This window comes from Cannabis sativa, chromosome 6 (assembly GCF_029168945.1).
Source record: "Cannabis sativa cultivar Pink pepper isolate KNU-18-1 chromosome 6, ASM2916894v1, whole genome shotgun sequence".
Lineage (NCBI taxonomy): Eukaryota > Viridiplantae > Streptophyta > Magnoliopsida > Rosales > Cannabaceae > Cannabis > Cannabis sativa.
In genome coordinates this window covers 10,599,653-10,660,600 of record NC_083606.1, presented here as the reverse complement: position 1 = coordinate 10,660,600, position 60,948 = coordinate 10,599,653, and the positions used below count along the sequence as shown (strand labels likewise).

Sequence of the window (60,948 nt, the reverse complement as noted above, 5' to 3'; positions counted from 1 at the left end):
TCTATAATCTAACATCTTAAATATAAATTCCCTAAAACAATGAATTAAACATATATAAAGTTATAGAAAACTTTACATTGATGGTAGCGAAATATAATGACTCTTTCTATTAAGATCTTTAGCCCTTGATTCTTGTCTGGAGTAAAACATTATCAAGATCTCAACCTGGATCTTCTCTTTCAATTGACAGTTTGAACTACACAATCTTCTTTGACATGTGTGGGCATATTCCCAATCACTATAGGCTTTGAAATTATTGAGAAGAAGATGAAGGGATTCAAAAATAGAAGATGCTCTATTTATTTTCTAATTGTGTCTAACAAAGAGTCAATTAAGTTATGAAAATAAGAGCTATACTTTTTTATTTATATGATAGATATTAGGGTTAGGTTTAGAATTTAAATGGAATAAAAAAAAACATAAAATAGGCTTTATTTTAGGAATTATTACATAGAAAATATAAATTGACATTTTATTTACAAAAATACCTCCATAAGGTAAAGTCAACATTTATACCTTTTATGTAATTTTAATTACCAAAATACCACTTACACTATCATCACTTACACAATCAGACGATGGTTGCAGAGTGGTTGCATCAGACGATGGTTGCATGGTGGTTGGTCGAAGGTTGCATCAGACGAAAGTTTCAATCAGACAACAGTTTCTGGGTGGTTGGCCGAATGTTGCATCAAACGAAGGTTTCAATCAAACGAAATAACTATTAGCAAAATATTTATGCAACTGTAATGCAACTGTTGTGAAACATTAAAAATTATAACAGTGTTTTCACGTACATAACTCTATCTACATGTCTTTTTATAATTTAATATGAACAAATTCACCATTAGAAATTTGGAAAACAACAAAATACACCAAGATAAACATTTTACTATAGTATTGATGTATTTTTTTTAGATTATACTTGAGTTGGATTGTTTGAGAACTCCAATTCAACTTTTTGAGATCTGCCTTTCATGAATCTAAAAATTGAAGTCAGGACAATAGTTTTATGCAAATTAAACTGAATTTCTAGTTGAATTTTAGTTTCGTAGTAGTTTTTCTACATTTTTTTTTTATGAATTTGTAACAACCTCTGTTTTGATTGATTATGGTCGTCTTCCCAGGTGAAGTCGCCTGAATTAATGGTGGTTCTCTTTCTAATTGAATTTTTGTTTCGATTGCGTTGGGTTACTGCGTAGTTGCACGATAGTTGCACAATGGTTACCCAGGAAGCATAGATCCTGGGTTAAAGGTGTGTATAAGTGGTATTTGTATAATTTTTTTAAGTTGGGATGTATATTTATTTATGGGAAATTTGATTTTCTATACTTAGAAAATCAAAAAATTTGATTTCTAAACCAATAATTTAAACCCTAAAAAAACTATACCTTTTTTTTCAAAACCCCAAAAATACCCCCAAACATCTCTCTCTCTCTATCTCGGCCGATCCCAAGAATCCCACACCCCAGGTCCGATGGTCGGACCATGGGGTCCGATGGGGTCCGACCAATCGGACCCATCGGACCCCAAGGTCTGACCATCGGACCTCTCTCTTCCCCTCTCTCTCTCAAATCGCAGGAAAAAAAATTTTTTTTTTTCACAGACGGTCGAACCTTGGGGTCCGATGGGTCCGATTGGTCGGACCCATCGGACCCCAAGGTCCGACCATCGGACCTCTTTCTTCCTCTCTCTCTCAAATCGCAGAAAAAAAAAATTAAAAGACGGTCGGACCTTGGGGTCCGATGGGTCCGATTGGTCGGACCCATCGGACCCCAAGGTCCGACCATCGGACCTCTGTCTTCTTCCCTCTCTCAAATCGCAGGAAAAAAAAAAAAGTTTCAGAGGGTCGGACGGGTTGGGGTCGGACTGGGGTTGCTCTTTCGGGTTGGGGTTGGGGTCGGAGGGGTTGGGGTCGTGGTCGACGGGGGTGAGGGTGGTGATCGGCGTTGGGGTTGACGTGGGTGGGTGAGGGTGGTTCGGGTGAGGGTGGGCGGTTGGGGTGAGATAGAGGGGAGAGAGAGATGATGCAGAGAGAGAGAATATTGTGAGGGGGGTATTTTTGGGGTTTTGAAAAAAAAGGTATAGTTTTTTTAGGGTTTAAATTATTGGTTTAGAAATCAAATTTTTTGATTTTCTAAGTATAGAAAATCAAATTTCCCTTTATTTATTTAGCTAACTGAAAATATTTTTGTAATATTATTATTATTTTTTTTGGGTTAAAACTGAAAAAATCCCTTTAAAATATAGAAGGCTATATACTTATTATAAGAACAGGAATATTTTTTTTTATTATTTATTTCTAAAAAAACACAATATTTATTTTGTATTTTTATAAAATACAAAAGTACCCTAGCAAATAGAAAAAAAAAAGACTTGAGTTATGAATGGCTAATATAGTGAGTTGACTTGAGTCTTGACTTTCCACTAGGTGGACCCCACATACTTTTTATTTCTCAACTTGGACAAAACCCACCTCTCGAAGCTATTCTTTTCTATTAAGCCATTCCCGTTATTACGCCATTCTCATTCTCGTACCAAACATTATTATTATTATTCACATTCCCACAATCTTTGCTTGCCTGCTTTGCGTGGATCACCTGCTTTTCTCACTCTCTCTTCTCCACTCCACTCTACTCTAGAGAGAGAGAGAGAGAAAAAGGGTTTGTGTTTTCCGACAATGTCCGAAGTTGAAGAAGCCGATCCTCTCTCCGTTGGTACCCACCACTGTCACGCTAGTACGTCGTCTTCTGGGAAAGTGCCTCCGAGCCCTGCTGATGGGGTTGTTGTTGCTGCTTCTGATGATCAGATGGAATCGCGTCCCCAAGCCAAGGATCCTAGAAAGATTGCTAGAAAGTACGATTTCTTTTTTGTTTTCCCTCCTTTTTTTTTTTCTCTTCTCGTAGTTTAGTATGTTTTGCTTTTTGGATTTTTGTTACTTTCTTGTGCTTTGTGATGTTTATTATGTTATCAGTTTAAGTAAAGGAAATGCTTGTTTCTGACTTAGTTTATTTTTTTTAAAAAAATATTGGGTTTTCTGTCATTTCTTTTTTCAGTTTCTGAACAATTATGGGAAATAAAGTACTGAGAAATTTGATTGTTGTTGTATGTAAAACTGCAATCTTTGAGATATGCTTAATCATATATTTTTTTTTGTTATTTTTGTTATTGAAGTTATCAATTAGAGCTTTGCAAGAAAGCAATGGAGGAGAACATAATTGTGTATTTAGGGACTGGTTGCGGGAAGACCCACATAGCTGTGCTGCTTATGTACGAGTTACGAAATCAGATAAAGAAACCCCAGAATGACATTTGTGTTTTTCTTGCACCCACCGTGGCTTTGGTTCAACAGGTTAAATGTTGCTCCCTTTCATATAAAATATCTGACTTTTGCTCTAAGTTGGATTACTTTTGGAGTTATCTATTCTAATAATTTTTTTGCTTGGAACATTCAGTTGTTTCTTAATATTTGTGTTGAGAGATTAGCAAAGGTCACTTCCTTTTTATCCTTACAGTGTTGCTGTTGATAAAATTATATGGGCCATTGATTATTTTAAATGTTTTCTTGGCTGGAGATTTGTATTCATGTGTTGTTGCAAAAGAGATGGCATTGTGTGATGATTTATCTGTCCTAATGTGTTCTTTGTAAGAATGGCAGCAAATGGTCTTAGCTTCTCCCCTGTGCGGGATGTCATTGAAATTGTGGGATAAGATGGGAAGGATCTTCTTATTCACCAAAGGCAAAGAGTAGTGAATGTTTTTCATTGGATTTTGTGATAGTTTGCATTTGAAGTAACTAAATAAAAGACCTGTTTTTAGTTTATATAATTAAAAAGAACTTTTGAGAGTGTTTGGGTAAAAAATAGAAAGACCTTATTTAGTTTTTAAGGCCTTTTTATAGAAGTCTGGATTCCTGGATAATAAGAAAAGACCTTATTAACGTATAAGCACAAGTGAAAGTTTTGCTAAATGTAGTCTACGTAACTTTATCATTGTAAGAGAAAGTTTAAAATCTTTGGGTGAACGAGGATGAATGGATGTCCTTTGTTAGGTGGTTAAACTTTGAGTTTGGTGGATTGCTAGCTCTAAGTAGTTTAAATGCTGTGATCTTCTCTTTCATTTTATTATATTTCGTGCTTAATTTGCTCATTTTTTTTTGTTTTCTTGGTTGTCAACTTCTTTTCCTCTTCCTTTATATACATTGGTAATCAGCAACATTTTATGCTTTTGTGTTAAACTAACAACACTCTTTCTTATAATATAAGAATAGTAAATGATAAGAAAAATGATGAAAAGGGACTATTACGATATTTATTGCTACTTTTTGTGACCTGGTGTAGGCTAATATGCTATTTCGAAACCTACCTCTTTTAGTTTTCACTATTACATGGTTTTAACTTGAACCCACTATAATTTGCAGCAAGCAAAGGTTATAGAAGAGTCTGTTGATTTCAAGGTTGGAATCTGCTGTGGGAGCACTAAGCAAGCATATTGGAAAAAAAATATTAAGCAATATGAGGTACTGATGCAATTGTTATAATTTCTTTTGGGTATGAGACGAAAATTTTTTTGTCCAAGAAGGATTACTTCAGGGTTACATTTTCTTTCAAATTTAAAGTTTGTCCCTCTTCTTAACTGTCATTAATTGTTGTTATCTAGCCTAACATCTATGCAAGAAGAGAGCCTTTTAATTGTTGTTATCTATTTTTGGACATTAAGCTTTTAAATAAACATAAAGAAATGGAACTAGATACCATCCTTAATTTTCTGTGGTCCAGCTGATGCTTTTTTTTTTCTTGAAAAAAAAAATTACCCTGCCTATACCTTGGCTCCGAAGACTAAGATTTTTTTTTTTTCCCACAAGTTTTCTCACATTCTGCCAACTCCTTCTTGCCACTTAAACATTGTTGCTGAATTTTAATACAGGTTCTTGTTATGACTCCTGATATTCTACTGCACTGCTTATCTCACTGTAATATCAAGATGGATTCCATTGCACTGCTGATATTTGATGAGTGTCATCATGCTCAAATCAAAAGCAACCATTCATATGCTGGAATTATGAGAGTAAGGGGCTCTTTTCATGCATATTTAACATTATGCATTATTTGATTTGCTCTCTGGTCCCTTGTATATTTTTTGATATTAGATGATCTGGTACTTTACAGAGTTTCTATAATAAAGAAGCAGAAAAGTGTCCTCGTATATTTGGCATGACGGCATCTCCAGTTATTGGGAAAGGTAGTATGCTTATTTAGATTATCTTACACGGAACTTGCCACTATTTATCATCTCATCTCTTGTACAGTGTGAATACTTGATTTCTAAAGGGTTTAACAGGGGATGTTCGATATATATTTTGTCTCATAGAAGGCATCTGTTTATCATCTCATCTTCTGTTTCTGACACACACACACACAGGCACCTGTTATCCTTAGTAGCAATCACTAGCATAGAAGGCATCTGTTTTTGCTGTTTCCTCTCATCTTTTACTTTTTTTTTTCTTTTTATTGTTTAGAATGTAAGAAACAGGGATTGTATTAGATAGAGATAAAAAAATCAATATCCTTACAACAGTTAGATATCATCTTCTAAAATAGACAAAGATAGGGGCAACTTAGATTACATTTAAATTTCAATCTCTAAGTGGGAAGAACATACTTTATATTCTTTGTTTTAAAGATCCAAACAGCCACCTAAAATTTAATATTCTCCTACAGTTGTAACAAAAAATCAATATCCTTACAACAGTTAGCAAGATATCATCTTCTAAAATAGACAAAGATAGGGGCAACTTAGATTACATTTAAATTTCAATCTCTAAGTGGGAAGAACATGCTTTATATTCTTTGTTTTAAAGATCCAAACAGCCACCTAAAATTTAATATTCTCCTACAGTTGTAACAAGATCAGGTCTTGAGTCCTTTCCATTTTTTATTTGAATTTTCATGCTATATTCTATATGCGAAGCTCTTGAAATTTATTTCTAACTTTGTTTTTGGACTTTTAAGTTTTTTTTTATGGACATTGGTCTTGAGACTCTTGGTGAGAGAACCAATATTCTGTTGGAACCATACTTTGCTTTTGGGGCCTCTTCAGATTGAGGATCCTCGACTTGGGGTCTAACCTGCCTATATTCAAGGCCAACCTGATTGTAACCCATCGTAGTCTATATCTTGAACATCTATTATGCTGGAAACGAGTCAAACAACGGGCCCCCAGATTCGTGAGTTCTTTTCTGGCAAAGCAATGTGTCTTGGGACCATCACATTGTTCATTCTCAAATATGATTGGTCCTTATTTTTGAAGGCATTTGGTGTTCACTGGGTATGGGGTCTCCGTTGCCAAGATATTTTAGTGCACTGAGGAGAGAAAAAGGGGCTGCATTCAAATAGAAGGAAACAGCTTACTGCTGCTATAGATCACATGCAACTTCTTGGGCTCTCTGGTTAAAAAGTAGAATAGAGGAGCCTGTTGTTCAGCTTGTTTTAAAGGCAATAGATTCATTTCCATCATCATTAGTTTCGGAGGATGAGTTGGAGAGGGAATCATTAACCTTAACTTGTATACTGTTTCCATATGGCCAATATACATCCGTCAATATCTGCCTTTTCTCATGCATTATTTGTTTTTCAATAATTAAGTCAACCTGAACGTCTACTTTTATGCTCTTTATAATATGTATCTAGGATCCTTGGTGTTAAATGTTACCATCAAATTGTTTGCTAGATTGTTCTTGGTCTAATTATGTTCAAGTCCAACTATCCTCATTTCATGTTATTTATCTTTTTGTGCATGTGGTTATACTTTCAGATGCTTCCAGTGAAGGAAATTTACCAAAAAGCATCAATAGTCTTGAAGAATTACTAAATGCTAAGGTGGGTTGTTGAGACATTTTACGATTCTTATTTTCCTTTGTAAGAATTAACTTCAAGGGGTTGATGTCCGTGGTTAAGGGTGAAGGTTGAATGTGTGGTCAGGTGCAAAGTCCCAATTTTGATTTTGCCTAGCGTCAAATTCTAGGTTGATACCAGTGTCCTGCGGGACTAGTCTAGGAGTATAGAGAATAAAAAAAATTTAAATTATATTTATTTGGTAGTTTAATTAATGGAAAACTAATTTGGAGTTGGCTTATTTTATGCTGCTTCATTGAAATGTTTCACACACTCACTCAGGCCAGGGGAAACAGAAGTTACAATTCATGATGAGATAGTGGATATGCCTAATCCAAATCTTTTATTTACACAAGATATTACCTAAAATAAAGTATCAAAAAACCAGAAAAATAAATTCCTAAAATTTAGGCATTATAAATTTGAATATCACAGAAACCTTTTTACTTGGACCTCACAAACAAGTCACAGATGTGTTGACAAAAGGATTACGTGGACCAAGATTTGAAGTGCAGGGAATGATGAATATCTTTACCAGCGTGAGGGTGTGTGTTGAAAGATAATAGTATTATGATTCTGATTTTTAGGAATTGTTTTTTTTTTTCAGTAATGAATTAAATTTATTGAAAAAACCATAGTACATCAAGGAAGAACATTTCTAGGAATTGTTCAAATTCTTAAATCTAACATCTCCTTTTCAACCTTATTGTAAAGGTATATTCAGTTAAAGATAACAAAGACCTGGATAGTTTTGTGGCATCTGCAAAAGTTAAAGTATATCATTATGGTCCTACCAATGGGTTATCCAACCCTTACATGGCTTATAATAGTAAACTTGAAAGCGTGAAACGTGAGGTATGTTATTCTCACACTATGCCTATCTTTAGAAAGGAATAGTGTTTGCAAATGTCTTCACATCTTTTTGCATTTTCTTTTGATGTAATACAGTGCATATCAACACTTGGTAGTAAAATTAAAGACAATTTTGAAAGTCTGAAGAGCACAAAGAAACTGCTAAATAGACTACATGATAATATCATATTCTGCTTGAGAAGTCTTGGCGTTTGGGGAGCATTACAGGCAAGCACTTATAATCCACTAACATCTCTTTGTTCTCTTAATATTTTCTTATAAAAGTTAAATTAGGGTATGCTCTTCTTCCTAATATAAATATAGGGAGTGATTAAATAGGGTACACAAAAGATACCTATGATGGGCATGGTCTAATTGAAGAAATTCTAGGATATTTCTCCATTTTTTTTGTGACGGTATTCATTGTAGTCGTAGGAGACCCTCTTCAATTTTTTAGAAAGTTCAAACAATTTACTGTGTCTAAATCAGAGTGTAAACAATTGTTTTCCACGCGTATAAAAAAAAAAAAACAGGCACACATGCAACAAGCTATTTGAACTCTGATTTGGGCACGGTAAATTGTACAAAATTTCTTGAAAATTTGAAGATGGCCTATAGCAACCAAAATGAATACTATCATAAAAAATGTTGGAAAAAAATATATTTTAAGTGCCTCGATTAGATTGTACCCTACCATAGGCGCAATTTTGTGTACCCCATTGCATTCACTCCTTATAAATAGAATATATTATATATGAAGCTTCTTAGGTAGGTGCATCACTTTTGCTCCTATCGTAGGAGATTTTTCTGTTTTCGACACCTAGAGAAATTATATACCGATTTTTTATATTATATTGTAGTTATAATACACTCACTAGTCTTAAGAAATTCCGAATAATTTAAGATGTCAAAAATAAAATTTAAAATTATATGTTGCACTCGTAAACACGTGTGTAGCCGATTGTTAAATTCTATTTTTGGCATCATAAATTATTCATAACTTTTCAAAAATTGGCATCATGCCTATTATAACTATTGTGTACAATGTCATATAAAAGAATATGGGTTATAACTTCCTCAAATATTGAAAACAGAAAATGCCTCTACTGTAAGGGCAAGAGTGTTGCCCCTACGATAGGGACAAAAGTGATGCTCCTACCTAAGAACATTCCCCTCTCTCTCTATGTTATATTTCTAAGCTAAGTTCTTGTTGCTGGGATCTATTTATTTATTAATTTTACTTTTTTAGAGTTCTCTTTTCTGTAGTAGTCTTTATAGCATTCAGCTTACTATGCTCTCTTATGTTTAAATTAACCAAGTATTATTTGATATTAACCATTATGCTCTCTTATAGTTGAGTCTGAACTAGTTATTTTTGCCTGTATGTTCTTTGGTTGCTGGCATGTTTAAACTTAATTTTCTGTTTTCCCTTCTTTCAAGGCAATTCGCATTCTTTTGAAGGGCGATGAATCTGAACGGAATACACTAATAGAGGCAGAAGATAATTATCGTGATCATTCTTCATGCGATTTATATCTTTCCAAGGCTGCAAATGTCCTTGATTCTGACTGTAGGAGAGGTATTAAAATCAGTTTATTTTTTTCTATTAGTATGGTAATTTAACAATATAGTGTGGTTTTATTTTGTATATTTTGTTTTTGTAGTGTGTAATACTTTTGGTGTATTTGCTTTTGAATGACATAGGCTCTAAGTTAGTAACTGGAAAAAGAATTTGATACGAACAACTGGGACCGTATTTTGGTATTCTTACTGATTAGGATATTTGTGATTATTGTAGATGATGTTGGATCTGATCTATCTCGCTTGGAGATATTGAAAGAGCCATTTTTCTCAAGCAAGCTTTTAAAACTTATTGAAATTCTTTCCTCTGTCAGGTTTGTATTTGTTCTGCACAAACATTTCTTTTAATATGAAGTGAGATCACTCTGACAAATCTTACTCCATGAAGAAAGTTATAAATAACCTAGAAAGATTATCAGTATTCTTTCTCTAAATTCGATTTAATCCCACCATTTTCTACTTTGGAAACAAAAATAAAACATGACGGACCAAGGAAACTAGAAGTAAAAGGGAAACAGTATATCTCAGCTATGATACAAAAGCAGTAAGCTATAAAATGTACAATTGCAATTCACTTCTGATCTACCATAATATTTAGATTTTCCAACACTCATCAAAGTGGCAACATAATAATATTTAAGAATGAGATAGTGTTTGGAGTTATTGAGGGTGAACTGTGAAAGATGGTTGAAGATAGTGGGTCATTCAAAATGGGAAGAGAAACATTAAAATTCCTTTTTGAAATCAAGAGCTCTTGTACAGTTCTTTTTTGATGTTTGTAACCATGGTTTTCCTCCGCCAAAAGTGACGGCTCTCAATATATTTGGGAGGAGGTCACTCATGGACATGTGACCTTTTTCCTCTTAAGTAGGAGCTTGGCATGATTTTTGGAACTATTGGTGTTGAGCCCAAAATCAATAAAGGGTTAAATATCTTTTCGTAACTAGATTTCTGTAGTATTTATTAGGTAAATCTGCTAGTTCTAAGCAGAAAAGAGATAATGTTTCCAGCTTGTTTAGGGGAATTTTTTCTGACATAGAATTATGTAGTTGATTTTTCTTAGAAGTCTGCAATGTGTACCAAAAATTTATGCAGGCTGAAGTATTGTCAGAATAGGAACATTTGTGTTTACTGGAGTTCATTTTATTCATGACTTCTCTTCATTATTAATGATATACTGAAATTGATAGTATTCATAAAAAAAATGGATGGATTTACTTTTTCTAGCTGTCTTTCTATTATGGCTTATTAAAAAGAAGGATATATTTAATGTTCTGTGGTTATTTATTTAATATGGTTTTCTCTTAACTTTTCAGGGTACAACCAAATATGAAATGTATAATTTTTGTTAATAGGATTGTCACTGCAAGATCCTTAGCATGCATCCTGCAAAGCCTTGAGTTTTTGGCATATTGGAAAAGTAATTTTCTTGTAGGGGTGAATGCTGGACTGAAGGGTATGTCTCGCAAGACCATGAACATCATTCTAGAGAAGTTTCGGGATGGAGAGGTAGTTCTTTATGCCTTCTTGCTAACGTCAGATTCTTTTATACTAATTTATCTTGAAGAATATCTTCCCCAAGGCCTACTTTCTCTATCATGAAGTCATGATTGATCTTACCTGCTAGATCCCAATTCATTGTGGAAAATTAGAATACATAATAACATATCATTTTTTATCTGCTATACTAATTTTTGATGTAGTTGTTGAAATTTTTTTGCCTTCTTTTTCATGTATATATGTCAATATGGCTGATTTTTTTGGCAGTTGAATCTATTGATTGCAACTAAAGTAGGTGAAGAAGGACTTGATATTCAGACATGCTGCCTGGTGATACGATTTGATCTCCCAGAGACTGTTTCTAGCTTTATACAATCAAGAGGTCGTGCACGAATGGCAGAGTCTGAATATGCATTTTTGGTGGACAGGTGCTTTTTCAAAGCATATGTTCTTGGTACAATGGTTTGTTTCCTTGTTTTTTCTTTTTTAGGAAAAAGTCTTTAAATTAATTTTTGTAATTATTGCTGTTGCAGGGGTGATCAGAAAGAGCTAGATCTGATAGAAAATTTCAAACAAGATGAGCGTCATATGAACTGTGAAATCAGTGTCAGATCATCAAATGAGACGTTTATTGGATTAGAAGAAAGAGTATACAGAGTTGATTCTTCTGGTGCTTCCATAAGTTCCAGTTATAGCATATCATTACTGCACCAATATTGTTCAAAACTTCCACATGATGAGTATGCTCTTGTGCTGAATGCATTGTTTTTATTTTGTTAGTTCTGTCATAATTTTGAGTACTTAAAAACTTTTGAAAATTTTATTTGACAATATTTGATCCACCTGTCTGTGCTTACAGGTATTTTGACCCAAAACCAAAGTTCTTTTTTCTAGATGATCTGGAAGGAACAGTCTGTCATATAATTTTACCTTCCAATGCTCCAATACATGCTATTTTCAGCGCACCACAATCCTCAAGAGAAGCTGCTAAGAAGGATGCTTGTCTCAAAGCAGTTGAAGAGTTGCATAAAATGGGTGTAATTAATGACTATCTTCTGCCAATGCAAAAGAATGCTATTTTGGAAGAGTCATTGCTCGACTCTTCTGATTCTGACAGCCCTGAGGGTGAAGCCACACTTAACATTAAAACTGTGTTACCTCTTGCTCTTGTCTGCTGTTTTACCAAATATTTTTTTTTTGTTTGTTGCAGATGACAGTGGACAAGTAGAATTGCATGAGATGCTAGTTCCTGCTGTGCTAAAAGAGTCATGGCATAGCACAGAGACTCCTTTTTGTTTGCACTCATACTATATTGAGTTTACCCCCAATCCTGCTGATAGGATTTATAAAAAATTTGGTTTATTTGTGAAGGCTAGTCTCCCAGTCGAGGCTGAGACAATGGAACTTGAGCTTCAATTGGCTCGTGGGAGGACAGTAATGACAAAGCTCATCCCATCAGGCGTGACAGAATTTTATGAAGATGAGGTTGGGAGTTATGTTTAGATAAAGTTTAATATGAAAAAAATAAAGTTTAATATGCTGAAGTCTTGTTAAGATATTCTACTTCTGTAATTTTACAGATTATTCTGGCAGAGAAATTTCAAGAAATGTTTCTCAAGGTCATTCTTGATCGCGAGGAATTTGTTTCTCAATTTGTTCCATTGGGAACAAATGTCTTTTCTAAATCAGGTTCTCAGACCTTCTACCTGTTGCTCCCAGTAACTTTCCATGACTATGAAAATACACTGAGCATAGATTGGAAGATTATCAGAAAATGTTTATCATCCCCAGTTTTCAGAAGTCCGGGAGATACTCTTGAAAAAAATATTCTTGCGCCGGATGTTAGCTTGCAACTTGCTGATGGTCGCAGAAAAATAAGTGATATTGAGAATAGTTTTGCTTATGCTATTCATACGAAAAGCTTTTACTTTATTTCTCACATTGTGCACGAAAGGAACGGGCACAGCCCATACACAAATCAAGATACTGAAACTTATATGGAGCATTTAGTTGAAAGGTATGTAGTAAGTGTTATTCACTTGAACAATTCTTAATGATTGTACGTTACGTAACTGTCTTCCTCTTAAGCCTATTCTTCATGATCTCAATTGGAATATCAGCTTATTAACATGATTTATGTTGGAAAAACAGGAGTATAGCATTCATAATACTGAGTGGATTATATCGTCATATATAAAAATAGTGCTCTTTTTACTAAGATATTTCTTGGTTAATTGGGGAGTCAGGTTTGGCATCACACTTAAATACCCTGAACAACCTTTTCTGCTTGCTAAACCTCTTTCCTGTCTACACAACTTGCTGTGCAATCGGAAGAACAATGATTCTGGTAACCTTTCTTGCTTGATTTGGTTTTCATATCAGAATAAGATTCTAATGATTTGTGTCAATATATTATATTTTTAAATAACTTGTCAAATGCATTCTTCTATTGAATAGAGTAGATATACACTAGAAAAGATTCTGATGACTGGTTACTATGCAACTGGCTATAATATTTAATTGTGTATTATATTGCCTCGTATTTAGCATCGCTCTGGTTACATTGCTTATACATGTTATACTTGTATTGACTATACTTGATTGCAAACGGCTAAGAACAACGTGTGAATACTAAATAATATTTGTTTATGCAGTGGATATTTCAACTTGTAGACAGCTTAGTTTGGTATTGAAATGATGATGAAATGAAGTAGTGAACTGAACCAAACCTTGTCGGAGGAGTGAAATATTGTAGGGCTAGGTGTGGAGCCTGGCTTCATAAAAAAAATAAAGCAGTTAATTGTCTGACTGAGAAGGCTTCTCAGGATTACAATACAATACAGTAGTTGCTTTAGTTCTTTCCTCGTGTAGTCTTCTTGAAATATATATATTTTTATACAATTTGGTATATGGAAAGGTATGGAAGGTATCTCGCATGGTAGACCGAAAAAATCAAAACTATAGTGTGATAGAAGGTGGCATATAGTGAAGATGAGACACATGCCCTCCTATGTTCGTCTTAAGAAATCTTGACTTCATGGGAATAAGGAAAGCATTTCTTTCGCATGCATATGTAATGTATAAACCCATTGCATTTTAGGGTTAGTTCAGGGTCACTTTAATTTGTTGTGGTTCCATTCCCACTGTCTAAGGTAAACATGATGACTGGCCATTTTATGAGCTTGTAAGACCCGTTAAGTCCTCTAATAAAGGGGGGGTAAAGGGCTATAAGTAGGTGTTTGCTACTGCAAAGAGCTAATTCGTTCATAACACAGTTGACTGATTCTATAGATAAGGCATAGCATCCTTGGCTCAATATTATAGCACATAGGGCTTTCGTGCAACTACAGCACATTGCTATTAGAGTCTAGCTTTGTTAATGCTCGACGTAGTCTTGAATCTTTGCATATCTTAAAAGAGATAGAGAGGTCAAATGTCTAAGATTGACGTCCTCTTAAATTTATTAGGGAGGCAGAGAAAAACCATGGTAACCAAACAAGTAAAACAGTTTTTTTTTCTGTTTCTGAAAATTGAAAGTGAAAGGAGTCATCGAAGTGATACATGAAAATATGTGCACATACACCAAAAGAAGAGAGAGGGAGAGAGAAATTAGGACAGGAAAAAGAAATATAATATCAGAAACGGAAGAGGGACTTCACTATTGTTAGACAACAGTACAGCACGGGCCAGTAACATCTTGAAAACTTTGAAAGGAGCGAATAAGTAGCATGTCATCTAGAAGTTTTTTTTTTTCACTTTTAAGGGATTGAGTTTCTTAATAGGAAACTACGTATAACAGCAAGATGTGCTACAAAATTAAAATTCAACTGAGGAAATAAGATTCATTTATAGAAAGAGGGAAAATAGAAGGGTTTCTTTTTTGGCAATATGAGTTGACCAAAGAAGAATGAGGGAAGCTGATAGCAAACATGAATTGAGTTGTAATTTATCATCTTACAAAAGAAGTGCTTTCATCATAGGGCAAATTTCACAACTTTTTCTTCTCTTTTTTACCTTGAGAGATTATCTTGTCTATGAAAGCTTTTTCTTTACATTTTTCCTTCTTAATTTTAGATTTAATTTTTCAGCTCTCTCTCTCTCTCTCCCTCTCTCCCTCCCTCCCTCCCTCTCAATAATTATTATTAATATTTTATCATTTTGAACAGTGTCAAGCCACCAAGATGAGTTCTTAATGGATTTTCCTCCTGAGGTTTTTCAGTTGAAGATTATAGGCTTTTCTAAAGATATTGGAAGTTCAATTTTTCTGTTACCTTCTTTTATGCATCGCTTGGAAAACCTTTTAGTTGCCATTGAACTGAAGAATCAGTTATCTCTTTCATTCCCTGAGGCATCTGAAGTTACTTCTCGCAGAGTAAGGAGTTACTGGCTGATACTTACAGTAAACGAACATGTTTCATTACACTGCTCACCTTGTATTGTGACATTTAGCTAGACACGAACCTACTAAATGTGGTAAATCTTCATGTTAGGTTCTTGAAGCGCTAACCACAGAGAAATGCCAGGAGTGTTTTTCTCTTGAGAGGCTTGAAGTACTTGGTGATGCTTTTCTCAAATTTGTTGTTGGAAGGAGTGTTTTTATCTTGCATGGTACTCTTGATGAAGGTCAACTTTCAAACAAACGGTCCAACATAGTAAACAATTTGAATTTATGCAAGCTAGCGTGTAAGAGGAACTTACAGGTAAGATTAAGATCTCTCTGGTTATGTTCTTTGTTTCCTAGAATTTATCTAAATTATTTATACATCAAATCATCCATCTCCTTTCCCCACTCCACTCTTGATGTAAAGTCTCTATGTTTCATAACTTTAGTACGACTTAAAGTAGATTGTCTTGTCCGTAATTTTTTGTTTTGTTTTGTTTTTTTTATTTAATTTTTTTAGTAAGTGATGTCAATTTTAAACCCTGGTATGCTACTTTGAAAACACTGAAAAACTAGTTTGATGTTGTCAGCCCTCTCGCAGGCCCGCAGGGGTATTGCATGTAATTTCTTCTTTGTGTCGATAGTAGTAAAGACTTATTCGCATTTTTTTGCATTCTTATTTAAGGTGTACATACGTGATCAAAAATTTGACACCAGTGAGTTTTTCGCATTGGGCCGCCCTTCCCCAACAATATGTACCAAGGAAAAGGAGGAAAGTATCCATTCTCAATATTTGAATAGCAATAGCACAGTCAATAAGACAAATGCTATTGAGGTCAGATGTAGCAAAGGTCACCACTGGTTGCGCAAGAAAACTGTCGCAGATGTTGTTGAAGCTCTTGTTGGAGCATTTCTTGTAGACAGTGGCTTTAAGGCTGCAATTGCATTTCTTAGATGGATTGGCATACAAGTGGACTTTAGAGCCTCACAAGTTACTGATATTTTCCGCGCAAGCGAGAAATACAGCACACTTGCTGCTGAAATCAACTCTAAAGCTCTGGAGAGTTCATTAGGATACCAGTTTCTCCATAGGGGTCTTCTTCTACAGGCTTTTATACATCCTTCGTACAACAAGCTTGGAGGAGGCTGCTACCAGGTATGAACTTGGTACCCTATTATGTTACGAAATAGATGATAATATCATCTCTTATTGATGAGCTTTCCAGACTAACTAGAATTTGTGACATATGACTTTGAGGGTCTTATGGGTGAGCTTTCCAGACTAACTAGAACTTGTGGCATTTAAAGCTGAGGGATTTAAATGATTTCTTTTGACCAGAGGTTGGAGTTTCTTGGAGATGCTGTCTTGGATTATTTAATCACATCCTACCTGTATTCAGTTTATCCAGAACTGAATCCCGGTCAATTGACAGATTTGAGATCAGAGTATGTGAATAATGAAGCCTTTGCAAGTGTTGCAATTGAACGGTGTCTCCACAAGTTTCTTATCTGTGACTCCAGCAGCCTTACCCAAGACATTAAAGTTTATGTGAACTCAAGAAGTAAAAATGGGCTAAAATGCCCTAAGGTATACATTTATATATTCTATTGTTTTCCTTGTCTTCTTAATAAAGTTTCTTTTTTTATTAATTCTCTGAAGGATCAGGCTGCATTTTTAAAGTTTGTGTGTATTGATTTCAGGCTTTAGGTGACGTGGTTGAATCCTGTGTTGGTGCCATTCTACTAGACACGGGTTTCGATTTGAACCGTGTTTGGAGTATAATGTTATCCTTTCTGGATCGAATTATAAGCTTCTCCACTTTGCAGCTTAATCCTTTAAGGGAATTGCTAGAACTTTTCCAATCTTCTTCTGATCATGGGGATAATCTTTATACAGTGACAAAGAAAGATGATCTTTATGTAGTTGAAGCAAAAGTGAAGGTCAAAGATAATGTCTATGCAACTGCTTCTGCAACCAACAAGAGCATGAAGGAAGCAAAGAAAACTGCTGCTGAACAAATAATTGCAGAATTGAAGGTAAATTTTCTTTCTTTACTTAAGCTATGGAATGGGTGTTCCTTTATCTTCCTTCTTTTAATGTGAATCTTTTGTGGTCTTGATTAACTTGTTCAGTCAAAATTTTGGCCTCAGTTTATGATTTTTTTTTTTTTTAAAAAAACAAATAAATTCTTTTATGAGGCCTCTGCACCTCTTACATACAAATACAACCATCCAATCACTTGAAGCTGGTTCAAGCATGTTATCATGTATATGTATTAGATAATTTGGTTGATTAGATAATGTTAGATAATAAGTATACACCATTAGGATTTATTTATGGTATTATATTTGCACCCCAAGTATTATATATATATATATTTATATTGGCACCATTAGGTTAAGTATACACCATTAGGTTTATACTATCAATTTATGACCACCTAAATGAGCCAATGCCCAAAATAAAAATTAGTTTTTGAAGAAAAATTAAATTAAATTTGTATTTGGAAAAACAAATTGCTGTAGCCAAAATAATAATACACAAAATTCAGAAATAATAATATAATATATAATTACATTAAAATAATTAAAACTGTACCCACCTTGCTGAATTAGAGTTTTTTATCCCAATATTTTCACTTGATAACTTGCAGCATAAGTCATATGAGACTGACTTGATTCCATAGTTTGGTGGTAATTTGATTTTTTTAACTTGCTTTGTGTAAATAATCTAGCTCCTCACAAAGCCAGTGACACTTTGTTGATTGGCCAGTCTTTGTATTTATTTGTTTAAATTCTCATACAGTTGCATGGTACTTCATGTATTAAACAGCCGATCAAGTTTGTTTTTACATTTGTTATAGTTTATTGGGGAATTTTTCTTGATGTGCAGGCTCAAGGCATCATTTCCAAGTCTAGATCCTTGGAGAAAGTCTTACAATCAAGCTCTAAGAAGGAAGCTAAGCTCATTGGATATGATGAAATACCGATCCATGTAACACCATCCACTGATTCTGTTAAAGCTGACAATCTGACTATAGAAGAACCCGTAATCTTCAAGTTTGTTTCCGAAGATCGTTCCAATAATGAACTGAAAACTAACTCAATATGCAAGGGTCCTAACAAAAAACTCCCCCTAACTAATGGCCAGGCTAGTAATACTGATGACTTAGACACTGACTCACAGACTTCAGGTACAGTTAATATATATTTTATGTACTTATTTTGTGCAGGTCTTTTAGTCGTCGAGGTATTTAGTTTTGACCACTCTTAAAAATATTTTTCAGGTGGTTCACAGAGTGAAAAAGCGGCAACAGCAAGATCCCGATTGTATGAGGTTTGCGCTGCTAATTCTTGGAAGCCTCCTTCATTTGAATGTTGCAAAGATGAGGGACCTGGCCACTTAAAATTGTAAGTCTAATGATGTGTGTGTACATTTCTTTGAGCAGAATTTGCTTCTCTTGTATTTGTGGCATTTTTATATGAAATGCTTGAATCATTTTTTTTTTCTGTTCAGATTTACTTACAAGGTTTTAGTAGAGATAGAAGAAGCTTCTGATATGGTTTTGGAATGCTTTAGTGGAGAACATCCCAAGAAGAAAGCAGCAGCTGAACATGCTGCAGAAGGGGCTCTGTGGTTCTTGAAAAAACAGGGGTATTTATGAAGAAAAAAAAACTTTCCAATAATTTAACATAATTTTTTTTTTCTCACTAGATATTGGAGGGCATCCTTCTCAGTGAAAATTATATATGTACTTGAGTAATCACAAAAGTCCTTGATTGAAACTGAGATCAACCTGAAGTTGTTCTATGTACTCTACCCCCGTTGTATATAGTATATTTTTATTACATTTTTCCATTGAAGGTGGTTTTGAAAAATCACATTCTAATTGGAAGTAGATGTAACCAGTGGTAACTACTAGGAAAATTGCTTTTTTTTGGAAAGTTTTGGCCTTATAAAAACTTTCAGAATAACATATAAAGTAGGGGTGGGCATCCGATCCAATTTAATAGGAAAATTTATATGGTATACTAACTTTTGTTGTTTGTTTACAAAAATACTGCCAGGCGGTATTTTTTACTTTTTTACTGTATTTTTTTATAAGTTTCATACTGGAGTATACTGTATTAAATTTTCACTGGTGTTTTTTAGTTGTTCTACTGTTGTTTTGAGTTGTTATGTTTTGTGTTTTACTAGTGTTTTATAAAAACACAGTATTTTGAAACTTTTCCGTGTGATAGTATTTTTGTAAAAGTTAACCCAAATTTTAGTATTTCTGTAAGTTTCCCTTTTAATATTTTTCTCCTCATTCGATCCAATCCAATTAGACATCAAAATCCAATTCCATCCAATTAGTAATTGGATTGGATCAATTTTTTAATTGGATATTCAATTACACACTTAAATTTTAATATTAACATTAAAATAAAAAAAAAAAATACGTAAAAATTAAATATTACTCTTTATTTAAGTTTAATATTCAATAAACATACCATCTTTACAATGTAATACAATTAAAAGTTTTAAATAATTAGAACAACATTTCTAAATAATAAAATAATATAAAATATCATGAAAATAAATACATTAAACAACCAATTCTTATAAATTTAACACAAAAAAAATTCAATAAAAATATAATTAATATATATTATATTTTTTATTAAATAAATAAATATAAATAATTTTTTAATATATATAAATATAATTGGATTGGATCGGTTTTTAAATGGATTTTGAGATTGACATCTAATAACGATCCAATCTAATGAAAATCTAACTTTTAGCATTCAATCTAATTCAATTGTAATTAGAAATCTAATTTTTTTATAATTGGATTGGATTTGATCGGTTTAATTTAATTGGATTGGATTGAATATTGCTCACCATTATTTAAAAGAAAGAAAAAGAGAGAGAGAGAGAAAATGAGTACCAAAATAACAAGAGTTTTTGTGTTTTGATACAATGTGGATAGTCAGGTGCAATGTGATCCTCTAGAAAACAAACTTAGCTAACGAGTGAGCGATATGGTTGGCCATTTAATTTAATTTAATATTTTTCTTCTAATTTGATCAAATTCAATTAGTAATTAGATTTGAAAAATTATCATTTGATCCAATACAATTCAATTTAATTATACAAATAATTTTTAATATTGACTTACGAACAAGAAGAAAATTATAAAGAAAATGTTGGCGGTAAAACCTTTCAAACTACTGAACTGGTAGCAAATTTAAGTTGTAATTCGGTTAAGTGTGAGTATGGATTGTTTATGTATACACTATTGTACACATAACACATTTATATTGGTACACCTAATATTATTATTTAAAAATTATTTTCAAAATTCATTTTAAAAATATAAAAATAAAAAATAAAATATTTAAAAAGTATTATAAATTTTGAAATAACTTTTATATAATCTAAATAATAATATTAGGTGTACCAATATAAATGTGACACATGTGTAAAAGTGTACACATAAACAGTCTATACTGGCAGTTAATTGTGGAAAATGGATGACACCTTAAATTTACTACCAGTTCAGTAGTTTGGAAGGTTTTACCGTCAAAATTTAAGTTTAGAGGGTTAAGTGCAAGTGAAGTAATAGTTGAAAGAATTTAACAGCAAAAAACTCAAAAGTTAAATATCACACTTCATTTAAGTTTAATGCCCATAAATATACCATCCTTAAAAATTTAGTGTAATTAAAAATTTGAAATAACTAAAGCAATAATATTCCAAAGTAATAAAATAGAACAAACAAAAATATAAAACAATCAAAAGTTATGAATTCAACACAAAGAAAAAAAATAATTAAAATATTTATATTTATATTTATATTTTTATTATATATAAATAAGTATAAATAATTTTTTTAATATACATTGTAATTTAATTGGATCAATTTTTAATTCGATTTTGATATTGATATCCAATAACAAATTTAATAATTAAAATCTAACTTTTAAAATCCATTATAATTTAATTGTAATTGAATCAATTGAGTTCAATTAAATTGAATTGGATGTTGTTCCTAGTCGATACTATTAGCTAGAGAATAATAATAAAAAAGAAAAAAAATAATAATTATAAATGACAAAATCATCTCTAATTTATCAAATATTTTGAAGATTATTTTCTTTTTATATACAATGAGTTTATGTTCCAACTTTCACAAACTCTTTGAGTACATTGGAAATCAATAAAAAACTTAACATCATTTTTTAGTTATTATGATTAAATTTAGTTATATTTTTTTTATTTCTTTCTAAGGAATGATAAAATTATATAATCCCACTCCTATCATATAGAGGGATATTTTAAACTACACAAACACTTAACCATATAAATCGATTTTTTGGCTAATGAACTGTACTCCTGCTTTAGTTTTTATTTTTCTATTTAAATAGTTCTGTTAAGTGTCAAGGTGGACTTTCCAAGTGTACACAGTGTACACATGGCTGATTTCTAACAGTGTACGTAATATTATTTGAATATATTAAAATTATTTTAAAATATATAAAATATATTTTTTTAAAAAATAAAATAATAAAAATTACACAGATGAGGGAGGGGGGGGGATTGACGGGGAGTGCTCCCTGTTGGGTTTTATGCCCTAAATAAAACTCATTTCAATATAATCAGATTTACTTATTAATATAGATCAGAAATAACATTTAATGTTGCATGGTTCACATGATTTATTTCATGATTATATGTACATAATGTATAAATTCATTTGAAACCCTTTTCACATACTTGATCCTGTTTATTGTGCTGTCAACACATTGGAAAGTAAACATGACTATGTGAATAAAGTTTCCTAGATTTATCAGACATAGGGTTTTACTGATATGATAATCTACAACAGAGTTTACTTGCATTTGGAGAAGTGCTATGTTCTTTCCAGAGCATTGGTTAAAGTAACGCTCAGGTTGGATGCATGGAGTATGCATCGGAAGGGACCGATATTGAACTTTGACTTAGATTTATTAAACTTACCGTAATATCTATTCAAGTCAATATCGCCTAGTTGATCCTAGATCAAATGTTCTTAATCCTGTTATGATTAGGCTCAATCTTGAAAGGCTATTCGTGTTCTTTGATTTGTTAGTTAAGCCTACTTTTAGGTCAGGGTGATACGTATATTTTGGGAACACGGTAGTGCAATTGAGTGGGAGCGCTAACATAAACATGGAATCTATAGCTTCTATCTGGCGAATAGTAAGCAAAGGATGATCTCCTTCGAGCTTGACCAAACGAACATAAATGGTGGAGTACTCATTTCACATAAGATGAAATATCATTTATACGGGGTCAAGTGTTTTAAGGATAAAATACATAGTACGGAGTAACGGTAATTTAATCCCTTTACAGTGTAGATCATTCATATAGAGGATCATTGATCACATTAGGATTATAACAATGGATAACTAATGATGTGTCTATATGGTGGAACATATAGAGCATTCTATATAACTGAGAGTGCAATTCTAAGTTTTATGCGTGGATTCAACGAAGAATTAATAAGTTAGTGAATTTTAGTGCTAAATTCTTGATCTACTTATTGGAAGCTCGGTTATATAGACCCATGGTCCCCCCACTAGTTGAGATAATATTGCTTGTAAGACTCATGTAATTGGTTTTGATTAATCAATTATAATTCTCAAATTAGACTATGTCTTTTTGTGAATTTTTCACTAAGTAAGGGCGAAATTGTAAAGAAAGAGTTTTAGGGGCATATTTGTTAATTATGATACTTTGTATGGTTTAATTAATAAATATGATAAATGACAATATTATTTAATAATTATTTATAGTTATTAAATAGTTAAAATTGGCATTTAAATGGTTGAATTAGAAAATTGGCGTTTTTGAGAAAATCAGATGCAGAAAAGGTAAAACTGCAAAATTGCAAAAAGTGAGGCCCAAATCCACTAAGCATGGCCCAGCCACTTTTGTAGGAAATTTAAACTGATATTTTCATTATTTTAATGCCAAATAATTCAAACCTAACCCTAGTGGAATGCTATAAAGAGATAGTGAATGCTTCAGGAAAATTACACTTAAATTTTCTATTTTTCTTTCAGAGAAAAACCTGAGCCTTCTCTCTCCTATCTTTGGCCGAACCCACTCTCTCTCTCTTCCTCATTGAGATTTCGAAATTCTTAGTGTAAGAGTAGTGCCCACACACAGCAAGTGATACCTCAATCATAGTGAGGAAGATCGTGAAGAAAGACTTTCAGCAAGAAGGAGTTTCAGCATCAAAGATTCAGAGAAAGAGATACAGGTTCAGATATTGATAATGCTCTGCTACATAAAGGAATCAAGGGCTAGATATCTGAACGGAAGGAGTCATTATATTCCGCTGCACCCAATGTAAGGTTTCCTAAACTTTATATGTGTTTATTTTATCGTTTTAGAAAGTTCATATTTAGGGTGTTAATAAACATACTTGTGAGTAGATCTAAGATCCTGGTAAAATAAATTCCAACAACTGGCCTCAGAGCCATGGTAATTGATTACTTGTAAGAAATTTGGACTTTAAAACGATTGTTTGTTTGTTTTTGGATGGTATCATGTTGTATTGAGTGTTATTTGATGATTGATTGATGTTTGTGAATTTTCGTGAAAAATAATTGCGATTCTGTTTCTGGAATTATTTTTATTGGATAGTATGGAAAAAATTAAGCAAGTTAATTCTTTACAGAACTCAATTTCGATTTAATTTGAATTAGTTATGATTTTTTGAAGATTCGAAAAAATCAGGGCTGTGCTGAAATTTTCCTGCGATCGCGAAAACTGTCCGTACAGCTCACAATTTTTTCGTTTTTCTTCGTTTTTTCATGCTTTTTCATGGAATTAACTTCCGATTTTTTGTGTAGTTTTGTATTTATACTATTACTATTCCTAATTCAATTCTAATTATCATTTTGAATTAATTTAATATTTTTTAAATTTAATTCAAGATATTAGTGTAATTTGAATTTAAGAATAGTTAGTATCTATTCGTTTTTTTGCTTAATAATCTATCTTATTTTTTAAATTTGATTATATCTTATCTTATTTTTAAATTTAAGGCCAAATTTAAAATATTTTAAATTAAATCTTTTTTAAATAATTTGACCTTATTTAAATTTAAAATAAGATAACTATAATCATGTAATTTTAAAAAGATATAAGATATTTTGCTAACTTTTAAATTTTGTTATTTTATTTATTTAAATTACATTTAAAATCTGAAAAAGATATTCATTTATCTTTTTTAATTTTTTATTTAATTTTTATTTATAAAATAACATTTAAATTTTAGAAGTAGTTAGCAAATTTTGAAATGATATTTAGGTTGGTTGAAACCTAATTTTTCAAAATTGTAGGTTTAATTTTAAATTTAAATTTTTTTAAAATTTCGAATATTTCAAATTTTATTTTAAATTTTCGAAAATAAATATTTTATTTATTTTATTAATTATTTCGAAATTAATAATTTAATTTAAAATTAAATAAATCCTACATCCAACTATCCAGCTAACCTTGTTGCAGGAGTATTCGTTTTACCTTGTGTGGAAGTTTTCAAAACCTATTATTACTTGATTGCAAATAGCCATGGTTACCTTTTGCCAGATCTATTGATCTGATGGCTCCCTTGGTCAAGATAATAATTTGTAACAGGTATATTTACAATCTTCTTTCATCTGTGTATGACCTAGCAACATGATAGGACCCATCCAAAGTGTGCCTGTGTGAGCCTATGTGTTTAATTTCATTATAGATGCATATAGGTTGTTGTTGCTAAATAAAATATCATAGTTCTTGATAGATTTTATTTAGGCCCATTTAGTTTTTGGGCCTATTCAATTAATAACAATTGTTCTTATTAAGGTTAAATTCCTCTCTTTTGGGCCTTGTGTGAGAGTTGGGAGCCATAGTAGTGGGTACGACATACTGAACCCAGCACCCCCTCACATGAACCACCCCAATTGTGAAGGCCCATTTGTCTGATTTTAATAACTGTACTAGGTTAATTAAACTAGTTTAACCTAATAAAATTGATTAGCAACATAATTAATTTCATTTATTTTGAAATTAATTTAAGAAAATTATAGTTTAAAGAATTTTTTTATTCTAAGCTAAACTATATGTATTTTCTTGTATTTAATTAAATATAGAATTATAACCATCTAGATTCTTTCTGGAGCTTAATTTAAATTTTTCATTAAATATTCCTATATAAGTTGATATTTAGTTATCTACAACTAACCAACTTAAATCTGAATATCTTTTGAATTTCAAATTTTAAAATTAAGTTGAGGAATTTTAGGCATTGGTTATTAAGATTCTTTAGATATTTTTTAAGTTAATATCTTTTCGAATATTAACTTAAAATGGAATATTTTAGATATTTTTTAGGTTAATATCTTTTCGAATATTAACTTAAAATGGAATATTTTTGAATTAAGTGGTTACAACTTAATTTTTGATATTTAATTAAATTTAAATTTGAAAATATTTAAGTTCTAGATTTTTTCTAATACAACTTAAGTTAGATATTTTTTCAAATTTTGTGGAAAAGATACTTAGTCAAATAATATATTTTCTAGATAGTTATTTCTAGACTACTTATTATTTCTAATATTAAAATAGGAAAATATAATAAATTGTGAAATTAATTATTTATATAATTAATTTTGGTACAATTTATTTTAAGTATATTTTTCCTAGTATTGAACTAGAGATTAATAATTAAGCCTTCTCTACACTTAATTATTTATTTCTTGAATTTAATACATTTAATTAATTTGAAAATTAAATATCTAAGTTGATTTTCATCATGATACTTAAATATTTATTTTTCATGACACTTAATTAAATAGAAAATTATTTTTAGTTGAAATTTATTTTTTCAACTAAATTTAAATAATTTTCAAAATATATTTTTTCTTTATTTTATTAATTAAATTTCGAAATTGCATTTCTTAAATGCTGAAATTTCGAATTTTATTTGAAAAATAGATTAAGTTGTAAATTAATTATTTATTTTAATTAATTCTTGGATCAACTTAAATCAATGACTTTTTCATTTATTGATTAATTGAAAATAAATTGAATTAAAGTATATTATTAGAAATTGAATTAATAGTCAAAGGAAAATCTAGATAGATGATATTTTTGCTTGAAGTATTTTTCTAGTGTATTTAATTAAATAGAAAATTAATATTTAAGTTGATTTTCATCATCATACTTAAATATTTGAAATTTTTCTTATATATTTAATTAAATAGGAAAATTATATTTTTTGTTGTAAATTAATTTTATTAATTAATTTTGGGCCAACATGAAATTAGAATAATTTTTTATGCATTTTCGAAAATTGTGTCCTAGAATACTTTAATTTTTCGAAATGCAATATATATTTATAGAAAATTAAATTTGAGTTGTAAATTAATTTAAATTAATTTTGTAACAACTTAAATTGAATATTTTTCTAAATATTTATTAGAAATTATTACTAAGATGGAAATAATTCATGTTATTTTCATATACATCTAAGTAAAATTTATAAATATTAAATTAAAATTTATATTTAGAATTTTTCATTCTAAATTGGAAATTTTAAATAAATATATATTTTAAATAAATAGATTAAATAAAGAGAATCAAAGAAAATACAACTCACTTTAAATAATGAGCTTGATTATTATTAAGATATTCGATCTCCATTGTTGGTCTTACAAAAGTTAAATATTTTCAATATAACCTCGAGACGCTAGACTTCGTCCCCCTATGGATGGTTATTCGTTGAACGCATTTAACACCGTAAGATTTCATTTGATAAGTGTTTTGTGAGTTTTCGTCTCTATTTAGACTCTCCCCTACGGTGACTACTTAGAGATAAACTCATAAAACATGAAACAATGGTGGAAGCTCATAAAATGAGAATAACCTTGACTCTCGCCTACCGGGACAATGTTGGATTCTTATTTTGATCGAATAAAAGGTTGCTAGAATGGTTTCTATTTTAGATGAGCTGACAACTCTATTCAATAAATGATACTTTAACTCTCGCCTATCGGGACACTGTATCAGTTTGTTGAAAACCTTGGAAATTATTTAGGATCGTATGTTTTAGTATTTTCACTAGTCATTCCTACTTGCTATATGTTTATAATTTCTGAATTGTGTATGAATTTATATTGAACCATGTTATTTTCTGTTATTAAATTGTAGTTTAATTTCGAATCTTCATTGTTGGTCTAACATGTTTGTTTATCTAATGAGATAAATCCCTAATGGATTTTCACCATTAGACATACATAATAGTGTAAGATCTCGAAAGATAAATATTGTATATGCAACATCTAATTTGTTCATCAATTGATGACACCTTAGACTAGTATTTTTACAATATGAAACAAGAAGATTACATAAATAAGATTACTTTGTCTTTCGTTAATCGAAGCATCGTTGGATTCTTATTTATAAACGAAATTATCCTAATTCCTCTTAGCTTATTCATTTTGAATTAGCTCAATAATATATCATTGGATGAATGGTTTATAAATCATTTCATGTCATTCTATATTTTCTCTTAAGAAATTAAATGACCCATATGATTATAATCCCGAAATTCTATTCCCAATTGATATAAATCTTCAATCTTAGAAATCTCCTACTTGTATGGGCAAATCTGACTTAGAGTTTGTATTAGTAGTGTTGGTCCAAGATAGAATTACTCATTATATTTGGTTGAATTTAAGTCTTTGACTTTAATTTTAGAATCCAAACAGAAATTTTCTTATATTTCTATTTCCAGGAAATAATACAGTTACACTTTCCAAGTGTTTAATAACCATTTTCTATCAATGGATTAAAACTGTATGGAATATGAGTTAGGTATTCTGTGACCAGGATCCACTTGCACTATTCTAAGAACTCTTTGATGTAACTAAACCTAAGTCATCAAAAGACACTACCACATTTTTTTTAATCTATGGCATTTGTATCTTGTTCATAGTGGATTTGACAAGATCAATCTCTGCAAAGAGTTAATATGCCTATATCCACTGAAAGTAGTTCATCTCATTCGCAGATGAGTATACATTCAGGGGTGAATATGAGTTTTTCGTTGTATTCTTAAAACGATCACTCTAGATTATACCTTATGCAAAGAAATTTGAAATGTTTGAAAAATTTCATTAATTTCTAGCAATGGTTAAAACCATTAAGGTAAGTGGTTAAAGATCTTGCGAACTGATAGGGGTGGAGAAATAGTTAGTAGATATGCAGTTCAAAGATCATTAAATTGATTTTTGAATTATATCCAAACTTACCTCCCCAGAAATTTCGAGTTGCATGTTGATGATTAGTTACTAGTCGTTGCCTAATTCCTTCTATGGTAATACAATTTCAGAATGATGTAATGGTTGTATACTTAATGTAAATCATTACTAGATTCATGGATGACCTAATCAAAATCTTAAGAAAAGCTAGAACTGTTAACCATGGTTTGTTAGCTATTCTAAGTGATTAGGGGTGGACCATCCCATTGTCAATAGATAAGAAAGTGTTTGTTCAAACAAATACTACTTTTCTAAGAAAATGACTAAGTCTGAAAATCAAGTAGCAAATAAAGGAGATATTTAATTCTTGATTCAAAAAGTGTTCTATCATCTTACATATGATGATCCCACTGCCTCTGTTGTCTTGTCACAACCGAAGAGATCAATACCATTTAGTTTTTTTAGACATAATTCACGGTACCTCGTCGTAGTGGGAGAGTTTCTAGGAACTCACCTTCTTATGACTTGGGAGACACTAGTGATTAAAATCCATTGTGAGTTTAAACAAGTAATGGATTGTCAAGATAAGAAACTAAGAAGAAAAGCCAATAGAACTATGGTTTAATCCATTCACATGGAGTAACCTAAAGTTTTCTATTACAAGGACATAAAAGGAAATTTTCGTTTATAAGTCTATTCAATGGACTTAACAAACTTCCTGTTCCTCGTATTATAGGTTTGAGTTTATCTAAACCTATGGCTTGTGGTATACCTGGTAATTACTTACTCTAATGCAAGCAACTTACTTTAGTGAGATGCTGAAGCATTTTCTTTCTAATGGCAATCTATAGAAGCTTCACAACTTCTTAAACATAGATTTTATTTATCTAAGGAAAAGTTTCAACTATTCCAGAAAAGATAAATCCATGAAAGAATTTCTTAAATAAACAGTGAGAGGTCTTAGATATGCTTTTGTATGCCTTAGACCAGACACCTGCTGTTGAGTGGGAGTAATGAGTAGGTATCAGATTAATCCAGGAGAAGAACATTGGAAGATAATCAAGTAAATCCTAAGATTAAGAAGAGGAACTATATGTTAGTCTATAAGAGTGTGTTTAAAACTCTTAGACTACACCACATCAGATTTCGAAATTTGCCTTTGTGCTAGAAAATCTTTCTGATAAGATGGTGGTTACTCTGGGGTGGAATAGTGATTTTGGAGAAGTGTAAAAACCTATCTGAAGTCTCTAGGTCTACCAGAAAGGGACTGAATGTTAAAGCTGCAGGAAAGGTACTTATTCAGTCTAAGGAAAGTTCTATACATCTTTGGCACCATTCCAAATTGCCTTAAACTACTAGTGTTAATTTCCTGATTAACCAAAAGTAGTTGCTAAAGGTATAGAATCTAGTATCTCAAGAGAGTAGACATATAGAGAGGAATTTCACATTATCAATGATTTTGTGCTTAAAGGAAGAGTAATGGTGGAGAAAAGGTTGTGTTTAATTCAACCTTTCAGATCCTATTACGAGGAGTTTACTACTACTACACTTGATTTGTATATCAAGGTGTTGAGATTATTTGAAACGCACTTTTTGTTTTATATTAGTGCAAGTGGGAGTTTGTTGGGTTTTATGCCCTAAATAAAACTCATTTCAATATAATCAGATTTACTTATTAATATAGATCAGAAATAACATTTAATGTTGCATGGTTCACATGATTTATTTCATGATTATATGTACATAATGTATAAATTCATCTGAAACCCTTTTCACATACTTGATCCTGTTTATTGTGCTGTCAACACATTGGAAAGTAAACATGACTATGTGAATAAAGTTTCCTAGATTTATCAGACATAGGGTTTTACTGATATGATAATCTACAACAGAGTTTACTTGCATTTGGAGAAGTGCTATGTTCTTTCCAAAGCATTGGTTAAAGTAAAGCTCAGGTTGGATGCATGGAGTATGCATCGGAAGGGACCGATATTGAACTTTGACTTAGATTTATTAAACTTACCGTAATATCTATTCAAGTCAATATCGCCTAGTTGATCCTAGATCAAATGTTCTTAATCCTGTTATGATTAGGCTCAATCTTGAAAGGCTATTCGTGTTCTTTGATTTGTTAGTTAAGCCTACTTTTAGGTCAGGGTGATACGTATATTTTGGGAACACGGTAGTGCAATTGAGTGGGAGCGCTAACATAAACATGGAATCTATAGCTTCATACGGCGAATAGTAAGCAAAGGATGATCTCCTTCGAGCTTGACCAAACGAACATAAATGGTGGAGTACTCATTTCACATAAGCTGAAATATCATTTATACGGGGTCAAGTGTTTTAAGGATAAAATACATAGTAGGGTGTAACGGTAATTTAATCCCTTTACAGTGTAGATCATTCATATAGAGGATCATTGATCACATTAGGATTATAACAATGGATAACTAATGATGTGTCTATATGGTGGAACATATAGAGCATTCTATATAACTGAGAGTGCAATTCTAAGTTCTATGCGTGGATTCAACGAAGAATTAATAAGTTAGTGAATTTTAGTGCTAAATTCTTGATCTACTTATTGGAAGCTCGGTTATATAGACCCATGCCCCCCCACTAGTTGAGATAATATTGCTTGTAAGACTCATGTAATTGGTTTTGATTAATCAATTATAATTCTCAAATTAGACTATGTCTTTTTGTGAATTTTTCACTAAGTAAGGGCGAAATTGTAAAGAAAGAGTTTTAGGGGCATATTTGTTAATTATAATACTTTGTATGGTTCAATTAATAAATATGATAAATGACAATATTATTTAATAATTATTTATAGTTATTAAATAGTTAGAATTGGCATTTAAATGGTTGAATTAGAAAATTGGCGTTTTTGAGAAAATCAGATGCAGAAAAGGTAAAACTGCAAAATTGCAAAAAGTGAGGCCCAAATCCACTAAGCATGGCCCAGCCACTTTTGTAGGCAATTTAAACTGATATTTTCATTATTTTAATGCCAAATAATTCAAACCTAACCCTAGTGGAATGCTATAAATAGATAGTGAATGCTTCAGGAAAATTACACTTAAATTTTCTATTTTTCCTTCAGAGAAAAACCTGAGCCTTCTCTCTCCTATCTTTGGCCGAACCCACTCTCTCTCTCTTCCTCATTGAGATTTCGAAATTCTTAGTGTAAGAGTAGTGCCCACACACAGCAAGTGATACCTCAGTCATAGTGAGGAAGATCGTGAAGAAAGACTTTCAGCAAGAAGGAGTTTCAGCATCAAAGATTCAGAGAAAGAGATCCAGGTTCAGATATTGATAATGCTCTGCTACAGAAAGGAATCAAGGGCTAGATATCTGAACGGAAGGAGTCATTATATTCCGCTGCACCCAATGTAAGGTTTCCTAAACTTTATATGTGTTTATTTCATCGTTTTAGAAAGTTCATATTTAGGGTGTTAATAAACATACTTGTGAGTAGATCTAAGATCCTGGTAAAATAAATTCCAACACTCCCTCCATCCCTATCCCCGTTAAGGATTTTAATCCCCATCCCCGCTTATTCCCCATCGAGGATGGGGCGGGAAATCCCCTAATGGGGGCGGGGAATCCCCTAATAGAAAAATAAAGTTTATAATAAAATTTTTAATATACAAAAATATTAAAATATTACACATTAATTATTATTCAATAAATTAATTATTATCCAAAACACAACATAAAATTCATAAAAAAGATATTAATATACTAAAAAAATACAAACATAAATTATAAATTATAAAATATTACTAGAAATATAAGATAAAATACTAAACAGGTCCCCGTCGGGGCGGGGAGTGTGATCCCCGTCCCCGCCTTGTTTAACATTCGGTGACAAAAAATAATTCCCATCCCCGCCCCGTTCCCCATTTAGACGGGGAATCCCCGCCCCATTAGGGAAAAATATGCATCCCTAAATCCATTCTCTTTATTTTTTTTATCTTGAATCATCGGGAAACCACTACAACCACCTCAACTCAATTCTTCAACACACACCCAATCCCCAACAGAACCACCACTCCGCACCACCAGCCTCCATTGAAACCACCACCACCATCACCACAACCACCTCCATTATCACCACTATACTATCATTAACACCACCACCAACAACATTTCTCCAAAATAAAAAAAAGAAACAAATCCAATTCTGAAAAAAAAAACCTGATTACACAAAACAAAACTAAATCCAAATATTCAATCCAAACAAAACTTGTAATTTTGATTTGTTCAAGTCACCAAACATAATCATCAATACACATAATTCACATATCACGATAAACTCAACATCAAATCAACTAAAAAACTAAAGAAAAAGAAATTACTTTTCTTGGTTGACGATGAGAGAAGTAGAGGAGGATGAGGCAGAACAGGATTGGAGATGACACAATCGAGGCCAGAAAACTTCAACTCTAACAAGAGAGAGAGAGAGACAGAGAGAGTTTGCGAGAAGGGTGGGACCTTTGGGTTTTCCTTGGGTTCTCAAGTCTCGCTTTGCCTAAGTTGATGGTGGTGGTGAACCCGTGATAACGAAAGAACCGAGAAGAGAAAGGGAGAGCGAGCGAGTTTGGGCGTCGGGGTTTGGGATTTTCAAGGTTTTGGGTTTCGAGAAAAAGGACCCGAGGTCTACTTGAGGTGAGAAGGGGTCGGAGAAGGCGACTCCAGTATGGTTCCAGCACCACATGAGGGAAACTAGAGAGAGATAAAGAGGTATCAGGAGAGAGAGAAAGATATTGGGGTCTGTTGAGTTATATATATATATATATTTTTTTTTTGTAATTTTATTGTTTATTTTTATTTTTTAAATTATTTTTGTATTTTAAAATAATTTTAAAATGATGTGGACCACTTAAATTTTGCCACGTGTACACTTGTGTACACATTAGCAGTAGCTGTTGTCATTTAACAACATCATTTTAACGAAAGTGTAAAAATTAAAACAGAGTGCGATTCAGATAGTGTTAACCCGATAACTTTTCATGGTGACGTGAACATCAATATTTGACACATGGCATGAAGGATGACATCACAGAGTTGAGTAGACCCAAGTCATAACAGTCAACTTGGGAGGGGATTCTAGCCCTACACCCAGGTTGACTTTAAGAGCTCCAAGATAGAAGTTTGGACTTCAATAACTTGAATCCAACTCACTATCTTTCAAGTATCATGTACCATGAAAATATGAAGCAACCTAATACAAGGTTTAAGAGCTGAAATTACACGAATCTACAACCCGAAAGCCAATTTGGCCACCTAGGGTTTTCACCCGGCACCTATGTTGACATCCTCAACTAGGGTTTAAGTTTTCAGGACCGTCTTAGTGCAAAGTGACTAAAAGTTGCATTGGGACATCGACTTGATTCAGAGCTAGTTAATTTTTAAGCACCCGAGGCCCCGAGCACTCAGTGCCCAGGTTAACGATTTGTCAATCTCGGCACCTTCCAAGCATTCGATCGAAGATCTGACTTTCGCATTGAATCTGTCTTCATAAAAACAGGTGAATAGATCCTTTTGGAGGAAAAACAACAAGTTCTAGGCACAAATAATAGGGCCCTGCGCACAAAAAATGGATTTTTCCCAAAATTATTTCGAGCATTATCTCCTTCTTTAGAAAATATTAAGAATTAACTAATTTTGGAGACCAAACGAAACTTCCGAAGGGGCAAAAGAGGGACCTAGCGCCCAAGTTGACATTTTGTCAACTTGGGTTGTTTCCAATTCAGTTCAATAAAAATAATGAAGATTCAAGTGAACTCGGGGAGAAAACCACAAACCCGAGTCCTTGGAAATAAGGCCCAACGCTCAAGTTAATAATCAACCTGGGACGTTGCCTTCAATTGCTTGAATGCCAAATTCAATGCGACCATTGAATCTGATATGGTCAAAATGATGGGAGAGATCCCGTCCTCAAGTTCAGAAGCCTGGGAAGCCTTGAAAGTATAAAAAATAGAATCTCGGGAGCTCAATTTAAAGGCCCTAACGCCCAAGTCAACATTTGGCCTGGTTCGTTGGGTTCTGCTTATCTGATTCTGATGATGTTTCGATTGTTTGTCAAGTTTTTCAGAGGTGCAATGATCCATGAAGTTAGATCAATCAAATTCACAACTTCAATTTTGGCTCATTCAGAAGCCGAAAATTTTGAGTCTTCCATTTTTGCAAAACAGCAACATCCCCGAGAATGTGTGACCAACTTCACCAAAACATATAAAAGGATTAAGGAGTGTCAAACCATCACTTAGGCATCTCAAAGGACTTCCCTTGGATGTTTCTACACTTTTACAACGTCCAGGTTGACGTCAGATGTAAACTTGGTTGCTGGAATATTAACTTGGGCATTGGAACCTAAACTGCCTTCAATATAATAGTCATAACTTATTCAATTTTTATCTGATTGATGCGATTCAACTAGCGTTTTGAAGCTATGTAAGCACTCTATCAAGTCATGTCTTACACTAATCAAAATTCTGAAGCTATTGTTGCCAAAATTCACCCCAAGAGTGTTACAAAAATAAGCTTTAAGTAACTCGCAGCGAGACCCGCCAAACAAAAAAAATCAGCCATACCAGAAACTAATTTTTATCGTTAGATCATCATCAATGGTGGAGAACACTTTATTTGTATTTTATCTCCTATTTTCGTGGGCCTGCTTCACCTATAAAAGGATAGCTCCTTTAGTTCATTTTACACATTCAGAAAACTACCCACACGGTTAGAACTTCTCTGTATAGAGTTTGAAACATCTAATACTTAAATAGTTGCTGTAGATCTTGTGAGAAATAAAAATTCGAAGACATAGTTCTATTACTATCGCGTCATAGGAGTGGACTACTATAAATTACTATGTCTCTCTTATCAATTACTTTCTACTTTTTATTCTCGCCAATTTAGCGAGTGTGTGTAACTTAGGAGTTTAGTCTAGATTTCTGAGTCAACAGATAGTTTTACCATCTAAAAATTAGTTTATAAAGTTAAATGTCACAAATAATTAGTTCAGTTAGTTTTTCCGTAAATATCCTAATATATATAATTACTTTATTAACTAAATAAATTATGGTTTTTTAACTTTTTATATAGGTAGTATTTCACTATTTGACCCTAATAAAATACCCCATATCAAAATTTATACCCTCCATTAATTTGTACAAAACAATTCCACTATTACTAATTTCTACCCAAAATACCCCTCAAATTTAATTTTCCTTCTCTCTCTCTCTCTCTCTCTCTCTCTCTCTCTCTCTCTCTCTCTCTCTCTCTCTCTCTCTCTCTCTCTCTCTCTCTCTCTCTCTCTCTCTCTCTCTCTCTCTCTCTCTCTCTCTCTCTCTCTCTCTCTCTCTCTCTCTCTCTCTCTCTCTCTCTTTTCATCTTTCCCTCTCTTTCCCTCTCTCTCTCTCTCTGTCGTTCCCTCTCTCTCTGTCTGTCGTTCCCTCTTCGACTTCGACTCTGCCCCACGACGACGACCCAACGACCCAACAACGCACCACCACGACCACGACCCTGTTGGGTTTTATGCCCTAAATAAAACTCTATTTCAATGTAATCTAGATTATTCAATATCAATAAACTAACACAAGTATTTTTCATTCATTTGTGTATGTTTTGGTTCACTTAATCAATTGTTTGTCTATTTGATTTATAAATTCATCCAAACCCCTTTTCACATACTTGATCATGTTTATTGTGTTGTCAACACAGTGGAAAGTAAACATGACTATGTGAATAAAGTATTCCTAGATTTATCAGAACACTGGGTTTTACTGATATGACAATCTACAACAGAGTTTACTTGCATTTAGAGAAATGTTATGTTCTTTCCAGAACATAGGTTAAAGTAAAGCTCAGGTTGGATGCATGGAGTATGCATTGGAATGGACCGATATTGAACTTTGAAATAGATTTTTGAAACTTACCGTAAATATCTATTCAATTCAATATCATAAGTTGATCCTAGATCACATGATCGAAATCCTGATATGGTTAGGCTCAATTTCAAGAGTATTATTCGTGTTCTTTGATTTGTTAGTTAAGCCTAATTTTTGGTCAGGGCAATACATACATTTTGGGAACACGGTAGTGCGATTGAGTGGGAGCGCTAACATAAATATGGAATCTATAGCTTCTATCTGGCGAATAGTAAGCAAAGGGTGATTTCCGTCGAGCTTAACCAAACGAGATAAATGATTGAGTACTCATTTCACTTAGTTGAAATATCATTTATACAGGGTTAAGTGTTTTAAGGATAAAATACATTGTAGGGTGTTACGGTAATTTAGTCCCTTTACAGTGTAAATCATCCATATAGAGGATCATTGATCACATTAGGATTATAACAATGGATAACTAATGATGTGTCTATTGTTGGAAGTTATTTTACAAGGAACTTAGATCTACTCACAAGTATGTTGATTTAACAACCTAAATATGAACTTCTAAAACGATAGAAAATTAAACACATAAGAGTATCAGAAATCTTACATTGGGTGCAGCGGAATATATGTCTCCTCCCACTCAGATCTCTAACCCTTGATTCCTTTCTGTAGCAGAGTATAATCAAGATCTGAGCCCGATAGTCCTTCTTTGTTGTTTCTGAGTTCTACACAGCCTTCCTCACTATGATTGAGGTATTACTTGATGTGTGTGGGCACTACTCTAGCACTTATACATTTCGAAACAGTGAAGGAAGAGAGAGAGAGAGGGTGGCGGCTCAGAGAGAATTTTCAGAGAGAAAATTCTTTCATAATAATGTTGTGTATCAGTTGTACAGTTCTCTTAACTCTGAAGCCTTTGCCTTCTATTTATAGAAGACCACCTAGGGCTATGATTGAATTAATTGACATTTAATATTGAAAAAATCAAATGGAAAAGGGAAGCTAAGTGGCCAGCCTAGGCATTGTGGAAACAAGGCTTGCCACTTTTCCAACTTTCCTTTTCCTACACTGATAGTTTCCTGTTTTGTCAAAAACTGCCAATTCCTTTGTTCAACCACATAAATGTCAAATCTAATTATTTAATAATTAAAATTAATTATCAAATAATATATTGTCATTTATTTTATTAATAATGAAACTAATTAAAGTTTCCTAATTAATAAATATGCCCTTCAAAATCTCTATTTACTGTTTTGCCCTTAATAAGTGATAAATTCTCAAATAGACAAGTCTATCTTGAGAATTTTTAATTGATTAATTAAAATCAATTAAATGAGTCTTACAAGTAATATTATCTCAACTAGTGAGGGGACCATGGGTCTATATATCCGAGCTTCCAATAAGCAGATCTAGAATTTACCACTTCAATTCACTGACTTATTAATTCTTCGTTGAATCCACACATAGAACTCAGAATTGCACTCTCAGTATATAGAATGCTCTATATGTTCCACCATATAGACACATCATTAGTTATCCATTGTTATAATCCTAATGTGATCAATGATCCTCTATATGGATGATTTACACTGTAAAGGGACTAAATTACCGTAACACCCTACAATGTATTTTATCCTTAAAACACTTAACCCTGTATAAATGATGTTTCAACTAAGTGAAATGAGTACTCAATCATTTATCTCGTTTGGTTAAGCTCGAAGGAAATCACCCTTTGCTTACTATTCGCCAGATAGAAGCTATAGATTCCATATTTATGTTAGCGCTCCCACTCAATCGCACTACCGTGTTCCCAAAATGTATGTATTGCCCAGACTAAAGATTAGACTTAACTAACAAATCAAAGAACAAGAATAATACTCTTGAAATTGAGCCTAGCCATATCAGGATTTCGATCATGTGATCTAGGATCAACTTATGATATTGAATTGAATAGATATTTACGGTAAGTTTCAAAAATCTAATTCAAAGTTCAATATCGGTCCATTCCAATGCATACTCCATGCATCCAACCTGAGCTTTACTTTAACCTATGTTCTGGAAAGAACATAACATTTCTCCAAATGCAAGTAAACTCTGTTGTAGATTGTCATATCAGTAAAACCCAGTGTTCTGATAAATCTAGGAATACTTTATTCACATAGTCATGTTAACTTTCCACTGTGTTGACAACACAATAAACATGATCAAGTATGTGAAAAGGGGTTTGGATGAATTTATAAATCAAATAGACAAGCAATTGATTAAGTGAACCAAAACATACACAAATGAATGAAAAATTACTTCTGTTACTTTATTGATATTGAATAATCTGGATTACATTGAAACAGAGTTTTATTTAGGGCATAAAACCCAACAAACTCCCACTTGCACTAATATAAAACAAATCAGTACATTTCAATTAATCCTAAATTCTGACGGTGCTTTTCGAATGAAGTTACTGCCAAGACTTTGGTGAATGGATCAGCTAAGTTATCCTGCGTATCCACTTTCTCCACCAGTACATCCCCTCTTGCCACATATTCTCTGATAATATGATACTTTCTTTCTATATGATTACTTCTGTTGTGGCTCCGAGGTTCCTTACTGTTGGCTATAGCTCCAGTGTTATCACAAAGTAGGACTAGAGGCCTTTCCATTCCAGGAACTACACCGAGACTGGTGAAGAACTTCCTAAGCCGGACAACCTCTTTAGGCTTCGGCCATGACTATGTATTCTGCCTCCATGGTAGAATCCGAAATCGTAGTTTGTTTAGCACTTCTCCAAACCACTGCTCCACCCCCAAGAGTAAACCCCATCCCAGATGTAGATTTCCTATCTTCAAGACATCCCTGGAAATCTGAGTCTGTATAGCCTAAGGGATTTAAAGCACCACCCTTGTAGACTGATACATAATCTCTTGTACTCTTTAAGTATTTCAAAATATACTTAACAGCATTCCAATGTACCCGTCCTGGATTTGGTGATACACCGCTCACGATTCCAAGCTTGCATAGCGGATGTCAGGTCTAGTGCATAGCATAGCATACATTAGACTTCCAACTGCAGAAGCATAAGGAATTTTTGCCATGTCTTCTATCTCTTGAGGATCAGTAGGACACTGTTCCTTAGATAGACGAATACCATGTCTAGAGGGCATGTTTGCCCCATTGGTATTGGTCATGGAAAATCTCTCTAGAACTTTGTCAATGTAAGCTGTTTGAGAGAGAGCAAGGGATCTATTCTTTCGGTTTCTGACAATCTGAATACCAAGAACACAGGCTGCCTCACCCAAGTCTTTCATGTCGAATTGAGTATCAAGCCATTCCTTGATGTGAGTCATTTTCTTGACATTGTTGCCAATGATCAAAATGTCATCAACATAAAGGACCAGGAATACTACTACTTGGTTTTCCTTGAGTTGGTAAACACAAGGTTCATCTTCATTCTGATGAAAGCCGTAGGTTTTGATGATCTCATCAAACCTTTTATTCCATGAGCGAGAAGCTTGCTTAAGTCCATATATGGACCTATTTAATTTGCAAACTTTATTCTCCTGCCCAGGAAGAACATAACCTTCTGGTTGCTCCATATAGATGGTTTCTTCAAGAAGCCCATTAAGAAAGGCTGTCTTGACATCCATTTGCCAAATTTCATAATCTAAAGCGGCAGCTATGGAGAGAAGAATTCGGATGGATTTGAGCATGGCAACCGGACTAAAAGTTTCCTCATAGTCCACACCTTCTCTTTGGGTATAACCCTTGGCGACCAGTGTAGCTTTGAAAGTTTCGACTTCGCCTCCAGCACCTCTTTTCTTCTTGTAGACCCATTTACATCAAATTGGACGAAAATCATCAGGTGGTTCTACATATTCCCAGACTTTGTTCTTTTTCATGGAATCCATTTCTGAATCCATACCGGCTGACCATCGCTTCCATTGCGGACTTGCCATTGCCTGTTTGTAGGTTAATGGGTCGTCATCAATATCGTCACCAACGACCATATTGATTTCACCATCCAAGCCATAACGAGATGGTTTTGTAGAAACCCTCCCACTACGACGAGGAGCGGTGACTTTCTGAACAGGAGCTTTGGTAGTAGTTTTCTCAGTTGCTACAACTGAGGGAGTGGGATGTTCCTCTTCTTGAGTAGAAGAAGATGGTACATTTGAAGGAACAGTATCTGTGAGCATTTCCTCTAATACAATTTCACTTTTCGGTTTGTTGTCTTTCATATAGTTATCTTCAAGGAAAGTAGCATTTGTAGAAACAAACACTTTGTTATCCTTGTGACTATAGAATAGTCCACCCCTAGTCTCTTTAGAATTTCCGACAAACATGCAAACTTCAGTTCGCGATTCCAGTTTGCCTTCTTTCTTTCTTAAGACGTGAGCAGGGCACCCCCAAATCCTATAATGGCGCAAACTAGGTGTACGACCATTCCATAGTTCGACGGGTGTCTTAGGGACTGCTTTAGATGGAACAACATTTAAAATGTCGTTTGCCATTTGAATAGCATATCCCCAGAAGGACGTAGACAGAGTTGAATAACTCAGCATAGACCTAACCATTTCTAAGAGAGTGCGATTTCTTCTTTCTGCAACTCCATTCGCGTGGAGTGCTAGGGGCAATATATTGGGATTCAATTCCAAGTTCAATTAAATGATCTTTGAACTGCATATCCATATATTCTCCACCCCTATCAGTTCGCAAGATCTTTAATGTTTTACCTAATTGGTTTTGAGCCAAAGCATGAAATTCCTGAAACTTTTCAAACGTTTCAGATTTCTTTTGCATTAGGTAAAGAAAACTATATCTAGAGAAATCGTCAATGAAAGTGACGAAATACTCATAACCGCCTATGGCTTTTACATTCAGCAGTCCGCAAACATCTGAATGTACTAACCCTAGGGGTTGTTTGGCACGCTCTCCCTTCGCAGAGAAAGAACGTTTGATCATTTTTCCTTCTAGGCAAGACTCGCAAACTGGCAGTTCTCCTAAGATGACATTTTTCAATGGACCGTCTTTGGTTAGCCTATTGAGTCTATCAAAACCTATATGACCTAAACGTAAATGTCATAGATAAGTTTGATCATCATTATCAATCTCTTTTCTCTTAAGGCTTCTAGGTTTAGCTACATTGAAAAGTTCAGTATTTAGTGAGATTTGAGTATCAGGTCTTAAAACATAAAGCCCTCGTTCCATGTTTGCAACACATATATGAAATCCATTACGAGAAATTGAACAATTTGAACTCGAAAAATTCAATATATAATAAAGTGTTTGTAAACATGAAACGCTAATCAAGTTTCTACTAAAATTGGGAATATATAAAACATTCTCTAAAAGTAAAAACTTCTTAGAATTAAACTTGATTCGGGTTGTTCCTCTTGCTTTAACTGATACCAACTCGCCATTTCCAACTTTAAGCTTTAACTCATCTGGGTGAAGATTCTCCCAAGTTTCAAGCAGCTGCAATGAAGAACATACATGGTTAGTAGATCCAGAATCAACAATCCAGGTGGATTTGTCGTTCTCTAAAACACATGATTCAAATACAAAAGCATCACCTTCGTTTGAATTGTCTAGAAGCCTGGGAAATTGTTCTTCTTTATGTCCCTTTCCATTACAATTCGCACATAGAACATGATGTCTGATAATTGTACTTGAAGAAGCAGCTTTGTTAGAGCCCTCATGCTTAATCTTCTTCCTCTGATTAAAGCTTGCAATACCAGGAGGTCTCATTGCAATCAGATTCCGCTCATGGGCCCTTAACTCAGTCTCGAGTTTGTCCATGTCGGAGGAGTTAGGATTGTTCAATAAGTAATATAGAACAAAACTGTCATACTCCTGAGGAAGACTATAAAGTATGAGTCTTACCCATTGTTCCTTTGATAAATCAATTCCTAGTAGATTTGCCTTTTGGAATTTCAGATTCATCAACAATAGGTGCGAGTTAATGCAACTACCAGGATGGATTTTCACACTATTGAGTTCTTTTGCAAAGATACTAACTAGGAGTGGATCGGGATGAGGGTTATTCATATTGGCACTACAACATATCAATAAACAGAAGTAAGGTTTTGGTTCTATAAATTCATACACAGGTTCAGAAAACAAATAATCACATATGTTATAAAAATACTAAATCTAACATAGTTTATTTTCCAAGGTTTCCAACAAACTGATACAGTGTCCCGTTTAGGCGAGAGTCAAAGCATCATCCATTGAATAGAGTTGTCTATTCATCTAAAATGTCAGACATTCTAGCAACCTTTTATTCGATCAAGATTAGAATTCAGCGTTCTCCCGTTTAGGCGAGAGTCAAGGCAATTCTATCTTATGAGCTTCTACCATTGTTTCGCATTCTTGTAAGTCTTATACAGTCGCCACCATTAGGGTGGTCATGAACCATATAAAAAAAACTTATAAGAATACTTATCTTTCGAGATTAAACGGCGCTAACTTGCTAATGAACGTTCCTCCATTAGGGAGGATTACTCACTAAAACAATAGTTATGTAAAACCAACAATGGAGATCGAATTTCTCTTGATTAAAGCTCATTATTTAAAAATGTATTTTGTTTAATCATTTATATTCCATATCTCAATAATGAAATATTACAAATTAAAGTAAAAACTTTAATTAAATTTCAAAAAATGGAATAATTTTGAAAAACATCTTATTTAAGTTGTTTAGAAAAAATCTAAATACCCAACTTAAAATATTCTTCAATCAATGACTTAATTAAATATTACCAATTAAGTAGTAACCACTTAATTTAGAAGATATTCCATTTTAAGTTCCCATATTTATAAAATATCAACTTAAAAAATATCTAAAGAATCTTAATAACCAATTCCCAAAATTCCTCAACTTAATTTATAATAGGAAATTCAAAAATATTCAAATCTAAGTTGATTTGATAGATTTAACTAAATCTCAACCTAAATAGGAATATTTAATGAAATTATAAAATTAAGATTCAGAAAGAATTTATATAGTTATAATTCCATATTTAATTAAAAAACAAGAAAAATACATATAGCTTTCCAGAATATAACTATTCAAACTATGTTTTTCTTAAATTAATTTCAAGGAAGAATGAAATTAATTATGTTGCTAATCAATTTTTATTAGGTCAAACTAATATAATTAACCTAGCACAATTATCCAAATCGAGCAAATGGGCCTTCACAATTGGGGTTGTTCATGTGAGGGGGGCTGGGTCCAGTATGTCGTACCCACTTCTAAGGCTCCCAACTCTCACACAAGGCCCAAAAGAGAGGAATTTAACCTTAAAATGAATAACTGTTATTAATTGAATAGGCTCACTACTAAATGAGCCTAAATAAAATCTATCAGTTATGATATTTTATTTAGCAACAACAACCTATATGTATCTATAATAGAAATTAAACATATAGGCTCACACAGGCATACACACTTGGATGGATCCTATCATGTTGCTAGGTCATACACAGATGAAAGAAGTTTGTAAAAATTACCTGTTACAAATTATTTACTTCGATCTATCATCAATTGAACCTTTGGTTAAAATTAGATCATAGGATCTATCATCAAGTTAACCAAGGCAAGTTAGATCAAGCAATAATAGGTTTTAGAAAACTTACAAACAATCTAAAACACATACTCCTGCAACAAGGTTAGATTTGGATAGTTGGATGTAGGATTTATTTAATTTTAAACATTTATTTCGAAAATAAAATTAAAATTAAACCTACCATTTTGAAAAATTAGGTTTTGGGTAACCTAAATGTCATTTCAAAATTAAATTGCTAACTTTCCTTTTAAATTTCATGTCATTTAATAAATTAAATAATAAAATAGAAAATGGTAAATACATACCCTTTTCTTGTTTACAATTTAATTTAATTAAAAAATAACAAAATTTAAAAGTTAACAAAAATACCTTATTTCCTCTTTTAAAATTATCATGATTATTTTGATCTTATTTTAATTTAAGGTCAAGTTACCAAAAAAAATTAATATCTAACCTTAAAAAAAAAAAATAATCAAATTTTAAAGGAAATAAGAAAAGAGGTAAGCAAAACTTGATTTTTCCTATTTTCAAAATCAAATTACACTAATATCTAAAATTAATTTTAAAAAATTAAAATTAATTTATTTCTGATAATTAGATTTGACATTTGAAAAACAAAAATCAACATACAAAACTACACAAAAAATCGGAATTTAATTCCATGAAATAGCATGAAAAATGGAAAAAATGGAAAAACTGGATGAACTGTACGGATGGCATGCCATGCATGCCCATCCGCGCGCGTATCTGGGGTGCACGCCGAGGAATCACGGCGCATGAAGGCTGCTGGCAGCCATTCCGCGTGCGTGATGAGGGTGCTCATCACCCCGATTTTTCAAATTTTCAAAAATTCATAACTAATTCAAATTAAATCGAAATCGAGTTCTGTAAAAAAAGAAATTGCTTAGAATTTTCCAAACTATCCAATAAAAATAATTACAGAGACAGAAAAGTAACTATTTTTCCCAGAATTCACAAACAACAATCAATTTCAATATGACACTCAAAGCAACATGATACCATCCAAAAAACAAGCAAATCGTTTTAAGTCCAAATTTCTTGCAAGCAAATCAATTACCATGGCTCTGGTGCCAGTTGTTGGAAGTTATTTTACCAGGAACTTAGATCTACTCACAAGTATGTTGATTTAACAACCTAAATATGAACTTCTAAAACGATAGAAAATTAAACACATAAGAGTATCAGAAATCTTACATTGGGTGCAGCGGAATATATGTCTCCTCCCACTCAAGTCTCTAACCCTTGATTCCTTTCTGTAGCAGAGTATAATCGAGATCTGAGCCCGATAGACCTTCTTTGTTGTTTCTGAGTTCTACACAGCCTTCCTCACTATGATTGAGGTATTACTTGATGTGTGTGGGCACTACTCTAGCACTTATACATTTCGAAACAGTGAAGGAAGAGAGAGAGAGAGAGGGTGGCGGCTCAGAGAGAATTTTCAGAGAGAAAATTCTGTCAGAATAATGTTGTGTATCAGTTGTACAGTTCTCTTAACTCTGAAGCCTTTGCCTTCTATTTATAGAAGACCATGTTGGGTTTTATGCCATAAATAAAACTCATTTCAATATAATCAGATTTACTTATTAATATAGATCAGAAATAACATTTAATGTTGCATGGTTCACATGATTTATTTCATGATTATATGTACATAATGTATAAATTCATCTGAAACCCTTTTCACATACTTGATCCTGTTTATTGTGCCGTCAACACATTGGAAAGTAAACATGACTATGTGAATAAAGTTTCCTAGATTTATCAGACATAGGGTTTTACTGATATGATAATCTACAACAGAGTTTACTTGCATTTGGAGAAGTGCTATGTTCTTTCCAGAGCATTGGTTAAAGTAAAGCTCAGGTTGGATGCATGGAGTATGCATCGGAAGGGACCGATATTGAACTTTGACTTAGATTTATTAAAGTTACCGTAACATCTATTCAAGTCAATATCGCCTAGTTGATCCTAGATCAAATGTTCTTAATCCTGTTATGATTAGGCTCAATCTTGAAAGGCTATTCGTGTTCTTTGATTTGTTAGTTAAGCCTACTTTTAGGTCAGGGTGATACGTACATTTTGGGAACACGATAATGCAATTGAGTGGGAGTGCTATCATAAACATGGAATCTATAGCTTCTATCTGGCGAATAGTAAGCAAATGATGATCTCCTTTGAGCTTGACCAAACGAACATAAATGGTGGAGTACTCATTTCACATAAGCTGAAATATCATTTATACGGGGTCAAGTGTTTTAAGGAATAAATACATTGTAGGGTGTAACGGTAATTTAATCCCTTTACAGTGTAGATCATTCATAATCATATAGAGGATCAGTGATCACATTAGGATTATAACAATGGATAACTAATGATGTGTCTATATGGTGGAACATATAGAGCATTCTATATACTGAGAGTGCAATTCTAAGTTCTATGCGTGGATTCAACGAAGAATTAATAAGTTAGTGAATTTTAGTAATAAATTCTTGATCTACTTATTGGAAGCTCGGTTATATAGACCCATGGTCCCCGCACTAGTTGAGATAATATTGATTGTAAGACTCATGTAATTGGTTTTGATTAATCAATTATAATTCTCAAATTAGACTATGTCTATTTGTGATTTTTTTCACTAAGTAAGGGCGAAATTGTAAAGAAAGAGTTTTAAGGGGCATATTTGTTAATTATGATATTTTGTATGGTTCAATTAATAAATATGATAAATGAAAATATTATTTAATAATTATTTATAGTTATTAAATAGTTAGAATTGGCATTTAAATGGTTGAATTAGAATATTGGCGTTTTTGAGAAAATCAGATGCAGAAAAGGTAAAACTGCAAAATTGCAAAAAGTGAGGCCCAAATCCACTAAGCATGGCCAGCCACTTTTTTAGGCAATTTAAACTGATATTTTCATTATTTTAATGCCAAATAATTCAAACATAACCCTAGTGGAATGCTATAAATAGATAGTGAAGGCTTCAGGAAAATTACACTTAAATTTTCTATTTTTCCTTCAGAGAAAAACCTGAGCCTTTCTCTCTCCCTATCTTTAGCTGCCACTTCTTCTTTCTCTTCCCTCTTGAATTTCGAAATACTTAGTGTATGAGTAGTGCCCACACACAGCAAGTGATACCTCAATCATAGTGAGGAAGATCGTGAAGAAAGACTTTCAGCAAGAAGGAGGTTTCAGCATCAAAGATTCAGAAAAAGAGATCCAGGTTCAGATATTGATAATGCTCTACTACAGAAAGGAATCAAGGGCTAGATATCTGAACGGAAGGAGTCATATTATTCCGCTGCACACAATGTAAGGTTTCCTAAACTTTATATGTGTTTATTTCATCGTTTTAGAAAGTTCATATTTAGGGTGTTAATCAACATACTTTTGAGTAGATCTAAGATCCTGATAAAATAAATTCCAACAACTGGCCTCAGAGCCATGGCAATTGATTTACTTGCAAGAAATTTGGACTTTAAAACGATTGTTTGTTTGTTTTTGGATGGTATCATGTTGTATTGAGTGTTATTTGATGATTGATTGATGTTTGTAAATTTTCGTGAAAAATAATTGCGATTCTGTTTCTGGAATTATTTTTATTGGATAGTATGGAAAAAATTAAGCAAGTTACTTTTTTACAGAACTCAATTTCGATTTAATTTGAATTAGTTATGATTTTTTGAAGATTCGAAAAAATCGGAGCTCTGCTGAAATTTTCCTGCGATCGCGAAAACTGTCCGTACAACTCACAATTTTTTCGTTTTTCTTCGTTTTTTCATGCTTTTTCATGGAATTAACTTCCGATTTTTTGTGTAGTTCTATATTTATACTATTACTATTCCTAATTCAATTCTAATTATCATTTTGAATTAATTTAATATTTTTTAAATTTAATTCAAGATATTAGTGTAATTTGAATTTGAAAATAATTAGTATCTATCTTTTTGTTTAATTATCTATCTTATTTTTAAATTTGATTATATCTTATCTTATTTTTAAATTTAAGGTCAGATTTTAAATTTTTTAAATTAATTTTTTTTAAATAATTTGACCTTATTTAAATTTAAAATAATATAACTATAATCATGTAATTTTAAATAGATATAAGATATTTTGCTAATTTTTAAATTTTGTTATTTTATTTATTTAAATTACATTTAAAATCTGAAAAAGATATTCATTTGTCTTTTCTAATTTTTTATTTAATTTTTATTTATAAAATAACATTTAAATTTTAAAAGTAGTTAGCAAAATTTGAAATGATATTTAGGTTGGTTGAAACCTAAGTTTTCAAAATTGTAGGTTTAATTTTAAATTTATTTTTTTTTTAAATTTCGAATTATTCAATTTTTTTTTTTTAAATTTTCGAAAATTATTTTTTATTTAATTAATTATTTTGAAATTAATAATTTAATTTAAAATTAAATAAATCCTACATCCAACTATCCAGCTAACCTTGTTGCAGGAGTATGTGTTTTAGCTTGTTTGTAAGTTTTCAAAACCTATTATTACTTGATTGCAAATAGCCATGGTTACCTTTTGCCAGATCTATTGATCTGATGGCTCCCTTGGTCAAGATAATAATTTGTAACAGGTATATTTACAATCTTCTTTCATTTGTGTATGACCTAGCAACATGATAGGATCCATCCAAGTGTGTATGCTTGTGTGAGCCTATATGTTTAATTTCTATTATAGATACATATAGGTTGTTGTTGCTAAATAAAATATCATAACTGATAGATTTTATTTAGGCTCATTTAGTAGTGAGCCTATTCAATTAATAACAGTTATTCATTTTAAGGTTAAATTCCTCTCTTTTGGGCCTTGTGTGAGAGTTGGGAGCCATAGTAGTGGGTACGACATACTGAACCCAGCACCCCCTCACATGAACTACCCCAATTGTGAAGGCCTATTTGCCTGATTTGAATAACTGTACTAGGTTAATTAAACTAGTTTAACCTAATAAAATTGATTAGCAACATAATTAATTTCATTTATTTTGAAAGTAATTTAAGAAAAATATAGTTTAAAGAATTTTTTATTCTAAGCTAAACTATATGTATTTTCTTGTATTTAATTAAATATAGAATTATAACTATCTAGATTCTTTCTGGAGCTTAATTTAAATTTTTCATTAAATATTCCTATTTAAGTTGATATTTAGTTATCTCTAACTAACTAACTTAAATCTGAATATCTTTTGGATTTAAAATTTCAAAATTAAGTTGAGGAATTTTAGGCATTGGTTATTAAGATTCTTTAGATATTTTTTAAGTTAATATCTTTTCGAATATTAACTTAAAATGGAATATTTTTGAATTAAGTGGTTACAACTTAATTTTTGATATTTAATTAAATTTAAATTTGAAAAATATTTAAGTTCTAGATTTTTTCTAATACAACTTAAATTAGATATTTTTTCAAATTTTGTTGAAAAGATACTTAGTCAAATAAGATATTTTCTTGATAGTTATTTTTAGACTACTTATTATTTCTAATATTAAATAGGATAATACTATACATTGTGAAATTAATTATTTAAATAATTAATTTTGGTACAATTTATTTTTTCCTAGTATTAAACTAGAAATTAATAATTAAGTCTTCTCTACACTTAATTATTTATTTATTGAATTTAATACATTTAATTAATTTGAAAATTAAATATCTAAGTTGATTTTCATCATGATACTTAAATATTTCTTTTTCATGACACTTAATTGAATAGAAAATTATTTTTAGTTGAAATTTATTTTTTCAACTAAATTTAAATAATTTTCAAAGTATATTTTTCTTTATTTTATTAATCAAATTTCGAAATTGCATTTCTTAAATGCTGGAATTTTGAATTTTATTTGAAAAATAGATTAAAGTTGTAAATTATTTATTTTAATTTTGGACCAACTTAAATCAATGATTTTTTCATTTATTGATTAATTTAAAATAAATTGAATTAAAGTATATTATTAGAAATTGAATTAATTAGTCAAAGGAAAATCTAGATAGATGATATTTTTGCTTGAAGTATTTTTCTAGTGTATTTAATTAAATAGAAAATTAATATTTAAGTTGATTTTTATCATCATACTTAAATATTTGAAAATTTTCTTATATATATTTAATTAAATAGGAAAATTATATTTTTTGTTGTAAATTAATTTTATTAATTAATTTTGGGCCAACATTAAATTAGAATAATTTTTCCAGAATTTATTTTTTATTTTAATATGCATTTTTTCGAAAATTGTATTCTTAAATACTTTAATTTTTCGAAATGCAATATATATTTATAGAAAATCAAATTTGAGTTGTAAATTAATTTAAATTAATTTTGTAACAACTTAAATTAAATATTTATTGGAAATTATTACTAAGATGGAAATAATTCATGTTATTTTCATATCCATCTAAGTAAAATTTATAAATATTAAATTAAAATTTATATTTAGAATTTTCATTCTAAATTTGAAATTTTAATTAAATAAATATATATTTAAAATAAATAGAATAAATAAAGAGAATCAAAGAAAATACAACTCTTTTTTAAATAATGAGCTTTTAATCAAGAGACATTCGATCTCCATTGTGGGTTTTACACCGCGTTTGTTTTAGTGAGTAATCCTCCCTAATGGAGGAACGTTCATTAGCAATTTCGCACCGTTTAACCTCGCATGATAAGTAGTTTGTAAGTGTTTTGTATGGTATGGATCACCCTAATGGTGGCGACCATACTTGACTTGCAAATTGCGAAACAATGGTGGAAGCTCATAAGATAGAATTGCCTTGACTCTCGCCTAAACGGGACAACGCTGAATTCCAATCTTGATCGAATAAAAGGTTGCTAGAATGTTTAACATTTTAGACGAGCTGACAACTCTATTCAATGAATGGTAGCTTTGACTCTCGCCTAAACGGGACACTGATATCAGTTTGTTGAAAACCTTGGAAATTATTTAGGATTATAAGTTTTAGTATTTTCACTTGTCATTCCTACTTGCTATATGCCTATAATTTCTGAATTGTGTATGAATTCATATTGAACCATGTTATTTTCTGTTATTAAGTTGTAGTTTAATTTCGAATCTTCATTGTTGGTCTAACATGGCTTGTTTATCTAATGAGATAAATCCCTAGTGGATTTTCACCATTAGACATACATAATAGTGTTAGATTTCGAAAGATAAATATTGTATATGCGACATCTAGCTGTTCATCAATTGATGACACCTTAGACTAGTATTTTTACGATATAAAACAAGAAGATTGTATAAATAAGATTACTTTGACTTTCGCTAATCGAAGCATCGTTGGATTCTTATTTTAAACGAAATTATCCTAATTCCTCTTAGCTTATTCTTTTCGAATTAGCTCAATAACATATCATTGGATGAATGGTCTATAAATCATTTCATGTCATTATATTTTCTCTTAAGAAATTAAATGATGCATATGATTATAATCTCGAAATTCTATTCCCAATTGATATAAATCCTCAATCTTAGAAATCTCCTACTTGTATGGGCAAATCTGACTTAGAGTTTGTATTAGTAGTGCTGGTCCAAGATAGAATTACTCATTATATTTGGTTGAATTTAAGTCTTTGACTTTAATTTTAGAATCCAAACAGAAATTTTCTTATATTTCTATTTCCAGGAAATAATACAGTTACACTTTCCAAGTGTTTAATAACCATTTTCTATCAATGGATTAAAACTGTATGGAATATGAGTTAGGTATTCTGTGACCAGGATCCACTTGCACTATTCTAAGAACTCTTTGATGTAACTAAACCTAAGTCATCAAAAGACACTACCACATTTTTTTTAATCTATGGCATTTGTATCTTGTTCATAGTGGATTTGACAAGATCAATCTCTACAAAGAGTTAATATGCCTATATCCACTGAAAGTAGTTCATCTCATTCGCAGATGGATGTACATTCAGGGGTGGATATGAGTTTTTCGTTTTATTCTTCAAACGATAACTATAGATTATACCTTTTAGCAAGAAATTTGAAATGTTTGAAAAATTTCATTAATTTCTAGCAATGGTTAAAACCATTAAGGTAAATGGTTAAAGATCTTGCGAACTGATAGGGGTGGAGAAATAGTTAGTAGATATGCAGTTCAAAGATCATTAAATTGATTTTTGAATTATATCCAAACTTACCTCCCCAGAAATTTCGAGTTGCATATTGATGATTAGTTACTAGTCGTTGCCTAAATCTTTCTATGGTAGTACAATTTCAGAATGATGTAATGGTTGTATACTTAATGTAAATCATTACTAGATTCATCGATGACCTAATATAATTTCTTAAGAAAAGCTAGAACTGTTAACCATGGTTTGTTAGCTGTTCTAAGTGATTAGGGGTGGACCATCCCATTGTCAATAGATAAGAAAGTGTTTGTTCAAACAAATACAACTTTTCTAAGCAAATGACTAAGTCTGAAAATCAAGTAGCAAATAAAGGAGACATTTTTCTTGATTCCAAAAGTGTTCTATCATCTTATATAACATATGATGATCCCACTGCCTCTGTTGTCTTGTCACAACCGAAGAGATCAATACCATTTAGTTTTCTTCGACATAATTCACGGTACCTTGTCGTAGTGGGAGAGTTTCTAAGAACTCACCTTCTTATGACTTGGGAGACACTAGTGATTAAAATCCATTGTGAGTTTAAACAAGTAATGGATTGTCAGGATAAGAAACTAAGAAGAAAAGCCAATAGAACTATGGTTTAATCCATTCACATGGAATAACCTAAAGTTTTCTATTACAAGGACATAAAAGGAAATTTTAGTTAATAAGTCTATTCTATAGACTTAACAAAACTTCCTGTTCCTAGTATTATAGGTTTGAGTTTATCTAGACCTATGGCTTGTGGTATACCTGGGAATTACTTACTCTAATGCAAGCAACTTACTTTCGTAAGATGCCGAACCCACTCTCTCTCTTCCTCATTGAGATTTCGAAATTCTTAGTGTAAGAGTAGTGCCCACACACAGCAAGTGATACCTCAATCATAGTGAGGAAGATCGTGAAGGAAGACTTTCAGCAAGAAGGAGTTTCAGCATCAAAGATTCAGAGAAAGAGATCCAGGTTCAGATATTGATAATGCTCTGCTACAGAAAGGAATCAAGGGCTAGATATCTGAACGGAAGGAGTCATATTATTCCGCTGCACCCAATGTAAGGTTTCCTAAACTTTATATGTGTTTATTTTATCGTTTTAGAAAGTTCATATTTAGGGTGTTAATCAACATACTTGTGAGTAGATCTAAGATCCTGGTAAAATAATTTCCAACAGACCACCTAGGGCTATGATTGAATTAATTGACATTTAATATTGAAAAAATCAAATGGAAAAGGGAAGCTAAGTGGCCGGCCTAGGCATTGTGGAAACAATGCTTGCCACTTTTCCAACTTTCCTTTTCCTACACTGATAGTTTCCTGTTTTGTCAAAAACTGCCAATTCCTTTGTTCAACCACATAAATGTCAAATCTAATTATTTAATAATTAAAATTAATTATCAAATAATATATTGTCATTTATTTTATTAATAATGAAACTAATTAAAGTTTCCTAATTAATAAATATGCCCTTCAAAATCTCTATTTACTGTTTTGCCCTTAATAAGTGATAAATTCTCAAATAGACAAGTCTATCTTGAGAATTTTTAATTGATTAATTAAAATCAATTAAATGAGTCTTACAAGTAATATTATCTCAACTAGTGAGGGGACCATGGGTCTATATATCCGAGCTTCCAATAAGCAGATCTAGAATTTACCACTTAAATTCACTGACTTATTAATTCTTCGTTGAATCCACACATAGAACTCAGAATTGCACTCTCAGTATATAGAATGCTCTATATGTTCCACCATATAGACACATCATTAGTTATCCATTGTTATAATCCTAATGTGATCAATGATCCTCTATATGGATGATTTACACTGTAAAGGGACTAAATTACCGTAACACCCTACAATGTATTTTATCCTTAAAACACTTAACCCTGTATAAATGATATTTCAACTAAGTGAAATGAGTACTCAATCATTTATCTCGTTTGGTTAAGCTCGAAGGAAATCACCCTTTGCTTACTATTCGCCAGATAGAAGCTATAGATTCCATATTTATGTTAGCGCTCCCACTCAATCGCACTACCGTGTTCCCAAAATGTATTTATTGCCCAGACTAAAGATTAGGCTTAACTAACAAATCAAAGAACAAGAATAATACTCTTGAAATTGAGCCTAACCATATCAGGATTTCGATCATGTGATCTAGGATCAACTTATGATATTGAATTGAAAAGATATTTACGGTAAGTTTCAAAAATCTAATTCAAAGTTTAGTATCGGTCCATTCCAATGCATACTCCATGCATCCAACCTGAGCTTTACTTTAACCTATGTTCTGGAAAGAACATAACATTTCTCCAAATGCAAGTAAACTCTGTTGTAGATTGTCATATCAGTAAAACCCAGTGTTCTGATAAATCTAGGAATACTTTATTCACATAGTCATGTTTACTTTCCACTGTGTTGACAATACAATAAACATGATCAAGTATGTGAAAAGGGGTTTGGATGAATTTATAAATCAAATAGACAAGCAATTGATTAAGTGAACCAAAACATACACAAATGAATAAAAAATTACTTCTGTTACTTTATTGATATTGAATAATCTGGATTACATTGAAACAGAGTTTTATTTAGGGCATAAAACCCAACATCTATATGCTGGAACATATAGAGCATTCTATATACTGAGAGTGCAATTCTGAGTTCTATGTGTGGATTCAACGAAGAATTAATAAGTTAGTGAATTTAAGTGGTAAATTCTAGATCTGCTTATTGGAAGCTCGGATATATAGACCCATGGTCCCCCCACTAGTTGAGATAATATTACTTGTAAGAATCATTTAATTGATTTTAATTAATCAATTAAAATTCTCAAGATAGACTGTGTCTATTTGAGAATTTATCACTTATTAAGTGCAAAACAGTAAATAGAGATTTTGAAGGGCATATTTATTAATTAGGAAACTTTAATTAGTTTCATTATTAATAAAATAAATGACAATATTTTATTTGATAATTAATTTTAATTATTAAATAATTAGATTTGACATTTATGTGGTTGAACAAAGGAATTGGCAGTTTTTGACAAAATAAGAAACTATCAGTGTAGGAAAAGGAAAGTTGGAAAAGTGGCAAGCCTTGTTTCCACAATGCCTAGGTCGGCCACTTAAGTTCCCTTTTCCCTTTGATTTTTTCAATATTAAATGTCAATTAATTCAATCATAGCCCTGGGTGGTTTTCTATAAATAGAAGGCAAAGGCTTCAGATTTCATAACAACTGATACACAACACTATTCTGACAGAATTTTCTCTCTGAAAATTCTCTCTGAGCCGCCACCCTCTCTCTCTATTCCTTCACTGTTTTGAAATCTATAAGTGCTAGAGTAGTGCCAACACACATCAAGTAATACCTCAATCATAGTGAGGAAGGCTGTGTAGAATTCAGAAACAACAAAGAAGGACTATCGGGCTCAAATCTTGATTATACTCTGCTACAGAAAGGAATCAAGGGTTAGAGATCTGAGTGGGAGGAGACATATATTCCGCTGCACCCAATGTAAGATTTCTGATACTCTTATGTGTTTAATTTTCTATCGTTTTAGAAGTTCATATTTAGGTTGTTAAATCAACATACTTGTGAGTAGATCTAAGTTCCTGGTAAAATAACTTCCAACAACTGGCACCAGAGCCATGGTAATTGATTTGCTTGCAAGAAATTTGGACTTAAAACGATTTGCTTGTTTTTTGGATGGTATCATGTTGCTTTGTGTGTCATATTGATGTTTGATTGTTGTTTGCGAATTCTGGGAAAAATAGTTACTTTTCTATCTCTGTAATTATTTTTGTTGGATAGTTTTGAAAATTCTAAGCAATTTACTTTTTTACAGAACTCGATTTCGATTAAATTTGAATTAGTTATGAATTTTTGAAAATTGGAAAAATCGGGGTGATGAGCACCTTCATCACGCGCGCGGAATGGCTGCATGCAGCCTTCCTGCGCCGTGATTCCTCAGCGTGCACCCCTGATACGCGCGCGGATGGGCATGCATGGCATGCCATCCGTACAGTTCATCATTTTTTTCAATTTTTTCGATTTTTCATGCTATTTCATGGAATTATATTCCGATTTTTTGTGTAGTTTTGTATGTTGATTTTTGTTTTTCAAATTTCAAATCTAATTATCAGAAATAAATTAATTTTATTTTTTAAAATTAATTTTGATATTAGTGTAATTTGATTTTGAAAATAGGAAAAATCAAGTTTTGCTTACCTCTTTTCTTATTTCCTTTAAAATTTGATTATTTTATTTTTTTAAGGTGAGATATTAATTTTTTTTTGGTAACTTGACCTTAATTAGAATAAGATCAAAATAATCATGATAATTTTAAAAGAGGAAATAAGGTGTTTTTTTTGTTAACTTTTAAATTTTGTTATTTTTTAATTAAATTAAATTGTAAAACAAGAAAAGGGTATGTATTTACCATTTTCTATTTTATTATTTAATTTATTAAATAACATGAAATTTAAAAGGAAAGTTAGCAATTTAATTTTGAAATGACATTTAGGTTACCCAAAACCTAATTTTTCAAAATGGTAGGTTTAATTTTAATTTTTTATTTTTCGAAATACATGTTTAAAATTAAATAAATCCTACATCCAACTATCCAAATCTAACCTTGTTGCAGGAGTATGTCTTTTAGATTGTTTGTAAGTTTTCTAAAACCTATTATTGCTTGATCTAAATTGCCTTGGTTAACTTGTTGATAGATCGAATGATCTAATTTTAACCAATGGTTCAATTGATGATAGATCAAGTAAATAATTTTTAACAGGTAATTTTTACAAACTTCTTTCATCTGTGTATGACCTAGTAACATGATAGGATCCATCCAAATGTGTATGCCTGTGTGAGCCTATATGTTTAATTTCTGTTATAGATACATATAGGTTGTTGTTGCTAAATAAAATATCATAACTGATAGATTTTATTTAGGCTCATTTAGTAGTGAGCCTATTCAATTAATAACAGTTGTTCATTTTAAGGTTAAATTCCTCTCTTTTGGGCCTTGTGTGAGAGTTGGGAGCCTTAGAAGTGGGTACGACATACTGGACCCAGCCCCCCCTCACATGAACAACCCCAATTGTGAAGGCCCATTTGCCTGATTTGGATAACTGTGCTAGGTTAATTATATTAGTTTGACCTAATAAAAAATTGATTAGCAACATAATTAATTTCATTCTTCCTTGAAATTAATTAAAGAAAAACATAGTTTGATTAGTTATATTCTGGAAAGCTATGTGTATTTTTCTTGTTTTTAATTAAATATGGAATTATAACCAAATAAATTCTTTCTGAATCTTAATTTTATAATTTCATTAAATATTCCTATTTAAGTTGAGATTTAGTTAAATCTATCAAATCAACTTAGATTTGAATATTTTTTTTTAATTTCCTATTATAAATTAAGTTGAGGAATTTTAGGAATTGGTTATTAAGATTCTTTAGATATTTTTTTTAAGTTGATATTTTATAAATATGGGAACTTAAAATGGAATATCTTCTAAATTAAGTGGTTACTACTTAATTGGTAATATTTAATTAAGTCATTGTTTGAAGAATATTTAAGTTGGGTATTTAGACTCTTCTAAACAACTTAAATAAGATATTTTTCAAAATTATTCCATTTTTGAATTTAATTAAAGTTTTACTTTAATTTGTAATATTTCATTATTGAGATATGGAATATAAATGATTAAACAAAATACATATTTTTTAAATAATGAGCTTTAATCAAGAGAAATTCGATCTCCATTGTTGGTTTTACATAGCTATTGTTGTAGGCATAAATCTACCCTCCTCGCGAGAAAGACTTGTCTATAGAGAACTCACTGTATTGAAGGTGGCTCGCAATATTATAGTACTCGCAGTACTGAAAGAAAGGATCTCGCAATATTAACTTAAAGAGACCTCGCTATATTAAGAAAGGCACACATCGCATATTTGGTGAACTCGCAGTATCAATAGGAAAAGGTGCAAATACATACACCAATCAACGGAAGTCAACAGTCAAGCATTCAAGGGGCATTCATGACAAACGTTACATATATTTATAACCGTTGTAATTAATTTGATTAATAAGCATATTATTGTTATTATTTTGTAACGGTCTCATTATGGCCATTATTTGTAACCGATGCCTACTACCTATAAGTAGGGGCTTCCCCCTCCATTCAAAGGGGGGCTGATCTGAATCAAAAAACAGAGCCAGAGTACTCTTTTCAACAGTGGATTAGGCAGGCCGAGCCCAAAGCTCCTGCTGAACCACTATACTTTTATGTGTCTATTTTATACTATTTACAATACTCGCATATATTATACACTATATTCTTTGAGTACTCGCTATTCTAAGTGAGTACTCGCATATCTATTTTTTGGTATCCAAGCAGCCCTTGAATACTCGCACAAAACTGGTGTTGTCGAATTTTGCTCGACAACAATTTGCGCCGTCTGTGGGAATCGATATTTTATAATATTTCTATGATTTTTGGAGGAAAATCATGACGCGATGAACGAGTGCACACAGAAATCAGCCCCCAACAAAATTGATCAGCCAAGATCAATAGAAATCTTCTCTTGGGATTATGGACTTTGGAGCTGCCTAGATTTTGAGGACGCCCAGATGTTCAGCGTGACCAAAAGCAAAATGTTGTTTGGAATTCAACTCCCAAATGCTTCCAGCAAATAATGGCGAGCCTAATGTGTGCTCATTCTTGCATAATTGCTTAATAAATTATTATTGCACTCATACATAATCGCAAATGGGCGAGCCTAATATAGTGCTCATTTTTTGCGTTATTATTTAACAAACTCGCTATTGTATTTCTATTTGCAAATTGGCGAGCCCTACGTGTGCTCATTTTTTGCAAAATTATTTGACAAGTTCACAATTATGCTTATGTACTCTCAAAGAGGCAAGCTCAAACACTTATTTTTTGTATACTAAAATACCAAGTATATGGCAAGCTCGCGATAGTGCTCAATTATTTTTTCCTATTAACACATGGCAAGTATGGCCAGTGCCTCGCTAGGCACCATTCTGATTCAATCGGGCGCACAAACCCGAAAGGTTTGCTGGCTAACGTCTCAGAAAAATTAAAGAATCGAACTCTACTCAAAAGGTTCGGACGATGAATTAATTACCAAAGGCAAAAGACTTTTTTGTCTCATTTTAGGGCCCGATGGCCCACTTGGTAAATACCACACTCTTATATATCGAATATATAAAAGTAAAGAGGTACGATACATTAAAGGAACGAGATGGAATCAATCAACGCCTGGACGCTATATGTGCGGATAGCCTAACGCCTACAGATTACCAGGTGCACTTTTTCCTTTATTTTAATCAAGTCCAACACTTTGGTCTAATAATTATTCTATATTTGATAAATTATTATCCGTTAAGGGGAATAGAAATGCATCTGAATGCATGATAAAGCTATGTGCTCATTTTATTTGCAAAGTAGAGTGAAACATGACACTTATTTCTTGCATAATTATTTATGAGCGTATTGCAATACCCATTTTTTCATAATCGCAAATTGGCGAGCCCAGCGTGTGCTCATTTTTGCATGATACTTAGAGCCAACTATAATGCTCATTTTTGTATACGCTCACAAATAATTGGCAAGTCGAAAATAGTGTTCATTTTTGCCCACGATTATGCTTATCTAATCGCAAATTGGTAAGCACTGTCCGTGCTCATTTTTGCATGGCTATTTAGGAGCCAAGTATGCTCTTCGTACATTTATTCGTTCATTGGCGAGCCCAATGTGTGCTCATTTTTTGCATAATTATTTGGGCCAACTATGCTCATTCTTAAGTAATCGCAAATTGGCGAGCTATGTGCGCTCATTTTTTCTCAATTATTTAATGAGTCTATTGCAATAATTATTTTTCATAAATAGGCAAGTCCAAAGACTCATTTTTGCATGATAAAATAACAAGTTTATCGCAAACCCCTGATGGTGCTCGGTACTTTTAATACTAGCACATCGTATATATGGCCAAATCTATGCCTTATTTGGACGACTCATGAAAAAAATTGCGTCTCCGTCCTAACGGACGGTACAGACTCCAAAGAGTTCTGCTGACATGGCATCTTGAAAATATAAATGATGATCGACAGTCATTATGAAAACCTCGATAAGGTAAAACTAAAGATCACCTGCAATGTGACAGATCAAATGTCCCTCAAGAAAAGTTCAACGATTAGACAGCAACATGTCATCGCAAGAACTAGGGGCATGATAAGGAAGCAATTCCCACAGTATTTCCTTGCATGATCAAAACTTGCGAGAAGGTGCGACCGAGATATGGTCTAGTCGCACACTATGCATCGCATAGTAAAAATAATAAAAGCGGGACGTAGAGAGAAGTTAGCACAGTCGCGACATATATCGAGTATATGCGATGACCCGATGTTTCTCCCTCAAGCTTATGTAAAGACTGCATCTTTACCGGCATTTGGTCCGGATGACCAATGTGCACGACAACTTGACCGGAACCCGCGAGTTCTATGTTGTCAATAAATGAATGCCCGATATGCGACCCGTTTAGTCGCAGGCATTCCATAACTTAAGAACCCCGAGAGGTTCATACATGGAATGCCCGATATGCGACCCGTTTAGTCGCAGGCATTCCATAACTTAAGAACCCCGAGAGGTTCATACATGGAATGCCCGATATGCGACCCGTTTAGTCGCAGGTATTCCATGAAATAAGAACCCCGAGAGGTTCGTACACAAATCCTCGATACGCGACCCATTTAGTCGCAGGCATTCCACGAGTTAAGAAC

General features: G+C 32.2%; 1 protein-coding gene across 2 annotated transcripts; it reads left to right on the top strand.

Annotated features, from left to right (window-relative positions):
- The first annotated feature begins 2,492 nt into the window (after positions 1 to 2,492).
- LOC115725068 (dicer-like protein 4) lies at positions 2,493 to 19,243 on the top strand. Of its 2 annotated transcripts, XM_030654483.2 has the most exons (25): positions 2,493 to 2,856; positions 3,175 to 3,352; positions 4,421 to 4,519; positions 4,927 to 5,067; positions 5,169 to 5,241; positions 6,814 to 6,878; positions 7,608 to 7,748; positions 7,842 to 7,973; positions 9,186 to 9,324; positions 9,544 to 9,640; positions 10,643 to 10,835; positions 11,094 to 11,254; positions 11,360 to 11,566; positions 11,686 to 11,951; positions 12,037 to 12,311; positions 12,407 to 12,843; positions 13,073 to 13,173; positions 14,993 to 15,198; positions 15,317 to 15,526; positions 15,893 to 16,363; positions 16,547 to 16,795; positions 16,909 to 17,244; positions 18,101 to 18,401; positions 18,495 to 18,618; positions 18,725 to 19,243. In XM_030654483.2, exons 1-25 carry the CDS (start codon positions 2,681 to 2,683, stop codon positions 18,870 to 18,872), a joined length of 4,926 nt encoding a protein of 1,641 aa, XP_030510343.1. In that variant the 5' UTR covers positions 2,493 to 2,680; the 3' UTR covers positions 18,873 to 19,243. The 2 variants fall into 2 exon arrangements, with proteins under 2 accessions (XP_030510343.1, XP_060973023.1); XM_061117040.1 differs by lacking the exons at positions 2,493 to 2,856; positions 3,175 to 3,352; positions 4,421 to 4,519 and having other exon boundaries at positions 4,933 to 5,067; positions 5,150 to 5,241.
- The last annotated feature ends 41,705 nt before the right edge of the window (positions 19,244 to 60,948 follow it).

Coding starts and splice junctions, on each gene's coding strand:
- LOC115725068 (XM_030654483.2), top strand. CDS start 2,681: ATGTCCGAAGTTGAAGAAGCCGATCCTCTCTCCGTTGGTACCCACCAC. Junction 2,857..3,174: donor CCTAGAAAGATTGCTAGAAA/GTACGATTTCTT, acceptor TTGTTATTGAAG/TTATCAATTAGAGCTTTGCA. Junction 11,952..12,036: donor TGATTCTGACAGCCCTGAGG/GTGAAGCCACAC, acceptor TGTTTGTTGCAG/ATGACAGTGGACAAGTAGAA.